This window comes from Arachis hypogaea, chromosome 19 (assembly GCF_003086295.3).
Source record: "Arachis hypogaea cultivar Tifrunner chromosome 19, arahy.Tifrunner.gnm2.J5K5, whole genome shotgun sequence".
Lineage (NCBI taxonomy): Eukaryota > Viridiplantae > Streptophyta > Magnoliopsida > Fabales > Fabaceae > Arachis > Arachis hypogaea.
Genome location: NC_092054.1, coordinates 55,900,675 through 55,972,763, shown reverse-complemented (window position 1 = coordinate 55,972,763; position 72,089 = coordinate 55,900,675). Strand labels below are relative to the sequence as shown.

At 38.5% G+C, this 72,089-nt stretch overlaps 1 protein-coding gene across 1 annotated transcript; it reads left to right on the top strand.

The window, feature by feature from the left end:
• Positions 1-47,028: 47,028 nt before the first annotated feature.
• Positions 47,029-61,024, top strand: LOC112778370 (uncharacterized). Its single transcript, XM_025822692.1, has 4 exons — positions 47,029-47,999; positions 48,227-49,475; positions 60,453-60,713; positions 60,989-61,024. The coding sequence occupies exons 1-4, from the start codon at positions 47,029-47,031 to the stop codon at positions 61,022-61,024; spliced, it is 2,517 nt and encodes an 838-aa protein (XP_025678477.1).
• Positions 61,025-72,089: the final 11,065 nt, after the last annotated feature.

Here is a 72,089-nt window from a genome sequence, read left to right as displayed (position 1 = left end):
TGTCTATGCCTTAAAGTAGTGAATATGAATCCATAACCTCTCTTAAATGAAAAATGTTTTAATTCAAAAGAACAAGAAGTACATGAGTTTCGAATTTATCCTTGAACTTAGTTTAATTATTTTGATGTGGAGACAATACTTTTTGTTTTCTGAATGTATGCTTGAACAGTGCATATGTCTTTTGAAGTTGGTGTTTTAGAATGTTAAATATGTTGGCTCCTGAAAGAATGATGACAAGGAGACATGTTATTTTGATAATCTGAAAAATCATAAAAATGATTCTTGAAGCAAGAAAAAGCAGCAAAAAACAAAGCTTGCAGAAAAAAAAATGGCAAAAAAAAAAAAAAGAGAAAAAGCAAGCAGAAAAAGCCAAAAGCTCTTAAAACCAAGAGGCAAGAGCAAAAAGCCAGTAACCCTTAAAACCAAAAGGCAAGGGTAATAAAAAGGATCCCAAGGCTTTGAGCATCAGTGGATAGGAGGGCCTAAAGGTATAAAATCCTGGCCTAAGCGGCTAAACCAAGCTGTCCCTAACCATGTGCTTGTGGCGTGAAGGTGTCAAGTGAAAACTTGAGACTGAGCGGTTAAAGTCAAGGTCCAAAGCAAAAAAAGAGTGTGCTTAAGAATCCTGGACACCTCTAATTGGGGACTTTAGCAAAGCTGAGTCACAATCTAAAAAGGTTCACCCAATTATGTGTCTGTGGCATTTATGTATCCGGTGGTAATACTGGAAAACAAAGTGCTTAGGGCCACGGCCAAGACTCATAAAGTAGCTGTGTTCAAGAATCAACATACTGAACTAGGAGAATCAATAACACTATCTGAACTCTAAGTTCCTATAGATGCCAATCATTCTGAACTTCAATGGATAAAGTGAGATGCCAAAACTATTCAAGAGGCAAAAAGCTACAAGTCCCACTCATCTGATTGGAGCTATGTTTCATTGATAGTTTGGAATTTATAGTATATTCTCTTCTTTTTATCCTATTTGATTTTCAGTTGCTTGGGGACAAGCAACAATTTAAGTTTGGTGTTGTGATGAGCGGATAATTTATACGCTTTTTGGCATTATTTTTAGTATGTTTTTAGTAAGATCTAGTTACTTTTAGGGATGTTTTTATTAGTTTTTATGTTAAATTCACATTTCTGGACTTTACTATGAGTTTGTGTGTTTTTCTGTGATTTTAGGTATTTTCTGGCTGAAATTGAGGGACTTGAGCAAAAATTAGATTCAGAGGTTGAAGAAGGACTGTTGATGCTGTTGGATTCTGACCTCCCTGCACTCAAAGTAGATTTTCTGGAGCTACAAAACTCAAAATGGTGTGCTTCCAATTGCGTTGGAAAGTAGACATCCAGGGCTTTCAAGAAATATATAATAGTCCATACTTTGGCCGAGTTTAGACGACGCAAAAGGGTGTTGAACGCCAGTTCTACGCTGTTGTCTGGAGTTAAACGCCAGAAACACGTCACAAACCAGAGTTGAATGCCAGAAACACATTATGACCTGGCGTTCAACTCCAAAAGAAGCCTCTGCACGTGGAAAGCTAAAGCTCAGCCCAAGCACACACCAAGTGGGCCCCGAAAGTGGATTTATGCATCAATTACTTACTTCTGTAAACCCTAGTAGCTAGTTTATTATAAATAGAACTTTTTACTATTGTATTAGACATCCTGGATTGTATTTTTGATCCATTGATCATGTTTGGGGGCTGGCCATTCGGCCATGCCTGGACCTTCATCACTTATGTATTTTCAAACGGTAGAGTTTCTGCACTCCATAGATTAAGGTGTGGAGCTCTGCTGTTCCTCATGAATTAATGCAAAGTACTACTGTTTTTCTATTCAATTCAACTTATTCCGCTTCTAAGATATTCATTCGCACTTCAACATGAATGTGATGAACGTGACAATCATCATCATTCCCCCACGAACGCGTGCCTGACAACCACTTCCGTTCTACCTTCGATTGAATGATTATCTCTTGGATCTCTTAATCAGAATCTTCGTGGTATAAGCTAGATTGATGGCGGCATTCATGAGAATCCGGAAAGTCTAAACCTTGTCTGTGGTATTCCGAGTAGGATTCTGGGATTGAATGACTGTGACGAACTTCAAACTCGCGAGTGCTGGGTGTAGTGACAAACGCAAAAGGAGGGTGAATCCTATTCCAGTATGATCGAGAACCTCAGATGATTAGCCGTGCTGTGACAGAGCATTTGGACCATTTTCACAAGAGGATAGGATGCAGCCATTGACCACGGTGATGCCTCCAGATGATTAGCCATGCAGTGACAGCGCATAGGACCATTTTCCAGAGAGGATGAAAAGTAGCCATTGACAATGGTGATGTCCTTACATAAAGCCAGCCATAGAAAGGAGTAGGACTGATTGGATGAAGACAGCAGGAAAGCAGAAGTTTAGAGGGACGAAAGCATCTCTATACGCTTATCTGAAATTCTCACCAATGATATACATAAGTATTTCTATCTTTATTTTCTATTTATTCATTAGTATTTTCGAAAACTCCATAATCAATTATTATCCGCCTGACTGAGATTTACAAGATGACCATAGCTTGCTTCATACCAACAATCTCCGTGGGATCGACCCTTACTCACGTAAGGTTTTATTACTTGGACGACCCAGTGCACTTGCTGGTTAGTTGTATCGAAGTTGTGAATGAAAAACGATTTATTAAGACGTGCGTACAGAGTTTTTGGCGCCGTTGCCTGAGATCACAATTTCGTGCACCAATCACCAAAGCTCATCAAGACCACTTCTATGAAGTAGTGGCAAAGAAGAAAGTGATCCCTAAGGTCCTTTTCATGCTCAAGAAGAATGAGTATCCAAAAATCCGAAGAAAGATCCAGAGAAAAGGTTGGGAAGTCCTAACTAATCCCATTCAAGATGTTAGGATTCTAATGGTGCAAGAGTTCTATGCTAATGCATGGCTTACTAAAAACCATGACACTAGTGTGAACCCAAATCCAAGGAATTAGATCACCATGGTCCGAGGGAAAATCTTAGATTTCAGCCCAGAAAGTATGAGGTTGGCGTTCAACTTGCCTCTAATGCAAGGAGATCCTCATCCTTACACTAGGAGAGTCAACTATGATCAGAGATTGGATCAAGTACTCTCTGACACCTGTGTGGAAGGAGCACAGTGGAAAAGGAATTCCCAAGGCAAGCCCATTCAACTAAGAAGGGTTGACCTAAAGCCCATATCTAAAGGATAGTTGGAATTCATCCAACATTCCATCATTCCTACTAGCAACTGGTCAGAAGTGACTGTTGACAGAGCCATCGTGATCTATTGCATCATGATTGGAAGTGAGGTAGAAGTACATGAGGAGATTCCTCAAGAATTGTACAAGGTGGCTGAGAAGCCTCACACTAATGCAAGGTTGGCATTCCCACACCTCATCTGTCATCTATGCAATTCAGCTGAAATTGTCATCGAAGGTGATATCTCCATTGGGGAGAATAAGCCCATCACTAAGAAGAGGATGGAGCAAACTAGAGAGCATGCATAAGAGCATATGCAGCCGCCTTAGTATGAGATCCCTGAGATACCTCAAGGGATGCATTTTCCTCCTCAAATTTATTGGAATCAATGGCAAACTTCTCTTGGAGAATTAAGTACTAACATGGAATAAGAGAAGACCATAGAGCCATTAGGGAAGACCAAAGGGATATGAGGGAAGAGCAACAAAGGCAAAGGAGTGATATAGAAGAGATCAAGCATCACATTGGATCCTCAAGAAGGAGCACTAGTCGCCACCATTAAAGGTGAACTCGTTCTCTTTTACTTCCTTTCCCTTTTCTATTTTTTCTGTTATGTTATTTGTTGCATGATCATTAGCATTAATGTCTTAAAGTTGTAAAATGTTCTATATATCTCTCACCTTGCTTAAAAAAAATTTTATTTGAAAAGAATTGAGAGATACATGAATTTCAAGTTTAAAATGAGAATAGTTCAATTATTTTGATGTGGTGGCATTGCTTTTGTTATTTGAATGTATGAATGAACATTGCATATTTGAAGTTAGAATTTTAGAATGTTGGCTCTTGAAAGAATAAGGAAAAAGGAAAATTATTATTGATAATCTAAAAAATCTGAAAATTGATTCTTGAAGCAAAAAAAAGCAGCAAAAAGAAAAAGAAAAAGCTTGCATGCGAAAAAAAAAAAGAGAAAAAGCAAGCAGAAAAAGCCAATAGCTCTTTAAACTAAAAGGCAAGAGCAAAAAGCCAATAACCCTTTAAACCAAAAGGCAAGGGTAAAAGGATCCAAGGCTTTAAGCATCAGTGGATAGAAGGGCCCAAAAGGAATAAAATCCTGGCCTAAGCGGCTCAACCAAGTTGTCCCTAACCATGTACTTGTGGCGTGAAGGTGTCAAGTGAAAAGCTTGAGACTGAGCAGTTAAAGTCATGATCCAAAGCAAAAAGAGTGCGCTTAAGAACTCTGGACACCTCTATCTAGGGACTCTAGCAAAGGTGAGTCACAATTTGAAAAGGTTCACCCAGTTAAAGTGTTTGTGACATTATTGTATCCAGTAGTAATACTGGAAAACAAGGTGCTTAGGGTCACGGCCAATATTCTGAAAGCTGTGTTCAAGAATAAAAAAGAACTGAACTAGGAGATTCAAAAAAATTATCTAGATTCTAAGTTCCTAAAGATGCCAACCATTCTAAGTTTCAATGGATAGTGAGATGCCAAAACTATTCAGAAGCAAAAAGCTACTAAGTCCCGCTCATCTAATTATAACTAAGCTTCATTGAAAACTTAGAAATTTATTGTATCTTAATTTTCTTTTTTATCCTACTGTATTTTTAGTTACTTGGGGACAAGCAACAGTTTAAGTTTGGTGTTGTGATGAGCGGATATTTTATACGCTTTTTGTCATCATTTTCATATAGTTTTTAGTATGTTTTGTTTAGTTTTTATTAAGTTTTTATAGGTTTTAGTGTTAAATTCACATTTTTGGATTCTACTTTGAGTTTTTGGGTTTTTGTGCAATTTCAGGTATTTTCTGGCTGAAATTGAGGAGATGGAGCAAAAGTGTGATTCTGAGACAGAGAAAGCACTGCAGATGCTGTCTTGATCTGACCTCCTTTCACTCGAAAGATCTTTTCTATAACTACAAAAGTCCAAATGGAGTGTTCTCAACGGATATGGAAAGTTGACTTTCAAAGTTTTTCATAAATGTATAATAGTCCATACTTTTCTTCGGATTTGAAGGCCCAAAACCGGCGTCCAACGCCAACCTCCTGCCCCCTTCCAAGCATCCAGCGCCCACAGAGCAGAGTCCAGCATCCAAACGCCCAGAGAGGAACCCCTAGCCAGAGTTCAAAGCCCTAGGAGCCTCATAGTACTTGGATCTCATCAAAGCTTAGCCCAAACACTTGCCAAGTGGGCCCCATAAGTGGATTTTAGCACTAGAAAGACTGTTTTACCCTTACTAGTCAACTGTTTAGTATTTAAGAGATTTTATTTATGTTATTCAGAGATATTTACCATCCTGACTATCATTTACCATTATTTCAAGTTTCACTTTGTATTTCCTATCAGTATGACTTTCTAAACCTCCTAGATTGAGGGGAGGAGCCCTGCTGAGTCCTATGAAGTAATAAAAGTATTACTATTTCTTTTTCGATCCGTGTTTGATTTATTTCTAAGATGTATACTCGTTCTTTAACATGGTGAATAGGATGACCAGTGACAATCAGCTCTGTTCATCATACTAGGACGAACGTGCCTAACAAACACCCGCGTCTACTTGGGTTTGTGTGACTACGTGATAGGAAAGCGTGAACCGCCAACTATGTTTATACATCTCTCAGACGGCTAATCCATGACTTCGTTGGGGACTTCTTGTGACACCAGTTCAGCCAATTTCTAGGGAGACTAGGGTCTCCGTGATATAGGCTAGAATCCAAAGAAGTAGGATTCTCTGATCCAGAAGATTCGACCTTGTCTGTGGCATTTTAAGTAGGATCACCAAGAGAATGAACTGCTAGAGCTTCACCCTTTGTCAGATTAAATGACCACGGCCAATGGTGTTCAATCTGTAGCAGAGGAGATCAATGACCATGCCCCATGGCGTTGATCACATACAACCTGCCATAGAAGAAATCACTCACAAGCAGAGAAGACAGTAATACCAAAGTTAATTCAGAATGACAAAGCAACTCCAATCCTTTAATTTATTCTTATTACTGATTACCCTTTTTTTAGTTACATGTCTTCATAGTTTCAGATCTCTCTATTCCAACAACCTTCTAATTCGCCCGACTATGACTTACAAGATAACTACAGCTTGCTTTAAACCACAATCCTTGTGGGATCGACCCTGACTCGCTCAGGTATTACTTGGACGACCCAGTGCACTTGCTGGTACAGCTGTATGAAAGTGTGGGAATTTGTGCACCAGCGACCAGTCGATTCTGCCTGGTCTGCATGGATACACAAAAAAGAGCAATACATACGCGTAATGGGCCAACATGCACACTCATGCGTACGCGTGGCCCACACGTACACATGACTTGGGATATCTTTGGCGGTCACGCATACGTGTGACCTTGTTTTCAGCAAATATGACTTTTGTATTTTTAAAACCAAATTTCTCACTTCTAAGCCTCCATTTTCATCCTTTTAGTTCTAAATCCTCATAGTATGCCTAGTAATAAGAAGAAGCTAGGAAGAGTTGTAGCCTGAGGATGAATTAAGGGGAGAGTTAATGATGAATTATGATTAACGATGATTGTATGAGTTTCTGAGGGTGATGGTGGAAGTGCGGTGTATGCCGTGAGCCGAAGGGCTGTATTTGATAATGATTTATGGCTGGTTATGGATTATGTTATGAGCCGGATGGATATGATAATTATTGATTTATGGCTGATAATGAATATATGAATTTGGGTGATTATTTTATCTCGAGTCCTCTTTCACGAAAGTGCCACCCCAGAGAGATGGTGGAAGGTGAGGATCCCCTTCTTTGTTCCTCCTGGTATTGTAAAATCGCCTCCAGCGAGATGGTGGGAGGTTAGAATCCCCTCCTTAGTTCCTCCTAGATATATGAGAACGTACCTATTGGGTAGACGCAAGGGTTGTTGTTTTGCCTCACTTGCTCTAGGTTGGTTTGTACAGAGGCTCCCCGGGTGGACCCAAGGGTTGTGGTTTCGCCCCACTTGCCCCGAGTTATGATGAGTGATGTATAAAAAGTGAAATTATGTGATGTATAAGTGATGATATGGTCATAATGAATGATTATGGAATGTTGATGAATGAATAATAAATGACTATCTGAGATACGAGTTTCCCTGGGTGAAAGCAGTGGCTAGCCACCACGTGCTCCAGGTTGAGACTCGATACTCTGATGACCCTATGTCGTAAGTGTGGCTGGACACTGTGAAATTTTCGGATGAGCTCGCCCCCGTGGATAAACACCAGTGTGGGTGTTGTATGATTATGATTGAGAATTACTCGAGTTGGGGATGCACGACAGAGGGACAATCTAATGGTTAGCTATCAGAACTTGTCGGGTTGGCTTTATAACCGACAGATGAGACTCATCAGCCACTAGGACAGGCATGCATCATATGCATCTATATGTTTGTTTAGTGTAATTTATTTGGATTGCCTAAGTGACTGCATAAACTATTTGCTACCTACTTTATTTGTTGTATCTGCTTTCTATTTGTGATTTCCTTGCTTGAAATTATTGTTTGTGGCACTTTGGTTCCCTTGGCGGTTGGGGGGGTTCGGAGGAGTTGGAAAGGGGAGTTTTAGATAGATCTGAAGACCCTTAGCTAGTTGCCTGTTTTATCTTTGTGGTTTAGGTATGTTTATATGCTTTAATTATATGTTGGAAGTTCTAGGATTGCCTTCGGCTTTCCCAGGACATTATATGTTAGATATGTGGGCACTGTTACCATGCTGAGAACCTCCGGGTCTTACCCATGCGAATTTTGTGGTTTTCAGATGCAGGACGTAAGGCTCCTCGCTGAGGCATGCTGGAAGCTTCTAATGTTGCGAAGATCTTTATCTCTTGGGCTTTATTTTGGCTATCTGTATTTGCTTAGATACATATTATCTCCACTTCTACTTATATGATGTATTAGCTCCTCTTAGAGGTTAAACAGGTTCTGTAATTATGTCTGTTGGATTGTCTTTATATATATACGTATCCGTATATGCTCGGACCGGTTATCTTCGCAAACCGAGTCTTGAGCTTTGGTACCTGTATTTTGGCACTCTTTTGTATATATACTCATTTACCTTGTTTTGCTTACGTTATCACTTTCGTGAGAGTTGCGCTTTTCTGTTTAACGATTTTGCTTTTTACCCTTTTTCACAAAGGCTCCTAATTATAAAACCCTTTTCACTATAATTATATATATATAATTTTACTTTTAGAGGTCGTAATGCCTCACCACCCTTGTCTTATGACTTAAGCATAAGGCTCTGTGTGGCAAAGTATTACACTCCTCCTACCTCTGATCTGTTCAATACTTAAATTCAATGTTCAAACTTCAATATGCTATATTCATTGATTTTGTTTTGAATATGATTTTTGATTTATAATTGTGCTAGTTATTGGATTGATTTTTGAATTTTCTCTACTAAATTGAATTTAGTTAAATTTTGAATTCTTTTAGTTAATTTTTTTTGTATTCTTTTGAACTGCCTAAATTGAATTATTTAATTTTTCTTGTTCAGTTTTATTTTGAATTTGCTGTTGTTTAATTGATTTGTAGAATTTAAATCAATTTCGAAAAATTTACAAACTTTTGTCATTTTTCTCCACTACTCTTTTCAAAAAGATTGATGTAAATTATACCAGAGCAATAACAAGGTACTATATTTCTTGTTGGACCATTCCATTTATGATCTATGAATTACTCTATCAGATGAAATATTTTGGATTTTTCTTTTTTCTTTTTGAGTTTAGTTATCATTATTAATTAGGACTTAGCTTTATTATACTTTTGTTCCTTATGTTTGATTTTTATTGTATAATTTTATTTTTATTTTTGTTAATTTTGGTAGAATGATGCCTAGGAATCTTTAGTAGTTTTTAGGTTTTTTTTATTTGTTTTTTAGATTTTAAATAAATTTGTTATGTTTTCTAGTGAAAATTCAAAACTAAATCAAATGTTTGGAGTTGTGTTAGTATTATTATATTTTCAAGATTTTTGTTCTCAAAGTAATCAAGGATTAAAGCATTTTTAACAAGAAAAAACAAATACGGTCTAAGAAAGGCCCAACTAAGACCCAAAGAATCAAAATCGGATGCCCAGCCTTCAGCCATGGACACCCAGTGGTCATGCACACAAACCTAGTGGCCAGGACACACGTCCAGCTGCCAGCTCTCCAAGCCCAACGGCCAGCATTCCTGAAGGGCCAATTTGGGCCAACGCCCAAATTTAAAGAAATACTCCTGGCGTTCTTAAGCCTCAACTCCCATGGTACAACACTTGTTAAGGCCCAATTTCAATTATACAAATTATGACAAGCCTTAATCTCATCTGAAGATTCAAGATTCAAGAGATTAGTTAGCATTAATTCCTTTTAGAAAGATAAAGATTTGGTTATTAGGATTTGCTTCTAGATTATATTCGAATTATTGTTAGGATTTGATTTGAATTTAAGTAGGCAGCTATCTATCTTATCCTTCAAAAGATAAGATTAGATTGAGGTTTTGAATTTGAATTTTAGATAGAACCTAGGATACAAATAAGTGAACAACGTTCACAGAAGAAGGAAGCAAATCATACGCCATCTCTCATCATTAGGATTAATTTCTTCTTTATCATGAGTTACTAAACCTCCACTATTGAAGGTTAGGAGCTCCGTTTGGTTTATGGATTTATAATGTGAGTACTTTCTTTATTTTAATTCATGCTTCTTTACTTTTTCAAGATTGAGTTTTGTTCTTCATCATTAATGGTTAGAACTATTGAAAAATATTCTAATTTTGTTTTGATTCTATTATTATATTTGAAAAAATTAATTCCAAAATTAGCTTGAAACCCCTCCCATAATCTTCAATTATCTAGAACTAGTCTTGAATTAGTGACATATAATTCAACTAGTGATAGTTTTTGAATATTGAGTGGCTCAAAATCGAAATCATTCTTCATCTCTTCCCTTGATTAGTTGACCAAGGAATTGGCAACTAATTGGATTTAGAAAAATTAAATTATCGAGGGATTGGGATTTGATTATAAATGATTTGCTGTGAAAATATTTTTGCTGAGTTAAATAAGAAAGCATAAGCATTGTTCTACCAAGAGTCAAACACCTCCGAGACCTTCAACATTCTCATCTACTAATTTTCTTCTAACTTCAAAGCATTCTTTCATTCTCTTCTTCATTATTCTTTCTTTTCTTCAAGATCCACAATCTGTAATCTAAGGTTTGATCGATCTAATTAGAGATTCAATTAGATATTGGTTGCCTCAATTCATTAATTCTTGTAGGAACAATATTCACTCACGGTAGTATTACTTGAACGATTTAGTGCACTTGTCAATATATGTGAGCACTAGTTTTCGCTCATCATGGAACATGTAGAAAGTGTAGAATATCATTATAATTTTCTTTTGGTTATGCTATATTTTTCTGCTTTGAATAGCCAATGTAAGTGTCACTAACTTGCTTCTATAATTATTAACTGTTATTTAATAATATATGAGCTTGTTTCATTGTGAAAACGTGGTTATTTTACCAGGTACTTCTTTTATATGTTTGTTGAATAAGTATAACAAGCCAAACAACAATAACTAGCAACAGAAATATAAATAAGGCCAACAAATATCCACAACTCATAATGTACATCACAAAACCATCATCAGTAACATGCATACAGATTCGGTTGGTCTACACCCCATCATTGTAACTATATAACAAATATATACATATATAAGCATACAACACCCAGGGTTTGGCCCATCTAAAAAGACTCTAAGATGAAGCCCAGACTAGCCTAGAAATTTTAAACTCACCTAAGCCAGATGTCATCAAAAGAAGTGCCATCTCATGTCTCTAAACCAGAGTCACACATTGCAGTTAGGGAGGTCCCCATGTGCCCCAACTGTAAGCTGGGTGTTCCTCAAAGAAGATAGATCCTACTCTTTTGGGTCTTTCTTCGGGTCCACTTATAGCCTGTCCCGCCAGAAGAACTGCTACTACTGTTCCCATCTACCAAAAGAGGTCTGTTGGCATAGATCGGTACTAGAGTCTCACCTAGTGGCCTGTTACGGGCCTCTAGATTCTCTGCGGGAAAAAGCAGTGCATGTGGCTTTGGAGGTATAACCACCTCAAGAGGAAACTCAGGTACGTACACGTCATCTGGATCAGGCATAGGTGTGATAAACCCCAATTTTATGATTTATATTGTGTAGAATTTGGGGGATTTTGTCAATATTTTTCACACTTATTCACAGAAATTGCATGATTTTGTGTTCTCTTCCTAATATTGCTTCATGATGGAAAACATGCTTCTTTTTCCTTAAAAATATCATATTTTGATCCTCTTCTAATACCATTCGATGCCGTGATATGTTTGTTGAGTGATTTCATAGTTTGTAGGGCAAGAATGACCTAGAAGAGAGAAAGGAAGCATGCACAAGTAGAAGCAACATAAAGAATTGGTCTTTGGAAAATCGGCTGTGACGCGAACGCGTACCCCACGCGCACGCGTGGATGCAAGGAGATAGGCATGGCGCGCAAAGAGTGACGCATCCGCATGGATTGGCGAATTCTCCACCGACACGTACGCATGCTTGACGCGTACGCGTGGATCGTGAAACTCTGGCGACGCGTACGCGTGACCCACGTGTACGCGTGACGAGCAGCACGTGACCTCATTAAAGAAATCGTGGCTGGCAATTTCTGAGGCTCTTCAGGCCCGAATTCAAGCTGATTCTGCATGGAAAAGACCCAGGAACTCTAGGGGGAAAGGGGGGATCATTCATTACACACTTAGAGATAATTTTGGCTAGTTTTTGGTTCTTATTCTTCTAGAGAGAGAAACCCTTATTCCTCTCTAGATCTAGTTTGATTTGATCTTCCCTTGTTGAATTTTGAATTGGGTTTTGTTGATTTCTAGTTTTGATTATTTAATTTGAATTCTCTAGTATAATTTTGTTGAGATATTGTGTTAGATTTATGTTTCCTTGTTATTTCCCATTTTCTACTCATCTTATGAACTTTGTGGATCTTGAATTGTTAATGAAACATTGATGTTTTCTATGATTAATAGTGTTGTTTAAGTAGTTTTCTAGTGATAATTGTTAGTGGGTATCTTTAATTTCCAATTTACTTGCAATTTGAATTTGTCTTTTATTAATGTATACCATGTGTTTGCTGAAATGTTTCCGTTGATTATGGAGTAGTTTTCTTTTCTCTTGGTCTAGGCTAAGGAAATTGGACAAACTTGAGTCATTGGGTCTAACGGATTTGGTGATTTGAGAATCCTTAGTGGTCAATTTGATAACCATTGACACTAGCCTACTACTAAGTCAATTAGTAGCTAGGTTAGAGCTTATGGATTGATGTTGATCAAGCCATTTGATATACTTCAAGTATAGAAGTAAACTTAATGAGCTTGGTTCCTCACAATTGTCAAGATATGGTTATTAGACAAGGATGGTGACCCCAATTCCTATGCCTAGCCAAGAGTTTCTTTTATTATCCATATTTGAAAACCAAAAATTTCAATTGCATTAATTCTAGTTATAGTTACTTGCTTAGTTTTAGAGTAGAATTATATTGAATGTTCTCTTGTTAGTTTGAAATTGTTCATACCTTTCTTTAGTTACTTGATTTAGTTTCTTGCACTTTAAGATTTCTTGCTTGTTAAGTCTAGTAGTTTAATTTCTTGATCATGACTCCCAACCCCGGAATTCTAACCAATGTTGATGCACATGTTTGCCCATTCCTTATGAGACGACCCGAGGTTTGAATACTTCAGTTTACTTTTTTTGGGGTTGAACTTTGTGACAACCAATTCTTTAAAATTTGATTGAGAGTTATCAGTTGGTTTGGAACTATGCTTACAACGAAGTTCTGTTTCTATTAAGAGAAATTCTAGACCGACAATAATTCTACCTATCAAATTTTTGGTGCCGTTGCCGGGGAATGGTTGCAACGTATGCCTTAACATTGGTTATGTGAATATGTGAATAGTGTAGATAGTTTACTTGCTTTTAATAATTAGTTTGTAGTTTATATTTCTTTTATACATGTGTTATGACTCCCAAGTTTGATGACTCGGTCTCAACTAAACTCTAGCTTAGCCGAGCTTGACCTTGAGATTGAAAGAACTTTGTTACACAATCGGCAAGCTAGACGGCGGTTAGACTATATGGCTAGTACTTCGGCCTCTCTTGAGAAGCATACCAAATCACTAGACGGAACCGAGAGTGATTTGGAGTCCGCTACTTCCTATTCTTCTGTTGGCACCACTAATACATCTTTGCATCCTACAGGAGAACAATACATGGCGGAGCCACGCTGAATCACCTTGCATGAACAAGGGGCTCCGGATATCATACTTCAAGCTTTGCAAGCAAGGTATCCCAATCTTGATCCGAACTTTGAGTTGAAGAATAGCTTGATAAATCTACTCCCCAAGTATCATGGAATTCCGGGTCAAGACCCCATCCGACATCTAAGAGATTTTCAAGTTTTTTGTTCTACGGCTCGAAGGCATGGGGCCGATGAGGTTGCCATTATGGTTTTTGCTTTCCCCTTCTCTCTTGAGGGACAAGCAAAATGTGGTTCTATTCCCAACCGGATGAGATTGTGACCAATTGGAATTTCTTGAGAAGAGAGTTTCTAGACAAGTTCTTTCTGCCAGAGAAGACCGACTACATCCGGAAGGAAATCTCGGGTATAATGCAAAAGGACCAAGAGAGTTTGTATGAGTATTGGACTAGGTTCAAGAGGCTATTGGAATCTTGTCCACACCATGGATTGGACATTCACTTGCTCATTAGTTATTTCACCGGAGGTCTTTGTGCGGAAGATAAAAGATTGCTCACCGCCTCTAGTAGTGGTTCCCTTTCCAAAAACAAGACGGCGGGAGAAGCTTGGAGCTTGATAAATGATGTTGCCGAGGCTACACAATATGTAAGAGTAAGGAGCAATCCCCTCAAGGGTGTAGTGGAAGCACCTCCTTCTGAAACAAGCTTAACCAAGGTGCTTGGAGATATGACTACTATCCTTACAGAGATTCACAAGGAACAAAAGGCATTCTATTCCATACAAGCCATCCAAGCCCCACCCCAAGTTGCACAACTTGAAGGTCCTCCTAGAATTTGTGGTTTGTGCTCTAGCACCACATATTACACCAATCAATGCCATCAAATTCAAGAGGAGAATATCCTTGCCGTAGCCAATGTGAATTATAACAATCGTCCACTCTATCACTCTCAAGGCCAAAATAACTACTCTCATGGAAATAACTCCAATCAAGAGTTGAGGGACAATGCACAAGGGAGCAATCAAAATCAAAGATGGAACAACTCTTCTTCTCACTCCAACAACAACCAGCAATCTTCATCCCAATACCACCATAACAACAACAACCATCAAGCCAACCAAAATCACCAAAACCAAGCATCCCATCAAAACCAAAATAACTACACCAAATACCAAGCACCACATTAAAGACAACAATCCAACCAATCCTCCTTCTCTTCCACCAACCAAGTTAATGAACTTAGAGCTACTATGGAAAAACAGGACGAGAACAACAAGGCTCAATTTAATGTCATGAGTGCTCAATTTGCCAATCTCATTGATATGATTTCAAAGTTGTCCTTGTCCTCCTCCAACAACACCAACCAACCCTCAGTCAGGCAGATTCAAATGGTTATGGGATTTTGATAATTAAAATATAATTAAAACAGAAAATAATATAGAAGCACTTATGTAATTCATTGGTGGAATTTCAGATAAGCATATGAAGTTGCTTTGTTCCTTCTGAACCTCTGCTTTCCTATTGCCCTCATCCAATCATTCATACTCTCTTCCATGGCAAGCTGTATGTTGGGGGATCACCGTTGTCAATGGCTATTGTCCGTCCTCTCAGTGAAAATGGTCCAAATACACTGTCACCGCACGGCTAATCATATGTTGGTTCTCACTTATGATGGAATTGGATCCATTGATCTTTTTGCGTCTGTCACTACGCCCAACAATCGCGAGTTTGAAGCTCGTCACAGCCATCCCTTCCCAGATCCTACTCGGAATACCACAGACAAGGTTTAGATTTTCCGAATCTCAAGAATTGTAGCCTATAATTGTAGCCTATACCACGAAGGTTCTAATCTTAGATTAGAAACCCAAGAGATATGCACTCAAGCTCGTTTTCATGTAGAACGGAAGTGGTTGTCAGGCACGCATTCATGAGTGAGAATGGTGATGAGTGTCACATAATCATCATATTCATCATGTTGAAGTGCGAATGGATATCTTAGAATAAGAATAAGCTTGAACTGAATAGAAAACAGTAGTACTTTGCATTAATTCATGAGGGACAGCAGAGCTCCACACCTTAATCTATGGGGTGTAGAAACTCCACCGTTGAAAATACATAAGTGAAAATAGGGTAGACATGGCTGAGTGGCCAGCCTCCCATGGAGGTCTCAGAATGTAAAAGTTACATAATGTGTTCCAGAGATAAAAATACAATAGTAAAAGGTCCTATTTATAATGAACTAGTTGCCTAGGGTTTACAGAAATGAGTAATTAATGTAGAAATCCACTTTCGGACTCACTTGGTGTGTTCTTGGGCTGAGTATTGAAGCTTTCACATGTAGAGACTTTTCTTGGAGTTAAACGCCAACTCTAGTGCCAGTTTGGGCATTTAACTCCAGCTTTTATGCCAGTTCTGGCGTTTAACGCCAGAATAGGGTAGAAAGTTGGCGTTTAAACGCCAGTTTGCGTTATCAAGACTCAGGCAAAGTATGGACTATTATATATTGCTGAAAAGCCCAGGATGTCTACTTTCTAACGCAATTGAGAGCACGTCAATTGGGCTTCTGTAGCTCCATAAAATCCATTTCGAGTGCAGGGAGATCAGAATTCAACAGCATCTGCAGTCCTTTTTCAGCCTCTGAATCAGATTTTTGCTCAGGTCCCTCAATTTTAGCTAGAAAATACCTGAAATCACAGAAAAACACACAAACTCATAGTAAAGTCCAGAAATGTGATTTTTATTTTAAAACTAATAAAAATATAATAAAAAAAACTAAAACATACTGAAAACTACCTAAAAACAATGCCAAAAAAGTGTATAAATTATCCGCTCATCACAACACCAAACTTAAATTGTTGCTTGTCCCCAAGCAACTAAAAACAAAGTAGGATATAAAGAAGAGAATATACAATACATTCCAAAAACATTTATGAAGATCAGTCTTAATTAGATGAGCTGGGCTCCTAGCTTTTTGCTTCTGAATAGTTTTGGCATCTCACTTTATCATTTGAAGTTCAGAATGATTGGCTTCTATAGGAACTCAGAATTCAGATAGTGTTATTGATTCTCCTAGTTCAGTATGTTGATTCTTGAACACAGTTACTTTATGTGTCTTGGCCGTGACCCTAAGCATTTTGTTTTTCCAGTATTACAACCGGATACATAAATGCCACAGACACATAACTGGGTGAACCTTTTCAGATTGTGACTCAGCTTTGCTAGAGTCCCCAATTAGAGGTGTCCAGAGCTCTTAAGCACACTCTTTTTGCTTTGGACCACGACTTTAACCGCTCAGTCTCAAGCTTTTCACTTGACACCTTCACGCCACAAGCACATGGTTAGGGACAGCTTGGTTTAGCCGCTTAGGCCAGGATTTTATTCCTGTGGGCCCTCCTATCCATTAATGCTCAAAGCCTTGGATCCTTTTTCTACCCTTGCCTTTTGGTTTAAAGGGTTACTGGCTTTTTCTGCTTGCTTCTTCTTTTTCTTTCTTTTCTCTCTTTTTTTTCTTTATTTATTTTTTTTGCCACTTTTTTTTTCACTACTTTTTCTTGCTTCAAGAATCAATTTTATGATTTTTCAGATTATCAATAATATTTCTCCTTTTTCATTATTCTTTCAAGAGCCAACAACTTTAACTTTCATAAACAACAAATTCAAAAATATGCACTGTTCAAGCATTCATTCAGAAAAACAAAAAGTATTGCCACCACATCAAAATAATTAAACTATTTTAAAATTCAAAATTCATGTACTTCTTTTTCTTTTTCAGAAAACATTTTTCATTTAAGAAAGGTGATGGATTCATAGGACATTCATAACTTTAAAGCATAGACACTAGACACTAATGATCATGTAATAAAGACACAAACATAGATAGAACATAAAGCATAATTTTCGAAAAATAGAAAAATAAGAGCAAGGAGATTAAAGAACGGGTCCACCTTAGTGATGGCGGCTAGTTCTTCCTCTTGAAGATCCAATGAAATGCTTGAGCTCCTCTATGTCTCTTCCTTGCCTTTGTTGCTCCTCCCTCTTGGCTCTTTAGTCTTCTCTAATTTCATGAAGGAGGATAGAATGCTCTTGGTGTTCCACCCTTAGTTGTCCCATGTTGGAACTTAATTCTCCTAGGGAGGTGTTAATTTGCTCCCAATAATTTTGTGGAGGGAAGTGCATCCCTTGAGGCATCTCAGGGATTTCATGATGAGGAATTTCCTCATGCTCTTGTTGAGGTCCATGAGTGGACTCTCTTGCTTGCTCCATCCTTTTCTTAGTGATGGGCTTGTCCTCATCAATGAGGATGTCTTCCTCTATGTCAATTCCAGCTGAATTGCAGAGGTGACAAATTAGATGAGGGAAGGCTAACCTTGCCAAAGTAGAGGACTTGTCCGCCACCTTGTAGAGTTCTAGGGATATAACCTCATGAACTTCTACTTCCTCTCCATTCATGATGCTATGGATCATGATAGCCCGGTCTATAGTAACTTCAGACCGGTTGCTAGTGGGAATGATTGAGTGTTGGATGAACTCCAACCATTCCCTAGCCACTGGCTTGAGGTCAAGCCTTCTTAGTTGAACCGGCTTCCCTCTTGAATCTCTCTTCCATTGAGCGCCTTCCACACAAATGTCCATAAGGACTTGGTCCAACCTTTGATCAAAGTTGACCCTTCTAGTGTAGGGGCGTGCATCTCCTTGCATCATTGGCAAGTTGAATGCCAATCTTACATTTTCCGGATTGAAATCTAAGTATTTTCCCCGGACCATTGTAAGTCAATTCTTTGGGTCGGGGTTCACACTTTGATCATGGTTTTTTGTGATCCATGCATTAGCATAGAACTCTTGAACCATTAAGATCCCGACTTGTTGAATGGGGTTGGTGAGAATTTCCCAACCTCTTCTTCGAATCTCATATCGGATCTCCGGACATTCACTCTTTTTGAGCTTAAAGGGAACCTCGGGGATCACCTTTTTCTTTGCCACAACTTCATAGAAGTGGTCTTGATGCACCTTTGAGATAAATATCTCCATCTTCCATGACTCAGAGGTGGAAGCTTTTGCCTTCCCTTTCCTCTTTCTAGAGGTTTCTCTGGTCTTAGGTGCCATAAATGGTTATGAAAAAACAAAAAGTGACACTTTTACCACACCAAACTTAAAAGGTTTGCTCGTCCTCGAGCAAAAGAGGAAAGAAGTGAGTAGAAGAAGAAGAAAATGAAGGAGATGGAGGGTTGGTGTAGGTTCGGCCAAGTTGGAGAGAAGTGTGTATGATGTGTGAAAATGAAGGTGGTGAGGGGATATTTATAAGGTAAGAGAGATGGGGTTTTCGTGTATTAAAGGTTGGGTTTGGGAGGGAAAGTATTTGAATTTGAATTGTGAGGTTGGTGGGGTTTTTGAGGAATAGTGGGTGGAGGTGATTGGTGAAGATGTGAGGGGTATTTGGAAAAGGGTGTTATGGAAAGGTGTGAAGAAGAGAGGGAGTTGAGGTAGGTGGGGATCCTGTGGGATCCACAGATCCTGAGGTGTCAAGGATTTCTCATCCCTGCACCATGTTCGCATGTAAACGCCCCTTGGAGTGCCAATCCTGGCGTTAAACGCCAGGTTGCTGCCCATTTCTGGCATTTAACGCCAGCTTTTCTTCCCTTTCTGGCGTTAAACGCCAGTTTGTTGCCCTTTTCTGGCGTTAAACGCCAGTCTGGTGTTCTGCTACCCTTACTGGCGTTTAAACGCCAGTAAGCTTTTCCTCCAGGGTGTGCTATTTTTAATGCTGTTTTTCATTCTATTTTTGCTTTTTTAGTTATTTTTGTGACTTCACATGATCATTAACCTAAAGAAAATATAAAATAACAATAGAAAATAAATAGATATAATTGAATAAAATTGTGTTGCCTCCCAATAAGCGCTTCTTTAATGTCAATAGCTTGACAGTGGGCTCTCATGGAGCCTCATAGATACTCAGAGCATGATGATGGCCTCCTAACACCAAACTTAGAGTTTGAATGTGGGGGCTCTGTTTGACTCTGCTTTGAGAGAAGCTTTTCATGCTTCCTCTCCATGGTTACAGAGGGAGATCCTTGAGCCTTAAACATAAGGTAGTCCTCATTCACTTGAAGGACCAACTCTCCTCTGTCAACATCAATCACAGCTTTTGCTGTGGCTAGGAAGGGTCTGCCAAGGATGATGGATTCATCTATATTCTTCCCAGTTTCCAGGATTATGAAATCAGCACGGATGTAAAGGCCTTCAACCTTCACCAAGACATCCTCTACAAGTCAGAGCCTTCTCAAAGGTCATGGTGCCTATGGTACAAGGTATTGAGAACTTTCCAGGGTCCGGTTTCTTTTAAGGTAATTTTTGCCTAACCAAGGTATTCAGTTTATTGATGAGCAATGGAGGTTCATTCTCCCAAGTCTCATTACCAAATAACTTGGCATTCAGCTTCATGATTGCTCCAAGATACTTAGCAACTTGCTCTTCAGTAATATCTTCATCCTCTTCAGAGGAAGAATACTCATCAGAGCACATGAATGGCAGAAGTAGGTTCATTGGAATCTCTATGGTCTCTATATGAGCATCAGATTTCTTTGATTCCTCATCAGGGAACTCCTTGGAGGCCAGTGGATGTCCATTGAGGTCTTCTTCAGTGGAAATCACTGCCTTTCCCTCCTCTATACATTCGGCCATGTGGGACATGTTTATGGCCTTGCACTCTCTCTTGAGATTCTCTTCTGTATTGCTTGGGAGAGTGCTAGGAGGAGTTTTAGTGATTCTTTTACTCAGCTAACCCACTTGTGCCTCTAAATTTCTAATGGAGGACCTTGCTTCAGTCATGAAACTGAGAGTGGTCTTAGATAGATCAAAGACTACAGTTGCTAAGTCAGAGTGGTTCTGCTTAGAATTCTTTATCTGTTGCTGAGAAGATGATGGAAAAGGTTTGCTATTGCTAAACCTATTTCTTCCATCATTGTTGTTGTTGAAGCCTTGTTGAGGTTTCTGTTGGTCCTTCCATGAGAGATTTGGATGATTTCTCCATAAAGGATTATAGGTATTTCCATAGGGTTCTCCCATGTAATTCACCTTTGCCATTGCAGGATTCTCAGGGTCATAGGCTTTTTCTTCAGAGGAAGCCTCCTTAGTACTGCCTGATGCAACTTGCATTTCAGACAGACTCTGAGAAATCATATTGACTTGCTGAGTCAATATTTTGTTCTGAGCCAATATAGGATTCAGAGTATCAATCTCAAGAACTCCTTTCTTCTGAGTTGTCCCATTATTCACAGGATTTCTTTCAGAAGTGTACATGAATTGGTTATTTGCAACCATTTCAATGAGTTCCTGGGCTTCTTCAGGCGTCTTCTTCAGATGAAGAGATCCACCAGCAGAGTTGTCCAATGACATCTTGGACAGTTCAGATAGACCATCATAGAATATGCATATGATGCTCCATTATGAAAGCATGCCAGAAGGACACCTTTTGATCAATTGCTTGTATCTTTCCCAAGCTTCATAGAGGGATTTGCCTTCCTTATTTCTGAAGGTTTGGACTTCCACTCTAAGCTTACTCAATTTTTGAGGTGGAAAGAACTTTACCAAGAAGGCATTGACCAGTTTTTCGCAAGAGTTCAGGCTTTCTTTAGGTTGTGAGTCCAACCATGTCCTAGCTCTGTCTCTTACTGCAAAGGGAAAAAGCATAAGTCTGTAGACCTCAGGGTCAACCCCATTGGTCTTGACAGTGTCACAGATTTGCAAGAATTCAGCTAGAAACTGATGAGGATCTTCCAATGGAAGTCCATGATACTTGCAATTCTGCTGCATCAGAGAAACTAATTGAGGCATAAGCTCAAAGTTGTTTGCTCCGATTGCAGGAATTGAGATGCTCCTTCCACAGAAGTCAGAAGAGGGTGCAGTGAAGTCACCAAGCATCTTCCTTGCATTGTTGGCATTGTTGTTATTTTCAGCTGCCATGTCTTCTTCCTTTTCAAAAATTTCTGTCAGGTCCTCTCCAGAGAGTTGTGCTTTAGCTTCTCTTAGCTTCCTCTTCAAGGTCCTTTCAGGTTCAGGATCAGCTTCAACAAGAATACCTTTGTCTTTGTTCCTGCTCATATGAAAGAGAAGAAAACAAGAAAGTATGGAATCCTCTATGTTATAGTATAAAGATTCCTTGAGGTGTCAGAGGAAAATAGGAACAGAGGGATGAGGTAGGTAGGTAAGAATTCGAACATATGAAGAAGGAGAGATAGTCCGAATTGCTAATTGAGGAGGAGTGTAGTCCTTAAATAGAAAAATGTGAGGAGGGAGAAGAATTTTTTGAAAACAAAATTAAAACTTTAAATTAATTAAAAGGAATTTTTGAAAAAGTGGTTGATGGTTTTCGAAAATTAAAAGTGAGAAAGTGGTTAAGTGATTTTGAAAAAGATTTTGAAATTAGCAATCAAAAAGATATGATTGAAAATTATTTTGAAAAATATGTGATTGAGAAGGTATGATTCAAAAACAATTTGAAAAGATTTTAAATTAATGATATGATTGGAAGTTAATTACTTGGCTAATAAGAAATTTAAAAGATATGATTCTAAAATTCAAATATTGAATCTTTCTTAATAAGCAAGTAACAACTTGAAATTTTTGAATCAAATCATTAATTGTAGCAAGGATTTTCGAAAATATTGAAAAATAATTTAAAAGATTTGATTTTGAAAAAGATATGATTGATAAGAGAGGATATGAAAAAGATAAGATTTTGAAAAATTAGTTTTAAAACTTTCAAAATTGAAAACAAAATTACCTCATTGCTGCTATCCTGGCGTTAAACGCCCTACCATTCTGGCGTTTAACGCGCAAAATGCTACCCTTTTGGGCGTTTAACGCCCAGCCAGGTACCCTGGGCGTTTAAACGCCAGTTTTCCTTCTTCACTGGACGTTTTGAACGCCTAGCTTTTTCTCTGTAATTCTTCTGCTGCATGTTCTGAATCTTCAATTCTCTGTGCTATTGAGTTGAAAAGATATATTTTTGAATTTTTAATGATGAGAGAGAAAAATAACAGAATGAAATTAAACATGAAAAACTAAGGTTAAATAAACAATGCATGCAAGAACACGTTTTTGAAAAATTTTCAGGAAAACAAAGACATGCAAGACACCAAACTTAGAAGTTTGTATACTAGGGACAATAACAATTTGAAAATGCATATGAAAAACAACAAGAGACACAAAACAAGAGAATTTAAAGATCAGACCCAATAAAATCACCAAGAACGACTTGAAGATCATTGAAGAACCTAATGCATATATTCGAAAAATACAGGAACATTAAAAAAATTAAAAACATGCACGACACCAAACTTAAAATGTGACACTAGACTCAAACAATAAATTTTTTTTTATTTTTGTGATTTTATTAAAAATATTTTTTTTTGTATTTTTCGAAAATTATTTGGAAAAAGAAAGATAAGGATTTCAAAATTTTTAATACGAATTCCAGGAATCATGCAATGTTAGTCTAAAGCTCCGGTCCATGAATTAGACATGGCTTACTTGCTAGCCAAGCTTTCAGTGAAAGCTTCGGTCCAAAACACTAGACATGGCAAATGGCTAGCCAAGCTTCAGCAAAACATTACATACAACAGCTAAATTGATGAGAAAGACAAAGAAGCTCTTCTAAGGATAAGTGAAACTTCGGTCCAAAAAAATTAGACATGGCTTAACAGCCAGCCAGGATTCAACGTATCTCATGAAACTCTAGAATTCATTCTTAAAAACTCTTAAGAACAAATTTTTTTTGTTTATTTTTGTGATTTTTCGAAAATAAAAAATAATTAAAAAAAAGCTTAAAATTAAAATAAAATTACCTAATCTGAGCAACAAGATGAACCGTCAGTTGTCCAAACTCGAACAATCCCTGGCAACGGCGCCAAAAACTTGATACACGGAATCGTGATCGCACACTTTTCACACAACTCCGTGCAGCTGACCAGCAAGTGCACTGGGTCGTCCAAGTAATACCTTACGTGAGTAAGGGTTGATCCCACGAAGATTGTCGGCTTGAAGCAAGCTATGGTCATCTTATGTAAATCTTAGTAAGGCAGATTCAAATGGTTATGGGATTTTGATAATTAAAATATAATTAAAATAGAAAATAAGATAGAAGCACTTATGTAATTCATTGGTGGGATTTCAGATAAGCGTATGAAGATGCTTTGTTCCATCTGAACCTCTGCTTTCTTATTGCCCTCATCCAATCATTCATACTCCCTTTAATGGCAAGCTGTATGTTGGGGATCACCGTTGTCAATGGCTACTGTCCGTCCTCTCAGTGAAAATGGTCTAAATGCGCTGTCACCGCACGGCTAATCATTTGTCGGTTCTCACTCATGTTGGAATAGGATCCATTGATCCTTTTGCGTCTGTCACTACGCCCAACACTCGCGAGTTTGAAGCTCGTCACAGCCATCCCATCCCAGATCCTACTTGGAATACCACAGACAAGGTTTAGACTATCTGGATCTCAAGAATGGCCACCAATAATTCTAGCCTATACCACGAAGGTTCTAATCTTAGATTAGAAACCCAAGAGATATGCACTCAAGCTCGTTTTCATGTAGAACGTAAGTGGTTGTCAGGCACGCGTTCATAAGTGAGAATGGTGATGAGTGTCACATAATCATCACATTCATCATGTTGAAGTGCGAATGGATATCTTAGAATAAGAATAAGCTTGAACTGAATAGAAAACAGTAGTACTTTGCATTAATTCATGAGGGACAGCAAAGCTCCACACCTTAATCTATGGGGTGTAGAAACTCCACCGTTGAAAATACATAAGTGAAAATAGGGTAGACATGGCCGAGTGGCCAGCCTCCCATGGAGGTCTCAGAATGTAAAAGTTACATAATGTGTTCCAGAGATGAAAATACAATAGTAAAAGGTCCTATTTATAATGAACTATTAGCCTAGGGTTTACAGAAATGAGTAATTAATGCAGAAATCTACTTCCGGGCCCACTTGATGTGTGCTTGAGCTGAGTATTGAAGCTTTCACATGTAGAGACTTTTCTTGGAGTTAAACACTAACTCTGGTGCCAGTTTGGGCGTTTAACTCCAGCTTTTATGCCAGTTCTGGCGTTTAACGCCAGAATAGGATAGAAGGTTGGCATTTAAACTCCAGTTTGCGTTATTAAGACTCAGGAAAAGTGTGGACTATTATATATTGCTGGAAAGCCCAGGATGTCTACTTTTCAACGCAATTGAGAACGTGCCAATTGGGTTTCTGTAGCTCTAGAAAATCCATTTCGAGTGCATGGAGGTCAGAATTCTACAGCATCTATAGTCCTTTTTCAGCCTCTGAATCCGATTTTTGCTCAGGTCCCTCAATTTTTGCCAGAAAATACCTGAAATCTTAGAAAAACATACAAACTCAAAGTAAAGTCCAGAAATATGATTTTTATTTAAAAACTAATAAAAATATAATAAAAAGTAGCTAAAATATACTGAAAACTACCTAAAAACAATGCAAAAAAGTGTATAAAGTATCCGCTCATCATGTATGCATCGTATCTTTCTTCAAGAGGGAGCTCGGCCGGTTAGACAACCTCAAAGAAGGTTCAACCCCACTATCCTTGATGTGGTGAAAAAGGAGGTCACAAGGCTACTTGATACGGGTATCATATATCCGATTTCTGACAGTGAGTGGGTGTGACCGGTCCAAGTCATCCCAAAGAAATCAGGAATTACTACAGTTAAGAAGGACGATGGTGAAGTGGTTACCAAAAAAGTGCAAAATGCTTGGCGGGTATGCATTGATTATAGGAAGTTGAACGCCGCAATAAGGAAAGACCACTATCTTTTGCCCTTCATTGACCAGATGTTGGACCGACTTGCGGGTAAATCCCATTATTGCTTTCTTGATGGTTTGACTGGTTACTTCCAGATTCACATTTCTCTTGAAGATCAGGAAAAAACCACATTTACTTGTCCCTTTGGCACCTTTGCTTACAAAAGGATGCCATTTGGAATATGCAATGCACCTGCCACTTTTCAGCGGTGTATGACTAGTGTCTTTTCCGATCTTATGGAGAGTTGTTTGGAAGTCTTTATGGATGACTTCAGTGTATATGGAACTTCATTTGATAGTTGTTTAGAGAACTTGGCCAAAGTCTTAGCTAGGTGTGTTGACACTAACCTTTTCCTAAATTTTGAAAAATGTCACTTCATGGTGAGACAAGGCATAGTGTTAGGACACATAGTCTCTGATAAGGGCATTTCTGTAGACCCGGCCAAGGTCGATGTTATTACCAGTTTACCTCACCCCTCATCTGTGAGGGAGGTCCGTTCCTTTTTGGGGCATGCAGGATTCTATAGGCGCTTTATCAAGAATTTTAGCAAGATTGCATTGCCATTGTCGCGCATACTCCAAAAGGACGTGGACTTTGAGTTTGATAGTGCTTGTGCGGAGGCTTTTGAGGAGTTAAGGAGAGCTCTTACCACGGCACCAATTGTGAGGGGCCCTAACTGGACGCAGCCATTCGAGATAATGTGCGATGCGTCAAATCATGCCGTAGGTGCCGCGCTTGCACAGCGCGATAGTAAACTCCCTTATATCATTGCTTATTCCTCAAAAACTTTGGATGCAGCACAATCCAACTATACCACTACGGAGAAGGAACTCCTAGCTATTGTTCATGCATTAGATAAATTTAGATCTTATTTGCTAGGGTCCAAAATAGTGGTATATACAGATCATGCAGCTTTAAAGTATTTGTTAACAAAGAATGAGTCAAAACCTAGGCTCATACGTTGGATCTTGCTCTTTCAAGAGTTCGACATTGGGATTAGGGATCGAAGTGGGTCTCAAAATTTGGTTGCGGATCATTTAAGTCGCCTTGAAAATCTTAAATATGACCCATTTCCGATTGATGACTCATTCCCTTTGGATAGTTTGCATGCTGTTTCGGATAGCTTTTCTTGGTTTGCACCAATGACGAACTACTTGGTTGCTAAGATCTTCCCTCCCAACTTTTCTAAACATCAAAGGGACAAGTTGAGGAGTGATTCCAAATATTACATTTGGGATGACCCTCACTTGTGGAAGAGGGGAGTAGACCAAGTAATTCGAAGATGTGTCCCGGAATCCGAAATCCAACCCATTCTTGAAGCTTGCCATTCATTCAAGTGTGGCGGCCACTTTGGCTCACAACGGACGACTAAAAAGGTTTTGCATTATGGATTCTGGTGGCCAACCTTATTCAAGGATGCTAACCAATTCTGTGTGTCGTGTTGCCAATGTTAGAAGATGGGAAATGCATCCCAAAAGGATGAAATGCCTCAACAACCAATGTTGTTCTGTGAAATATTTGATGTATGGGGCATAGACTTTATGGGGCCATTTCCTAACTCAAGTGGGTATCTATATATTCTGTTGGCGGTTGACTACGTATCAAAGTGGGTGGAAGCGATACCTACCCGCCTTGATGACGCTAATGCCGTGGTTTCTTTCATTAGAAACAATATTGTGTGCCGCTATGGATCGCCACGAGCAATCATGAGCGACCAATGTTCCCACTTTTGCAACAGGAAAGTAGAGGCACTACTCAAGCGCTATGGGGTATTGCACAAGGTTGCCACTGCTTATCACCCCCAAACCAACGGACAAGCGGAGGTGTCCAATCGAGAGATTAAGCGAATTTTGGAGAAAGTGGTGAATCAACAAAGGAAGGATTAGAGCTCTCGGTTGGGAGATTCACTATGGGCATATAGGACGGCCTATAAGACCCCGTTAGGGATGAGTACCTTTCGGATCGTCTATGGCAAGGCATGCCACCTTCCGGTGGAAATTAAGTGCAAGGCCTATTGGGTGGTTAAGAAGTGTAACATGGATTTCACCAAGGCGGGTATAGCCAGAAAATTGCAACTGGAGGAACTTGAGTGCCTTAGGTTAGAGGCCTATGAGAATGCAAGGATTTACAAGGAGCAACCTAAGGCATTCCATGATCATCATATCCGCAAAAAGGATTTCAAAGAAGGTGACAAAGTTCTCTTATACAACTCCAGACTTAGATTCATGCCCGAAAGGCTTCGTTCAAAGTGGGATGGTCCATTTAGGGTGAAGGAGGTAAAGCCCTATGGTGTGATTGAACTATTCCACCCTCAAAGTGGCACAACATTCAAGGCGAATGGCCACCAGGTAAAGAAGTACCATGAACAAGTCGCCAAAGGAGTTGGAGGTGTTCCAGCTTACGGATGTACCAAAAGGAGGGGAAGCTTGAGCGCATGACCGTCCAACTTAAGGACGTTAAAGAAAAGTGCTTGGTAGGAGACACCCCACCATGGTAAGATCTTCCTTGCGTATACTTTCTTGCTTCTAGCTTTAGATTCTTGTGAATTTTATGATTTCTTGGTGTTGTTGAGTTGCTTAGGTATGCTAGCTTTTGTTAATTTTGTTGAATTGTTATGATATTCATGTAGATTTCATTAGTCTTGGTATGGATATATTGATAAGGTTAGAGAAAATGCTTTATTTTGAGTAGTGCATGAATTTGTGAGTGTTTTCTTGACTATCAAGCTTGAACACCTACCAAGAATGTGTTAAAAATACCTTCCTCTTCGTTGTGAAAAAAAAGGGTATCGACGCGTGGGCGTACAAGACGTGTACGTGTCGTTGGCCTTTCGCAACTCCTGGTACTTCAACCAGAGAGTTATGCCACATTTGAGCCAGAACTGAGCCCCATGCCTAACCCCTCTCAAGCGTACGCACGCATGACGCGTACATGTCCCTGAACCTGATCGAGCAATCCACGCGCGAGCGTGCTAGACGCATACGTGTCGGCTGCGTTTCTCATTCTCTGGTACATTTTACCCGAGAGTTATGCGAGAACTGGGCCAACACTGCGCCCTCCGCAAAACTCGTGCCACGCGTGCACGCACATGACGCGTACGCATCCCTCTGCTGATTTGCGCATCCACGCGTAAGCATGGATGACGTGCCCGCATCGATCGCGAACTCCAAATCTTGGTACATTTTTCCCGAGAGTTGCGCGAACATCGCGTGACCACTGGGCTGGGAGCACAACTCCCACCCACGTGTAAGCGTACCTGATGCTTACGTGTCAATCAGCTTTCTGCCAAATCCACACGTACTCAGATCGTGCGCGTGCGCTTTAATATGTCTACAGCCAATTCCTGGTACTTCGACCAGAGAGTTGTGCAGGATTCTTGCTGACATTGTGCTACTAGCGCAATTGCCTTACACGCGTGTGCGCCCCTAGCGCGTACGCGCCCCTTCTTCTTCTGCTGCCCACGCATATGCGTGGACGACGCTCACGCATCCCTATTCCTTTCTGCTCGTCCACGCGTACGCGTGGATGGCGTGCGCACGTCGATCTCGCGACGTGACTTACCTGCAAGGCGCTTGTTTTCAAATTTTCCCATCTTCTTCTTCTATTTCCATCTACCCTTCTTCTCCACCCACCTCTACCACCCTTTCTCAACCCCTTCCACCGGCGGCACTTACCACTGGCGACCACCACTTCCGGCGGTCCCACACTCTTCTCTCTCCTCTCTTTCCTCTCATTTTTCTTCTCCTATCTTACCTTACATTCTACATTGCTTTCTTCCTTATCTCAAGGTACTACTCACCTTTCTTCTTCTTTGTTTTGTTTCAATTTTTCTCTCTTAAGTTGTATTTCTTTGCTTTCCTTCTTAGTTAGACTCTCATTCATGCATTCTTATTTTTTTGTTGCTTCTTTCTTTTCTATTTGCCATGGGTGTCAAGGGTGGAGTTCTCTCTTGCATTAGTGGGTTATCTTACTATGTCTTGATTTCTTTGTGTTATGCGGTGATATATAATGATTGATAATGCAGTGTGGGATGCTACATTGTCACATTTCCTTTACTTGCTTATTGCTTTGAACTTGCACACTAAGTGTTTGATGAAAGGCACCTATGAGTTCTTGTTGCAAATTTGACATAATGCTTTCAACTTAGTGCCCTTTCTCATTCACTTGCTTGTTCCTATGTGCACTGAGCCTATTGTTTTTCATGTTTCCCATTCATATGCTCACCCCTTATGACTTGCTTCTTGTTATTGATGCTTGAGTATATACTTCTCATGCCTTTTATTTGCATGCTTATACCCCTCTTGCATCACATGCTAAGTGACTTGCCCATTATTTCTATTATTGTCTTGCTTACATGTTGTAGCTGTTCTTTTGTGGCTTTCTCTATCACTTGCATGATATTATCCATGTGTTGTTTCTTTGAGTTTAATGTATGCTCTTTTCCCCCTTTTTAGGATGGTCATCACAAAGGATAAGGGAAAGGCACCAAAGAAGCCGTCCACCAAGAAGACACCTCAAAGATCCACCACGAAGGCACACCAAGCACCAAAAGCCAAGCCCTTCCTCAAGAAGGCAAGGAGCATCATTAATGTTGATGAACAAGAGAAAGAAAACCCTGCAAGGGATTCTACTAAAATTTCCAACCGTTATTGTGAGCTCATGTTCCCCCTTGTGACTGAAAGGAACTATCACCCTGAACCTCTTCTCGCCCCTCCGGCCCACGTTGTTCACTTTGTGATACCCCGCATCGAGCGGCGACAGTGGGGGTTCCTCATGAGAAGACCGCAGGAGGCCAATCTCTCTTGGGTGGTGGAGTTTTACTCTAACTACCACTCACCTTCTTTCACATCAGTTTTTGTATGCCGGAAGCAATTCCCCATCTCGGAGGAAGCTATTCAAGGAGTACTTAAGACTGGACCATTGGCGGATGGGATAGACGCTTACCAAGAGGTCTTGAAGCAGCGTTGTGAATATGGTTTCGATTGGGACGCTATTCTCCGAGTAATTGCCGTACCGGAAGCGTTTTGGATCCGAGGGAGAATGAGACCCCGACCCAAGGCATTGACGCGTGTTATCTCACTGTGGAGGCTCAGGCGTGGGCCTAAATTTTATCCCATTATGTGCTTCCAAGCACCCACGGGTCATCTATCACCACGGAGCTAGCCCTATTGGTTTGGTGCATACTTACAGAGAAACTGGTCAATGTCCCCCTCCTCATCCGAGAAGCCATGGGGCGTATCCATGCTAAGGGAAACCTACCCTTCCCTGCTTTGGTGACCGAGTTAGTTGCTGCTGCTGGTGTCCCTCGGGAGACTGAGGATCGGAAGGCACTAATTCCGGTGGATGGCGATGTCGTCCCAACCAGAAAATATCTCAAGCCCCTGGCGAACAACGGAAACCTTGCCGTAGCTACTCTCGTGGGCATCCCCACCACTTCATCCGCACCACCTACATCATCCCACCAACGCCTTAAGGATCTCCATAAGAAGATGGACCGATATGAACGGCAGAACCAACGCCAGTTTGCTTATGTAAAGAAGCTTTTGAGTTTTGTGACCCCACCTATGGAGGAACCGGAAATTTTCACTTCCACCTCGAACTTGAATGAAGATAGCATAGATGGAAGGGATAATGAAAGCTCCAAGGCCGATCACCCCTTGTGCCTCACCTATAGCACGGAGGACCGTACTAATTCTTAAGTGTGGGGAGGTCGTTCGACCGGTCTCCGTAGGTAACACCCAAATAAACTTTGATTTTCTTTAGTTAATTAGGATAGATTGCATGGTTAGGTTTTGCTTTTGAACACCTTTTGCATGATAGTTATTTCTTGTTAGGTTTTCTTGGTTAGGGTGATGACCTTTTTTCCAAGAAACAGTATTTTTAGAGCACTCTACCAATTTTGAAGAAATTTTTGCGATAAACTTGCTTGAAGAATGTATTTTGGAACATGGTTTTTGAGTGAAGAACACAAGCATGTGAGTTTTGAGTCTTATGGCGTGGTTACATCTTATAACCACTTATTTCCATTCTTGTGTGCATCTTTCTCCTTCTATGATTGTGATCTTTGATTTGTCTGATTCTTTATATCCATTATTCCATGTATACATGAATTTATATGATTGAGGCCATCATTTCATTTAGCTGACTTACTCAAATTGCCTACCTTTCATCAACCATTGTTAGCCAAATTTGAGCCTATTTAATCCCTTTTGTTCTTAATTTTAGCACATCACTACCCCTAAGTGAAAAACAATAAATGTCCCTTAATTTGGATCTTTGATTAGCTTAGGCTAGTGAGAGTGTGTATCATTTGGGTATGGGAAACTTAGGACATTGGTTGAGGTAAAAGTGTATTTTGTAGTTTTGTTGAAAATCATGGGATTGGGTACATGCTTATGCATTAAATATGTAAAACCATATGCATTGATACTATTGTATATACTTGATTGCAAAAAGAATATATATATATATATATCAAAAGAAAAAAAATATATATATATATAGAAAAAGAAATAAAAAGAAAAGCAATAAAAAGGGGACAAAATGCCCCAAAGTGAAGTTCAATAAAAATCAATGCATATGTGTGGTGATCAAAAAGAGAATGCATGAGTATGTAAAAAAGTGAGAATTATGGGTAGCTAGGTATTGTATTAGACTTGTATAGGTTGTTATATGTGTTTGTGAGATCTCAAATTTCAAGCTCACTTGACCATATATATCCCTACCTTTACCTTAGCCCCATTACAACCTATGAACAAGACCTCATGATACCTGTATGCATGCATTGAGTAATTGTTGATTGTTATATGAAAGATAAATCTTGGAAAGCATGATTAGGGGAGGATTGAGTGACGAACCCCATACACTTGAGCGAATAGAGCGGATACACTTCCGGTGAGGGTTCGATGCTCAACTCCTAGTTCCCGGCTTTCTCAAGCGTTCGTCTCGCAAGTAATATGCACTTCGTTTTGATGTTTGAATTGGTAGAATACATGGACTACATGTCACCTTAGCCCTATATGCTCATATGTTTTCTTGGAGGATAGATTCACCCTTGACCACATAGATAGATACATTTACATTAGTTGCATGCATTCATTTAGGTGATTTGCACTTCATGAACCCTTTTCTCCTATGTCTTTGGTCTTTTTATTTTTAGCATGAGGACATGCTTGGTTTAAGTGTGGGGAGGTTTGATAAACCCAATTTTATGGTTTATATTGTGTAGAATTTGGGGGGTTTTGTCAATATTTTCCATACTTATTCACATAAATTACATGATTTTGTGTTCTCTTTCTAATATTGCTTCATGATGAAAAATATGCTTTTTTTGCCTTAAAAATGTCATTATTTGATCCTCTTCTATTACCATTCGATGCCGTGATATGTTTGTTGAGTGATTTCAGAGTTTGTAGGGCAAGAATGACCTAGAAGAGAGAAAGGAAGCATGCACAAGTGGAAGGAACATGAAGAATTCGGCTTTGGAAAATCGGCTGCGACGTGCACGCGTGGGTGCAAAGAGCTAGGCATGGCGCGCGAAGAGTGACGAATCCACGTGGATTGGCAAATTCCCCACCGACGCGTACGCATGCTTGACGCGTACGCATGGATCCCGAAACTCAAGCGTACGCGTGATGAGCAGCACATGACCTCATTAAAGAAATCGTGGCTGGCAATTTCTGAGGCTCTTTAAGCCCGAATTCAACCTGATTCTGCATGGAAAAGACCCAGGAACTCTAGGGAAAAAGGGGGGATCATTCATTACACACTTAGAGATAATTTTGGCTAGTTTTTGGTTCTTGTTCTTCTAGAGAGAGAAACCCTTATTCCTCTCTAGATCTAGTTTGATTTGATCTTCCCTTGTTGAATTCTGAATTGGGTTTTGTTGATTTCTAATTTTGATTACTTAATTTGAATTCTCTAGTATAATTTTGTTAGATCTTGTGTTAGATTTATGTTTCCTTGTTATTTCCATTTTCTACTCATCTTATGAACTTTGTGGATCTTGAATTGTTAATGATATATTGATGTTTTCTATGATTAATAGTGTTGTTTAAGTAGTTTTCTAGTGATAATTGTTAGTGGGCATCTTTAATTTCCAATTTACTTGCAATTTGAATATGTCTTTTATTAATGTATACCATGTGTTTGATGAAATGTTTTCGTTGATTATGGAGTAGTTTTCTTTACTCTTGGTCTAGGCTAAGGGAATTGGGCAAACTTGAGTCATTGGGTCTAATGGATTTGGTGATTTGAGAACCCTTAGTGGTCAATTTGATAACCATTGATACTAGCTTACTACTAAATCAATTAGTAGCTAGGTTAGGACTTATGGATTGATGTTTGATGCGCAGATAATTTATACCCTTTTTGGCGTTATTTTTACATAGTTTTTAGTATGATTTAGCTAATTTTTATTATATTTTTATTAGTTTTTATTTATAAATAACATTTTTGGACTTTACTATGAGTTTGTGTATTTTTCTGTAATTTCAGGTATTTTCTGGCTGAAATTGAGGGACCTGAGCAAAAATCTAATTCAGAGGCTGAAAAAGGACTGCAGATGCTGTTGGATTCTGACTTCCCTGCACTCGAAGTAGATTTTCTAGAGCTACAGAAGCCCAATTGACGCGCTCTTAATTGCGTTAAAAAGTAAACATCCTGGGCTTTCCAGAAATATATAATAGTTCATACTTTGCTTGAGATTTGATGGCCCAAACTGGCGTCTAAAGACAGCCTAAAACATCTTGGCGTAAAACGCCCAAACTGGCACCAAAATTGGAGTTAAACACCCAAACTGGCACCAAAGCTGGCGTTTAACTCCAGGAACAGCCTATGATAAAAAGGCTTCAATGCTCAGCCCAAGCACACACCAAGTGGGCCTCAGAAGTGGATTTCTGCACTTAGTTACTCATTTTCTGTAAACCTAGATTACTAGTTTAGTATAAAAACTACTTTTAGTGATTTATTTAGTGATTTCTGCACTAAGTGATTTATTCAAGTCTGTGAGTTATATATGCTATTGTACACATTTGGAGGCTGGCCATTTGGCCATGCCTAGACCTCTCTCACTTATGTATTTTCTACGGTGGAGTTTCTACACCCCATAGATTAAGGTGTGTAGCTCTGCTGTTCTTCATGAATTAAAGCAATTACTACTGTTTTTCTATTCAATTCATGCCTACTTCTTCTCCAAGATATACTCTCGTTCTTAATTCAGTTAAGTCAGAATGAAGGGGTGACCCGTGACAATTACCCAATCTTCGTTACTCGCTTAGCCAAGATCGTGTGCCTAACAACCACAAAGCGATCTACATGATGTTCAACGTAGTCATTAGACGACAGTTGGAGTATATTCTCTTAGATATCTAATACACAGACTGAGTCCGTGAGATTAGTATCTTCGCGGTATAGGCTAGAACCATTAGCAGCATTCCTGAGATCCGAAAATTCTAAACCTTGTTTGTGGTATTCCGAGTAGGATCTGGGAAGGGATGACTGTGACGAGCTTCAAACTTACGAATGTTGGGTGCAGTGACAGTGTGCAAAAAGATAATGGTCTTATTCTGATGCTAGCGGGAACCGACAGATGATTAGCCTTGCGGTGACAGCGCATATGGATTTGTTTTCACCCGAGAGGATCATACAGCTTGCCATGGAAGGAGGTAACGCATGGTTGGAAGAAGGCAATAGGAAAGCAGAAGTTCAGAAACAACAAAGCATCTCCATACGCTTATCTAAAATTCTCACCTGTGAATTACATACGTAACTTTATTTTATTTTATATTTTATTTATATTTTAATTGTCAAAACCTCATAACCATTTGAATCTGCCTGACTGAGATTTATAAGGATGACCATAGCTTGCTTCAAGCCGACAATCTCTGTGGGATCGACCCTTACTCACGTAAGGTTTATTACTTGGATGACCCAGTGCACTTGCTGGTCAGTTACACGAAATTGTGAAGAAGTCTTGAGATCACGTTCTCCCACACCAAGTTTTTGGCGCTATAGCCAGGGAATGAATAATCACGATTTCGCGTACCAATGTTGATCAAGCCATTTGATATACTTCAAGTATAGAAGTAAACTTAATGAGATTGGTTCCTCACAATTGTTAAGATATGGTTATTAGACAAGGATGGTGACCCCGATTCCTATGCCTAGCCAAGAGTTCCTTTTATTATCCATATTTGAAAACCAAAAATTTCAATTTCATTAATTCTAGTTATAGTTACTTGCTTAGTTTTAGAGTAGAATTATATTGGATGTTCTCTTGTTAGTTTGAAATTGTTCATACCTTTCTTTAGTTACTTGATTTAGTTTCTTGCACTTGAAGATTTCTTGCTTGTTAAGTCTAGTAGTTTAATTTCTTGATCATGACTCTCAACCCCGGAATTCTAACCAATGTTGATGCACATGTTTGCCCATTCCTTGTGAGGTGACCCGAGGTTTGAATACTTCGTTTTACTTTTACTGGGGTTGAACTTTGTGACAACCAATTCTTTAAAATTTGATTGAGAGTTATCAGTTGGTTTAGAACTATACTTACAACGAAGTTCTGTTTCTATTAAGAGAAATTCTAGACCGACAATAATTCTACCTATCAAGGTGCCGCCCAATAACTCGCTGAGCTAGATTAGGCTAAGCTGAGAAAAGATGAGCCAGTGCATCGGGATGTATCCATGAGAGGAAAAAGTCATAAGGTATATTCGGATCAAAGTCCAAGCTATCTAGAGGGTGTAAAAGCGGTCTATCTCGTAATACGTATAGTCTAATGTGAGGCTCCCCGTAATATACAAAGTAGCTGCCGAGCCCGGGATCCTCTTACACATAAGACTGCACCATCTCATAAAATAAAATCTTTGTCTCTATCTGAAAGGAAAGGATTAGGGTAAGAACTTGGGAGTTCTTAGTAAGGTTAGGGGTTATCAGTTAGGTTTGTTAATTCTTTATTATTTAACAGTCAAATAACAGAGTAGAAACCAACAAAACATAGGAAGATAACATAGTAACACACGCATTCACGCCGAATACTGAGCAAGAAAATATGAGCAAACAAGTATGATGCATGTCTAGCCCTATGTAGGACACGAACTCATGTGTCGGTTGTCTACCTGCATCCTACATGGGCACAAGTTGCAGATTCAACTTTCTAGATGCATAAAATGTGTATATAAGCCATACGGATGAGCCGCATACAGTGTGACTTTCAATTGGCATAAGCCATGATATACATACATTGGAAAATAATTCTTAGTTGGTGGGTATCCCCACTATATATTGGTCCAATTCTGGCCTAGCTCAAAGGCCCTTTCAATAATTATCTCAGCCCATAGGCCTTCTAAAGAATTATCTCTCAACATATATTTTCTCTGTTTTCATATTACATCTGTCCTTTCTTTGATCGTTTTTTACATCTGAATCAATCATAGTCCTTTCCTCGTACCTCTCCTTAAGTCTTTTATAAAGAGAACTTCTGAAAAATTCTAGGATTTAAATTGTCTTTCTACGTCTTTTACTATAATTACCATTATGTCCCAAGCTTTACATTATTTACCATTATATCCTCACCTTTTACTTTAATTGCTTTTATGTCCTTTAACTTTTAGTTATTTATAATTCGACTGTCAAACTTTTAATTAATTATCTTGTTGTCCCTAAACTTTAATTAATTACACTTTGACCGTTAATGTTTATCTAATTATATTTTTACTCTTATATATTTTAAAATTATTATTTTACCCCCACATATTTTATGAAATTTTCATTTTATCCCTAAAAATAAGTTGGACCATTTTATCCCTAAACTTTTTAGTTAATACCCGAATTGTCCCTTAGCCTTTAAATTACCATTTTAACCTTAATTTTTTACTAAATTATCGTTGTATCCTTTATGTCAAATTACCTGTTACCCTTGCATGGTGAAAACCGAAATCATGCTTGTGTTTTATCATAGATTCTTCTTTGATTTTTAACTTGCTTTTAAGCTATTTAGTAACCACTGTAAGAACTGGAAGTTTATTAACCAATTAATTAAAATAAAATAATAATTTATTTTTCTAGAATAAGTTCAAAAATTTAGAAATATTAATTTAAAAATCTAAAGATGAGATTTGGACTCAACAAATTTTTCTGAGTTGAAAAACGTATTTTCTGCGAAAAAATGCATAAAAATGCATACCGGTAAATTAGCCAGCAGTACCGGCTTAAGTTTGTCTAGTACTGTGAGTGAGAAAATAAAACTACAGAAATACTTAGAAAAATATTTAAAATTGAAAATTTCATTGGGCACCAATTCTAATGGTTATGGCCTAAAATTGGGCCAAACGAACTAAAACTACTAAACGGTTGAACTGAGCCCAAGTTGAGCCCAAGGCCCAACATATATAAGCCTTCTTAATGGGTATATTTCAGCTCATTTCACCACAAAGAGACGGTTAGGGCAGCTGAAGAAAGGAAAGAGAAGAGGGGAAGAATACTATTCACTCTCCTCTTCAATCGCTTATATCTTGAGCTACGGAGCTTCGTTTTGCGTGTTGTTTATGGCTACGCGAAGCTCTTGCTGAGCTCTTTATTTCTGTCCGAACAAAATAATAAGAAACTTTCAATTTCTTACCTAGTTCTCTGCTCTAACAGATTTTGAATTTTTTATTTTAGTTATTTAGGGAGTTTTGTGATTTTGGTTGTTTAAGTACCAACTAACATTAAAAAATTGTTCGGTTTTGCCCCAAATACCATTGGATGAGGTAAGCCACTTCAAAACCCTTGTGGTTTGATGTATTTGTGAGCCATAGTGATTAATTTTGGTAATTTGTATGGATATAGCTTGAATTATTGATGATCGGAATTGAATTGAAGAAATGGTGCACTTGAAGTTGATAAATTTGGCTGGGACTCGTTAGTTTCGGTGGCTAATCTTAAAGGCTTGAGGGGAGGAGATTATTTTGGTGATTTAGTGCTTGTGTGAGAATGGGCCAAGGTATGGTTTCGATTTCCTTTAAATATTGTGTAATCTTGTGGGCAACTTAGGCTAATGGACCCTAAGATAGGATTGAATGGTATGAATTGCATGAATTGGTTAATTGTTGTTGAGCTTGTTGTGATGACATGGAGTTGATGATGATTGATGATAATGTTATTAATTGAATAAAAAATTGGATATATGTAATATTGATGATTGTTGGAAATTTTGAATGGCAATATTAATGTTGATGCAGATTAATGGAAATTGAGGAGCATTGATGTGATTTAGGTTGAATTTGGAGTTGTTGAATGAGTTGAATGAGGTGGGAATTGAATTAGTTAGGTGTTTGAATACTTGAGGGATGATTGAGGATTGCTTTGGTATTGATTTGGGTTTGGTTGAATTGGTTTGGTTTTGAGTTTTGGAGAACTAGAGGACTTTGCAAGATTTTGGTAAAACTTTATTTTTAACCAACTTTGATGGGTCATAACTTGGCTTCCGAACCCTCAATTTTGATGAAACTTGTTTTATATAAAAGTTGGATTTGAGAGGTTTATGTCATTTGAAGAACGGGTGAAAATGATTTTTAACGAAAAATTTATGTGCGTTTAAAATTTTGTGTAAAAAATTGATGCAACAAAATAGCTTTTTTAAAAATTGGGAGGCATGCGTACACGGAACAAGCGTGCATACACGAGGATGGGCCTCTGCCCAACACTCATGCCTATGGGACCAGTCATGCGTACGCGAAAATGCCAATTTTACACCCATGCGTACGTAGAAACCCTTTTCTGGTTCGAAGGTTCGCGTACGCGGATGATGCTTGCGTATGCGACAATCCAATTATTACACTCATGCATACTCAAGAAAAGCCATGCATATACGAGACCCCTGTTTTGCTGAAAATGTGATTTTTTGTATTTTTAAGCGTTCCTCTAGCATTTTAAACCTCTGTAACTGCTGTTTAGGATCCTTTAGCTAGTATTTAGGCTTTTGGGATAAGGGAAACACAATGGTTATGGTGGACTCAATTGAATATTTTTCTATTATGAAATTAAAGACGGTGACTTAGGCTTGGGAAGTTCTATGGATGGAATAACTAGAGTGAATTGGCAGAGTGTAGCATTGATAATGAATTGAGGAAAATGAAAGATTGAAGATGTAGAAATTGATGAAATGAAAGTTTTTGAACTTGTGATATACGAGAAGTAATCACTGAGATTGAATACTATATTACTGTTGTGCTATGGTTGGTAAGTTGCTATGCACCTGGCAAGGACGTTGGTTAATCCTGATTGTCGAGATTGCGGTGCCAGCATAAGGACGATGGGTACCGTTACCATACTGAGAATTGGAGGTTCTTATACCATATGTTGTTGTTGTTTTTCAGATGCAAGTCGCAACCCACCTCAGTGAGTTTGCGGATGGTGACAGATCAGAGTATGGCTCGCTTTTGTCTTTTGTTTATTTTGCTGTAGTTATTCTCTCACTTTTGATTATTGTACTTGTTGGCTTAAAGGCTTAAAATTTAAGAGATTGGATGTATCTATTTTAACTTTCAAAACTCTGTCGTATCTGTTGTAACTAGTCGGTCTAAACTAGGTTTCTTTTGGACATATATATATATATATATAAATACCTTGTTTATCTTGTACCTATAATCTCTTCTTCTTACCTTTATGCTTTAGTTATCGTGTGTGAATGTTTTGTGCTTTTGTATCTCTGTTTTCTGTGTCTTTGGGATTTTATTTCTTCATCGGGCTTCTAGTTTTAATATTTCTTGATTATATATTATTGTATGAGCTTTAGAACTATCATGAAGCTTTGTCGTCCTTTGCTTTACGGCTAGAGGTAAGGCTTAGGGTGATAGGGTGTTACAACCATTTTTTAACATCTTTTAACTCCAAACTCCAACCATCATAATCATACCAAAAACATATTAAACAAGCTTAAAATTAAACTCCTTAGAAGCTCCAAAACCAGTAGCCATGGTACTTCTAAGGATAATTAATTTCTAAGCTTGTTAACAACATAATAACATCACCAAATAACCATTTAATCACTCAACTTCAATTACCAAACATCAATCTAACAATCAAACAACAAGAACATAATTAATTCATAATTAATTAACCAAATCTTACCTCTTTTGTTAGCCTAAAAACCAATCCTCTCCTTGTATTTTCCTAGCTCATTTTTTTGGCCTAGTTTTCAATCAAAGTTAACTTTTAACTCAAGAAATCACAAGAAGACCAAACCTTCATCATGAAATAAGAAAGAATTTTCTCATTGTTTTCAAGCTGAAAATGGTAGTTTCTTGGTCCTTACGACTTCTAGACAAGAGTTCCTAAGAAAAAATAAGACAAGAATTCCTAAGAAAAAATATCAAAAACACCAACTTTCTCCCATGGTTAGCCATGGCCAAAACTCAAACAACAAAAATACTTCATCTTACCTTATAAAATCTCATATGATAGTGAAGAAAAGAAAGAGGGAACACGTTAATTAGTTTAGAATTTTGTTGGAGTTTTGGAGGCTTAAGAAACTGAACATGGAAGCTTAGAAACCATGGGAACTTTCTCACTTTTTCTCTCTTTTTCTTGTGAAGAAGATGGAAGAATGAAGTAGGAGGTAGTTGATTCTTGGCTGGGCCATGGGGTTATAAGGATGATTCATGAAGATTTTAATGTTAAAATATCATTAGGAAGAAAATTATTAAAGTTAGATGTATTAAATCACATGTAATTACACTGCTAGAGTAATTATATGAGCTACTAGTATAAATGATACTCGTAACATAATTATCTCGGCTATAAAAGATCTATGATAATACATTAGCATAGCTAAGTTCATCAGAGAGTGTCGCTGTTAGTTCGTGCTGGTAGATTTTGGGACTGTTATAATATTATTAAACTTATCTCAAGTTTAACTAAAGCGAGTAAAATAATAATATTATGTATTATTATTTTTCTCTGGAGAATCGGGTCTGGCTCATCGAGGTGAGCTTAACCGTGACTCGTGAAATTTTGAGATTTCTAGTCGACGTGGCCCGAAAACTCAGTTTTTCACTCCATTGGGTGCTGTTTACGTGGCAAGGTGCTTGTTTGTGTAGTAAAGGTGCTTGACTGCGCAATAGAGGTGCCCGCTTCATTTAACTTTCGGAAAAATTTTGTTTTTTCAGGAAAAAGTTTCATTTTGCTAAAAACTAGGCCGTTACACTCTACCCTCCTTAAAAAAGAATTTTGCCTTTAAAATTTTAGTTACTTGTAAATAGATGTGGATAGTCTGCTCTCATCTTGTCCTCCAGCTGTCACGTGTGTTCTTCTTCTCCATTTTGTCCCTACGCACACCACTTTAACCAGGGAAATTGTCTTGCCTCTCAATTGCTTGTTGCTCCCCTCTATGATCTTGACTGGTGATGCTTGATATGTCAAGTCACTTCATAACTACATTAATTGGAAAATATTCTAATTCTATCTTGGATTCTATTATTATTTTGGAAAATTTAAATTCAGAATTAGCTTGAAACTCATCTCATAATCTTCAATTATTTAGAACTAGTCCTTAATACGTGACATATAATTCATCTATGGATTGTTTTTGAATATTGGGTGGCTTAAAATTGAAATCGTTCTTTACCTCTTCTCCTAGTTAGTTGACCAAGGGATTGGTGACTAATTGGATTAAGAAAAATTAAATTACTAGGGATTGGAATTTGATTATAAATGATTTGCTGTGAAAAGATTTTTTCTTCAAGACCCAGAATCATCTTGATAAGGTTTGATTGATGTAATTAGAGATTCAATTAGATACTGCTTGCCTCAATCCATTAATCCTCGTGGAAACGATATCCACCCACCATGGTTTTACTTGAACGATTTGGTGCACTTGCCAATATTTGAGCACATTGATTTTGCACTCATCATAAACCTCAGATCTATGTCTGACACAATGGTTGAAGGTGCTCCATGTAGTCGTACTATCTCCTAGATATATAAGCGAGCAAGTCTATCCAAGGTATAATCAACTTCAAATTGGAAAGAAAGGTGTCGATTTCATTACTATGTCTACAATTACCCATATAGCATTATGTCTGGTAGACGTTCTTGGCAATCTGGTAAGGAAATCCATTGTCATCTCCTCCCATTTCTACTGCGGTATCTACCCAAAAAAATTCATAACTCAGATAATTTTGCATATCACATATCATTCTCGACCTGGAGCAAGTAGGGGCAAACCACTGCATCTACCCCAGGAGTCTCAAAATAAAATCCGGAGCAAGTGGATCAACGCCACTGCGTCTACCTAAACAGATATATCAAAATCAAAATCATGTTCAACATCAATTTCATTATCTTCAATCTCTTTCAATTCATATTCAATCTTAATTAATCTCATTCATCATCATCATCATTCATCATCAAAATCAATTATCACATTCATCCTCTCATACATCACTTCATACTTTGTTCCTCTCTTTCCAATTCATCAACTCATCTCTTTAATTCTCATTTCTAATTCTTTTATCCTTAATTACACAGGCTCTAGACTCTTATCAGGGTTTATAAAGGTTTAGAGGGCTCGAGGAATGGTTAAGAACTTAAAAAATTCACTTTTCATAAAAACAGGGATGGTCACGTATGCATACAAATGTTCGTGTACGCATGAGTGTAAATTTTCAATACTTGCATACGCGAAAGGTTTGGGCAGCAGAGCTCGCTCGCGTATGCATGACTTGCATCGCATATGCATGAGCGTTTTTATGCCAAAGTCACGTATGCAGCCCATGTTCGCGTATGCATGAGTGTTAGTAATAGCCAACTTCCGCGTACGCACGATGGTGTCCACGTACGCATAGCTTATCAGACTTTGAAAAAGCTTATATGCTACAGAAACCAGTTTTTTAGCCCAAATTTCATACCTTCATATCTATTTTTACAAAATTTATTTTTCAACTCTTCCTGAACCTTTGGAAAGATCGATAAATAAATTTTTATAAAAATCCAATTTCGTAAGTTTTCCAACTCTGAAGACTGAGTTACGGCCCGCCGAAGATGGTTGAAAATCAGTTTTTAACCAAAAATAGAATTTATCAACTTTCCAAAAGTTTATAAGCCAAAATAGTTTTTAACTCAACAAAACAACCCCAAACCACTTCAGTCCACTCATTCACAATCAACCAAAATCAAGCCTACTCAATTCATTCACACATTTTACTCCATTTGTATTTATAATCATCGTTAGTCATCATCATACCTCAATCATACTTAATCATTATCCTCTCTCTCAATCTCGAAATCATCATTGGACATTAATCAACACCAATTGTCACTAATCACATCTCAATTTCAAGCATAACCTTCAAACAACTTACCGAACTTACCTCCAAATCAAACACCACACAATTTTCATCACATTCCTTAAAATAACTCTCTTTCTCTCAACTCTTATGTTTTATTTCATTCAAAACCTCAAACTCACTCTCCTATCCCCAAATCCTTGAATTTATAATTAATTTAATTTTTAAAATATTTAGCTAGTTAATCAAATCTCTTTTTGTTGTTATTAAAAATCAAATAAGTTAAAATCATAAATCAACCAAATCATAAAAATGTGATTCTCTTTAAAATCCTTAAAAATAATCAAGACATGTCTCTTTTGATAATTAATTCAAATCAAACTCATTTTCGAAATCATAACCAAAACTCCTTCAAATTCTTGGAAAATTTTCGGCAGCACCTCCCCTAAAAACCAGAGTTTGCCACCCATCACAGGTTTCCTTAATTCAACCCCAACTCAAAAGACTAGTATTTCAAGTCAATATTTTCAAATTCATCATTCAAGATCAATCATTATCGATTTAAATCAAAGAAAACCAAAATCAACATATTCAATCCATATTACCAGAAATTCAGAAATCAACCAATTCAACAACAAACGTAACATGTCAATCTCAATAGAGAATCATTTACATCACAGACATTCATCTATTTGCATTAGCCTACTAAACTTTTCAGGTATTCAAAGCCTAAAATAATCTCCTACCTCGAGGAATCAAGCCTGCAGCAATTTTAACACGATAAATCCATTTTTCTCCCGACTCGCAACAGCGATGGCTGCATCCACAGTTTCGTTTACTTCCGCAATAACAGAAACAACTTTTATTTCAACATGGAACCTCGATAACTCAATCCTAAAACATCAATATCGCAAAATTCTTAATAACACATAACAAAATACTAACAGCGAGGATTCTCAAGCAAGTAACCTTACTACAACAAAAGAACGAAGCAGCAGCGACCTCCGAACCGATCTGGCAGCGGCTCCAACAACTATCTCAAGCAACAACAGTGACCAGAAGCTCCAGTGATGGCAATTGTAATAGCCATGCAGTGACAATAATATTTCCAAAATTTAAAAGAATGGAAACTAGAAGGAAGACCTTTACTGGCAGTGGATCTCGACGACTGTAGTGCCATTTTTCAGTGACAGAGGCTCAGCGACGCATCTTCAACAGTGGTGACACAGCGTGCAACAGCGGCGGCTGGACTTGTCAACAACGATGATGCCACTCGCAACGATGATGGCGACGAGACTCGGTGACGGTGATGCGACGGCTTTGCCTCCTTCCTTGCGTTACGTCGTCTCTGTCTCTCTCTCAGCATCGCTCTCCCTTTCTCCTTCGAGCTCGACAGCAATAAACCCAACGGCGGCAATGGCAACAAGGATGAATGGTGCAAACATCTTCTTCGTCGATCTCTCTCTCTTTTCGCAATTCTGCTTCTCTCTTTCGTGGCTCTGATTCACGGCCCTCCCTCTCCTTCAATGGCAACACGACGGCGCGACGGCAGTATGATAAACCCCATTTTTAGGGTTTATCTTGTATAGATTTTAAGGATTTTATCAATGATCTTCCACACTTATTCACATAAAACTACATGATTTTGTGTTCCTTTTCTAACAATGCTTCATAGATGAAAACATACTTCTTTCCCTATTACCATTCGATGCCGTGATCCATTTGTTAAGTCGTTTCAGAAGTTATAGGGCAAAAATGGCTAAGAGGAGTGAAGGAAGCATGCATGAATGGAAGGAGAATGGAATAAAGTGGAATTTTGGAATTTGGGCATGTGCGCGCACGCGCACCGTACATGGACGCGTGGATGCGCACCCCCAGAGACAAAGCGAGAAGCCAGCGCACTTATACGGCTGGGCCATAATTCCTTTAACGCGCGCGCACTGCACACCTGCGCGTAGGTCGCGAAAAATCCCAGGTGCGCGTACGCGTACTGTGCGCATACGCGCCGTTGTGCGCACGTGATTTTTTAAGAGAAAAACGTAACCAGCGATTTCAGGCAGTCCCAGGCCCTGTTTTGGACCAGAATTTTAGAGGGAAAAGCATAAGAAGACCAAGGATTAGGGGGGTTAGGACAATTAGTCATAATTCTAGATATTTTGGGTAGTTAGTTACAATTTGCTTTTAGAGAGAGAAACTCCAACTTCTCTCTAGGATTTCACTTTCTCCATTGCAATTCTCCTTTGATTTCTTGGTGAGATCCATTGCTAATTCACTTTTACTTTGATACAAGTTGTAGATCTACTCTTCTTCTACTCTCAATTAGTGTTCTTTTGATTCTATCTATTGGATCTAGATTTGTGACTTTGTTACTTTGAATTTGATTAATGAATTGAGGAATTTCATTCAATTGCTTGATTGTTGATGATTGTTTGGATTAGATAGCTTTAATTCAATTCTTCTCTCTCAATTACATCATGTCTTCTATGATTGCCTACCAATTGTTTGTGATAATGACAAGCCTAGCTATGGAGTAGATTTCTCTCACTTGGATTAGGAGTTGAGTCATTGGAGACACTTGAGTAGTGGATATCAATTGTTGATTAGGAATTGAGAATTGCTAATTGACTTAGAGTGCACTAAAGCTAGACTTTCCTAGGGTGAGACTAGGACTTGTGACTTAAGTAAGTTACTCTCACTTGACTTTCCTCCACTATTAGGGGGTTAACTAAGTGAAGCAATAATCAACTCTTATCACAATTGAAGGAAACTATAATGATGAAACTTCCAATACTTACCCTTAGCCAAGGCTTTTATCTCAATTAATTGTTGTTTACTTTCGTTAGCTTGAGTTCTTGCACCAACTCTCAAAACCACAAAAGACTTTCTAATCAATGATGAGCATTCTAAGGTAAATCCTAGGGAGAACGACCCAGGATCAATACTCTCGGTCATAGATTTTAGAATTGTTTGATGCGATATTTGCGTGTTGGTTAGACTATACTCACGATTGGATTCATTGCTAATTTCTAACCGGCATAAGAATATTACGTCCATCAAAATGGCATCGTTGCCGGGGGTTTGCTTATGTGTGCCATTCTATTAGTTAGTGTAAATATGTTAATATGTGGATACTTGCATTTTTTTCTTGATTGGTTGTTTGTTTGATTGTAGTTAGAATTAGTCTTTGCTTAACTATCACTTGATGTCATAAGCTTCTTATCTCTTTCATTGTATGACGCGTTCACTACCAAATCCGAGCTCAGCACCATTTGATTCGAAAATTGAAAGAACTTTGCTTCATATTAGGCAAGCTCGGAGGCGGTTAGACTTTGAGGAATGTGAAAAGGTTTTTACCAATTCACCAACCATATCACCGTCATCTAACAAAGGCACTAATTACTCTTCCGTTGATACTACTAATAGTTCTTCTTTTGATCTAGGTGTTGACGAAATGGCCGCTCCAAGGAGAGTTACTCTCAAGGAAGCGGGTGCACCAGACTTTGTTCTCCAACCTCTTCATGTGCTTCATCCAAACTTGAATGCAAACTTTGAACTCAAGACCGCTCTCATCAATCTTCTACCAAATTTTCATGGACTTCCCGCACAAGATCCAATTAGACACCTCAAGGACTTTCATAGTGTATGCTCAACCACTAGGCGGGAAAGATCCGATAAAGTGGCCATATGGTTGTTTGCCTTCCCTTTCTCTCTTGAGGGAAGAGCCAAGGAGTGGTTTTATACCTTACCTAGTGGTGTTGTCTCTGATTGGAACTTGCTTAGAAGAGAATTCCTTGATAAATTCATGCCCGTAGAAATGACGGACAAGCTAAGGAAGGAAATCTCTTGTATTGTACAAGGTGAAATGGAAACTCTATGTGAATATTGGGAACGGTTTCGCAAACTTCTTGACTCATGTCCCAACCACATGATTGACACTCAAGTATTGCTTAGCTATGTGTGCCAAGGCATGAGGGAACAAGATAAGAATCTATTGGATGTCTTAAGCAACGGTTCCTTGTTAAAGTATAGGACGGCGAAGGAGGCATGGAAACTCATTACCGACTTGGCCGAATCCACTCAACACGCTAGAAGGAGAGTCAACCGCCCAAAGGCCGTAAATGAAGTCTCTTCTAGTGGTGAGACCGCTTCTCTTACCAAGACCTTGTGTGAGATGACAATTCTTCTAAAGCAACTCCAAGTGAATCAACCACAACCTCCACCCCCTCCTCAATACCAACAAAGCCAACAATTAGTCCCCCAAAAAGTATGCGGTATTTGCTCATGCTACTCCCACTACACGGATGAATATCCAAGTCTCCAAGAAGATAACAATCTAGTGGCTACCTACAACTTTTATGATCGCTCCTACTATGAACGCGCTAATCAAGGATACCATTCACAAGGGAGCAATTACAACCAAGGGTACCCAACAAGGAGGCAACTATAACCAAGGGAGTAACAACTCTAATCAAGGTTGGAGGGATAGCTCCAACCAAGGTTGGCGGGACAATTATCAATAAGGAGGAAGGGACAATGGAGGTAACCAAAGATGGAACAACAACACTCCACAAAACCACTACTCACAAAAACCCTCTAAATCAATAACCTAACCAAGGAAGGAACTACCAAACCTACATACCACCTAATAGACAACCACTTCTACCTAACCAATCACAAGCACCACAAATCACCTATCCTTCCACTTCCTCAAATCAAGATGAGACACTCCGATCCATACTCCAAGGGCAAAAGGAACTCCAAAATACACTCAACTCAAGTCTTAATAACCTCACTTCCACCCTCCAAGCTCTCATTGCTCGCATGGAGCCACCTTCTACCTCCACTCCTCAAGCTCCAAAATCTAGTGTTATACCTTCTCAACCTCTACCTAACCCCAAGAGAGGCATCAACGCCATAACCTTGAGGTCCGGAACTCAATTAAAAGAGAAGGGCTCAAAGGCACCTAGCCCAATGATAGTTGCTCAAGAGGAGGATGGGGTTGAGATAGAAGAAATTGAAGAGGAGGAGGAAGCACATGTGGTAGTTGAAGAAGAAGACCCTCAACCAAGGAGTGAAGCCCCTAGAAAGGAGCAAGTCTTAGAGGAAGTAGCTCAACCAATTCCATTTCCTACATTGGCAAGGAAGGCTAAGAAGCGTATAGAACTTGACCCAAAAATGGTGGAAATGTTCAATAAAGTAGAGGTAACTATCCCTCTCTTTGATGCTATACATCAAGTGCTTAAATATGTGAAATTTATTAAGGACTTGTGTATGAAAAAAGATAGAATTCATGAGTTAGAAACCATTCCATTGGGGAGTTCTATTTCGGCTTTGATGGGAGCCATTCTGGAAAAGTGTGTTGATCCGGGCCCTTGTTTAGTCTCTTGTGTCATTGATGGAGTCCAATTCATTGATTGTATGTGTGACCTCGGTGCATGCGTTAACATTATGCCTTTTTCCGTTTATCATATATTGAAGCTCCCACCGTTGAAACGGTCGGCGGCTAGGTTTGTCTTGGCGGACAAGAGCATAATAACCGTGACAGGTATTGCGAAAGATGTGTTGGTCAACATAAAGGGTTTGATATTTCCAATTGATTTCCATATCATTGAGATGCCACCAAGTGAATCCAAAAGGACATCATCTATTCTACTCGGGAGGCCGTTTTTAAGGACCTCTAGATTCAAGTTGGATGTTCATTCGGGAACTTACTCATTTGAGATAGATGGGAGAGTTGTAAGTTTTAGCTTAGAAGAAGAAATAAGGCACCCACCGGAGAACCATTCCATATTTCGGTGTGACTTAATTGACAACATTGTGGCCGAAGTGCATTATGCAAAGCTAGATGAGAAACATATGATTGAAGAAAATAGTGAAGACCCAAGTGAAGAAGTTCAAGTGACAAGCCAAGAGCAAAAGCTAGAATTGAAGCCACTACCACCCCACCTAAAGTACTCATACCTTGATGAAGCCCACAAGTTCCCGGTGATTATAGCAAGGGAACTAAACCCTCAACAAGAAGAGAAGTTGCTATGTGTTTTGAGGAAGAACAAAAGGAAAATAGGGTGGAGCTTGGCAGATCTAGTGGGGATAAGTCCCCAAGTGTGCGAGCACCAAATCTTTTTAGAAGAAGAGGCTAGACCCGTAAGACAACCTCAAAGACGATTGAATCCTACCATTTTTGAGGTTGTCAAGAAGGAGGTAACTCGGTTACTCGAGGCAGACATCATCTACCTTATTTCGGATAATAAATGGGTGAGTCCCATTCAAGTTGTGCCAAAGAAGTCCGGGGTAACCACAATCAAGAAGAAAAACGGGGAGCTCATAGCAACACGGGTGCAAAACTCTTGGCGAGTGTGCATAGACTACCGAAGGTTGAACTCGGCCACTAGAAAAGATCATTTTCCACTTCCGTTTATTGATCAAATGCTCGATCAATTATCCGATAAACCTTATTATTGCTTTCTAGATGGCTATTTGGGGTACTTCCAAATACACATTGCTCTAGAGAACCAAGAAAAAACAACATTTACTTGCCCTTTTGGAACTTATGCCTATAAGCGTATGCCATTCGGCTTATGCAATGCACCGGCAACTTTCCAAAGGTACATGATGATCATATTTGCAGATTTCTAGAGCCATACATGGAGGTATTCATGGATGACTTCACGGTATATGGTGATTCTTTTGATCATTGCTTGGATAACCTTGAAAAAGTTTTGGAAAGATGTACTAAAACTAACCTTGTCTTGAATTTTGAGAAGTGCCATTTCATGGTTAGGCAAAGTGACATATTGTTCCAAAGATGTATTCCGTGGATCGGCAAGATCAATGTCATATCTATCTTGCCTTACCCTTCTTCCGAGAGGGAAGTTCGTTCTTTCCTTGGACATGCAGGATTTTATCGAAGATTCATAAAGGACTTTAGTAAGCTAACGTTGCCTCTATCAAGGTTGTTGCAAAAGGACATTGAGTTTGATCTGAGTAAGGAATGCATGGAGGCTTTTGACAAGCTCAAGGTAGCATCGACCCAAGCTCCCATCGTGCGAGGGCCAGATTGGAGTCGGCCATTCGAAATAATGTGTGATGCTTCAAATTTTACCGTGGGAGCCGCGTTAGCACAACGCGAGGATAAGAATCCATATGTCATAGCCTATGCATAAAAAACACTAAATAGAGCCCAATCCAACTACACTACCACCGAAAAAGAACTATTGGCAATAGTTTTCGCCTTGGACAAGTTCCGAGCATATCTACTTGGTTCAAAGGTAGTAGTCTACTCGGATCATGCGGCGTTAAAGTATTTGTTGGCTAAGAAGAAATCCAAACCGAGATTGATTAGCTGGGTTTTATTGTTGCAAGAATTTGATTTGGAAATTAAGGAGAGGAGTGGTACACAAAACCTAGTGGCAGACCACTTAAGTCGCCTTGAACACACCAAAGGCGATACCACTCCTATTAATGATTCTTTTCCCTTTGAGGACTTGCATGCAATCTCAGAAACCATTCCTTAATATGCACCAATTGCCAATTACTTGGTATCTCGCTCCTTCCCTCCTAATCTCTCCAAACATCAAAGGGATAAGCTAAAAAGTTAATCTAAATACTATGTGTGGGATGACCCATACCTTTGGAGATGTGGGGCAAATCAAGTAATTCGGAGGTGCATTCCACAAACCAAATTCCACTCAATCTTGGAAGCTTGCCACTCCTCTGAAGGAGGAGGCCACTTTGGACCTCAAAGAACGGCAAGGAAAATCCTAGATTATGGATTTTGGTGGCCAACTCTTTTCAAGGACTCTTCTCATTTTTATAAATCTTGTTCTCAATGTATTAGATTTGGTAATATCTCCAAGAAGGATGAAATCCCCCAACAAACTATGCTATTTTGTGTGATCTTTGATGTATAGGGAATCGGCTTCATGGGGCCATTCCCAAATTCTAACGGTTTTCTCTACATTCTACTTGCCGTTGATTATGTGTCCAAATGGGTGGAAGCGATACCCACCCGAACGAACGATGCTAATGTGGTCCTTTCCTTTGTGAGGAATAACATCATTTGTAGATTTGAGTCGTCACGAGCAATCGTGAGCAACCAAGGTTCACATTTTTGCAATAAGAGAATGGAAGGGCTAATGAAGAAATATGGCATCATGTATAAAGTAGCTACGGCCTACCACCCACAAACAAACGGCCAAGCCGAGGTTTCTAACCGGGAGATTAAACGCATCTTGAAAAGAATTGTGAAACTCAATAGGAAGGATTAGAGTGCTAAACTCACCGATGCATTATGGGCCTACCGAACGGCATACAAAACGCCAATTGGCATGAGCCCCTTTCGGTTGGTGTATGGCAAAGCTTGCCACTTACCAGTAGAGATAGAGCACTAAGCATATTGGGCCTTCAAGGAGTGCAATCCAAGTTTGGGTGGAGCCAGAGTTGAGAGGAAGCTACAACTAACGGAGTTGGAATGTTTGAGGCTTGAAGCTTATGAGAATTCTAGACTTTACAAGGAGAAGATGAAAGCCGTGCATGATAAGGACATAAGAGGTAAAGAATTTAGAGCCGATGATCTAGTCCTCCTTTACAATTCTAGATTGAGATTGTTGCCCGGAAAACTAAGATCAAAATGGGAAGGCCCATATCAAGTAGAGAAAGCGGAACCCTATGGGGTTTACCATTTGCGCCATCCCTCAAGTCTGGATATCTTCAAGGTCAATGGGCACCGTCTCAAGTTGTATCATGGTGAGCAAATGAAGAGCAATAAGGAGATTGAGGTATTCCTTTTGGAAGATGCACCTCTTGGCAAAGAGCAATGAGCTAGTGAAAGTCCAACTTAAGGACATTAAACAAAAGTGCTAGGTGGGAGACACCCCACCATGGTGAGATCTATCCTTTTTACCTTTTTGTATATGGTTTTGAATTCTTCATTGTTTTGTAATTGCTTAGCTATAATATTGTTTGATTAGATTTGAATGTGAATACCTTAGATAACTTGTCCATGAAGATTTGCATTGATTTTTCAATGGATGGATTGATTGTGTGGTAGAGAGATGGTACACGGAATCCTGATCGCACACATTTCACACAAATCCGTGCAGCTGACCAGCAAGTGCACTGGGTCGTTCAAGTAATACCTTACGTGAGTAAGGGTCGATCCCACGGAGATTTTCGACTTGAAGCAAGCTATGGTCATCTTATGTAAATCTCAGTCAGGCATATTCAAATGGTTATGGGATTTTGATAATTAAAATATAATTAAAACAGAAAATAAGATAGAAGCACTTATGTAATTCATTGAGGGGATTTCAGATAAGCGTATGAAGATGCTTTGTTCCTTCTGAACCTCTGCTTTCCTATTGCCCTCATCCAATCATTCATACTCCCTTCCATGGCAAGCTGTATGTTGGGGGATCACCGTTGTCAATGGCTACCGTCCGTCCTCTAAGTGAAAATGGTCAAAATGCGCTGTCACCGCACGGCAAATCATCTGTCGGTTCTCACTCATATTGGAATAGGATCCATTGATCCTTTTGCATCTGTCACTACGCCCAACACTCGCGAGTTTGAAGCTCGTCACAGCCATCCCATCCCAGATCCTACTCGGAATACCACAGACAAGGTTTAGACTTTCCGGATCTCAAGAATGGCCGCCAATAATTCTAGCCTATACCACGAAGGTTCTAATCTTAAATTAGAAACCTAAGAGATATGCACTCAAGCTATTACAGATAGAACGGAGTTGGTTGTCAGGCACGCGTTCATAGGTGAGAATGATGATGAGTGCGTGAATATCTTGGAATATGAATAAGCTTGAATTGAATAGAAAATATTAGTACTTTGTATTAATTCATGAGGAACAGCAGAGCTCTAAACCTTAATCTATGGGGTGTAGAAACTCCACCGTTGAAAATACATAAGTGAAAATAGGGTAGACATGGCCGAGTGGCTAGCCTCTCATGGAGGTCTCAGAACGTAAAAGTTACATAATGTGTTCCAGAGATGAAAATACAATAGTAAAAGGTCCTATTTATAATGAACTAGTAGCCTAGGGTTTACAGAAATGAGTAATTAATGCAGAAATCCACTTCTGGGCCCACTTGGTGTGTGCTTGGGCTGAATATTAAAGCTTTCACATGTAGAGACTTTTTTTGGAGTTAAATGCCAACTCTGGTGCCAGTTTGGGCGTCTAACTCCAGCTTTTATGCCAGTTCTGGTGTTTAACGCCAGAATAGGGTAGAAAGTTGGCGTTTAAACGCCAGTTTGCGTTATCAAGACTCGGGCAAAGTATGGACTATTATATATTGTTGAAAAGCCCAGGATGTCTACTTTCTAACGCAATTGAGAGCACGTCAATTGGGCTTCTGTAGCTCCATAAAATCCATTTCGAGTGCAGGGAGATCAGAATTCAACAGCATCTGCAGTCCTTTTTCAGCCTCTGAATCAGATTTTTGCTCAGGTCCTTCAATTTCAGCCAGAAAATACCTGAAATCACAAAAAAATACACAAACTCATAGTAAAGTCTAGAAATGTGATTTTTATTTAAAAACTAATAAAAATATAATAAAAAGTAACTAAAACATACTGAAAACTACCTAAAAACAATGCCAAAAAGCGTATAAATTATCCGCTCATCACAACACCAAACTTAAATTGTTGCTTGTCCCTCCAAGCAACTAAAAACAAAGTATAATAAAAAGAAGAGAATATACAATAAATTTCAAAAATATCTATGAAGACCAGTCTTAATTAGATGAGCGGGGCTCCTAGCTTTTTGCTTCTGAATAGTTTTGGCGTCTCACTTTATCCTTTGAAGTTCAGAATGATTGGCTTCTATAGGAACTCAAAATTCAGATAGTGTTATTGATTCTCCTAGTTTAGTATGTTGATTCTTGAACACAGTTACTTTATGAGTCTTGGCCGTAACCCTAAGCATTTTGTTTTCCAGTATTACTACCGGATACAGAAATGCCACAGACACATAATTGGGTGAACCTTTTTAGATTGTGACTCAGCTTTGCTAGAGTCCCCAATTAGAGGTGTTCAGAGCTCTTAAGCACACTCTTTTTGCTTTGGACCACGACTTTAACCGCTCAGTCTCAAGCTTTTCATTTGACACCTTCACGCCACAAGCACATGGTTAGGGACAACTTAGTTTAGCCGCTTAGGCCAGGATTTTATTCCTGTGGGCCCTCCTATCCATTAATGCTCAAAGCCTTGGATCCTTTTTATTTTACCCTTGCCTTTTGGTTTAAAAGGCTATTGGCTTTTTCTGCTTGCTTTTTCTTTTTCTTTTTCTTTTTCTTTTTGCAATTTTTTCTGCAAGCTCTTCACTGCTTTTTCTTGCTTCAAGAATCAATTATATGATTTTTCAGATTATCAAATAATATTTCTCCTTTTTCATCATTCTTTCAAGAGCCAACAATTTTAACATTCATAAACAACAAATTCAAAAATATGCACTGTTCAAGCATTCATTCAAAAAACAAAAGGTATTGCCACCACATCAAAATAATTAACCTGATTTCAAGATAGAATTCGAAATCATGTACTTCTTGTTCTTTTGTGATTAAAACATCTTTCATTTAAGAAAGGTGATGGATTCATAGGACATTCATAGCTTTAAGACATAGACATTAGACACTAATGATCATATAATAAAGACACAAACATAAATAAGACATAAAGCATAGGGAACGAAAAACAGAAATTAAAGAGCAAGGAAATTAAAGAATGGATCCACCTTAGTGATGGTGGCTAGTTCTTCCTCTTGAAGATCCAATGGAATGCTTGAGCTCCTCTCTGTCTCTTCCTTGAGTTTGTTGTTCTTCCCTCATGGCTATTTGATCCTCTTTAATTTCATGGAGAGTAATGGAGTGCTCTTGGTGCTCCATTTTTAGTTGCTCCATATTGGAACTCAAATCTCCTAAGGAGGTGTTGATTTGCTCCCAATAGTTGTGTGGAGGAAAATACATCCCTTGAGGCATCTCAGGAATTTCTTGATGAGGGACTTCCTCATGCTCTTGTTGAGGTCCATAAGTGGGCTCTCTTATTTGCTCCATCCTTTTCTAGTGATGGACTTTTGAGATGAATCTCTCCATCTCCCATGACTCGGAGTTGGAAGCAATTGCCTTCCCTTTCCTCTTTCTAGAGGTTTCTCCGGTTTTAGGTGCCATTAATGGTTATGAAAAAACAAAAAGCAACGCTTTTACCACACCAAACTTAGAAGGTTTGCTCATCCTCGAGCAAAAGAAGAAAGAAGGGAGTAGAAGAAGAAGAGAATGGATGAGATGGAGAGGTGTGAGTGGTTCGTGTATTAGGGGTTGGGTTTGGGAGGGAAAGAATTTGAATTGTGAGGTGGTTGCTATTGGGAAGAGTGGTGAAGGAGATTGGTGAAGAGAAATGAAGGTGATTGGTGAGGGATATTTTGGGAAGAGTGTTATGGGAAGGTGTGAAGAAGAGAGAGAGAGAGAGTTGAGGTAGGTGGGGATCCTGTGGGGTCCACAGATCCTGAGGTATCAAGGATTTTTCATTCCTGCACCATGTTGGCGTGTAAACACCCCTTGGAGTGCCAATCCTGGCGTTTAACGCCAGCTTTTCTTTCCTTTCTGGCGTTAAAACGCCAACTTTGTGCCCTTTTCTGGCGTTGAACGCCAGTCTGGTGCCCTTTTCTGGCATTAAACGCCCAGAATGGTGCCAGACTGGGCGTTCAACATCCATTTTGCTACCCTTACTGGCATTTAAACGCCAGTAAGATCATCCTCCAAGGTGTGCTATTTTCAATGCTGTTTTTTATTCTGTTTTTGAGTTTTCAGTTGTTTTTGTGACTTCACATGATTATCAACCTAAAGAAAACATAAAATAATAGTAGAAAATAGAAATTTATCATAGATAATTAAAGATTAGGTTGCCTCCCAACAAGCGCTTCTTTAATGTCAATAGCTTGACTGTGGGCTCTCATGGAGCCTCACAGATACTCAGAGCATGATGATGGCCTCCCAACACCAAACTTAGAGTTTGAATGTGGAGACTCTATTTGACTCTGCATTGAGAGAAGCTTTTCATGCTTCCTCTCCATGGTTACAGAGGGAGATCCTTGAGCTTTAAACACAAGGTAGTCCTCATTCACTTGAAGGATCAACTCTCCTCTGTCATCATCAATCACAGCTTTTGTTGTGGCTAGGAAGGGTCTGCCAAGGATAATGGACTCATCCATGTTCTTCCCAGTGTCTAGGATTATGAAGTCAGCAGGGATGTAAAGGCCTTCAACCTTTACCAAGACATCCTCTACAAGTCCATAAGCCTGTTTCCTTGAATTGTCTGCCATCTCTAATGAGATTTTTGCAGCTTGCACCTTAAGGATCCCTAGTTTCTCCATTACAGAGATGGGCATGAGGTTTATACTTGACCATAGGTCACACAGAAACGTCTCAAAGGTTATGATGCCTATGGTACAAGGTATTGAGAACTTGCCAAGATCCTATCTCTTCTGAGGTAATTTCAGTTGAACCGGATCATTCAGTTTATTGATGAGCAATGGAGGTTTATCCTCCCAAGTCTCATTACCAAATAACTTGGCATTTAGCTTCATGATTGCTCCAAGGTACTTAGCAACTTGCTCTTCAGTAATATCTTCATCCTCTTCAGAGGAAGAATACTCATCAGAGCTCATGAATGGCAGAAGGAAGTTTAATAGAATCTCTATGGTCTTTGTATGAGCCTCAGATTCCTTTGGTTCCTCAAAGGGGAACTCCCTTGTGTCCAGAGGACATCCATGAGGTTTTTCTCACTGGGACTCACGTCCTCCTCACTCTCTCCAGGTTTGGCCATGTTGGTCATGGTTATGGCCTTGCACTCTCTCTTGGGATTTTCTTTTGTATTGCTTGGGAGAGTGCTAGGAGAAGTTTCAGTAATTCTCTTACTCATCTGACCCACTTGTGCCTCCATATTTCTAATGGAGGACCGTGCTTCATTCATGAAACTAAGAGTGGTCTTGGATAGATCAGAGACTATAGTTGCTAAGCTAGAGAGACTCTGCTCAGAATTCTCTGTCTGTTGCTGAGAAGATGATAGAAAAGGCTTGCTATTGCTAAACCTATTTCTTCCACCATTATTATTATTGAAACCTTATTGAGGCTTCTGTTGATCCTTCTATGAGAGATTTGGATGATTTCTCCATGAAAGATTATAGGTGTTTCTATAGAGTCCTCCCATGTAATTCACCTCTTCCATTGCAGGATTCTTAGGATCATAAGCTTCTCCTTCAGAGGAAGCTTCCTTAGTACTGCCTATTGCTGCTTGCATTCCAGACAGACTCTGAGAAATCTTATTGACTTGCTAAGTCAATATTTTGTTCTGAGCCAATATGGCATTCAGAGTATCAATCTCAAGAACTCCTTTCTTCTGAGTTGTCCCATTATTCACAGGATTCCTTTCAGAAGTATACATGAATTGGTTATTTGCAACCATTTCAATGAGTTCCTGGGCTTCTTCAGGCGTCTTCTTCAGATGAAGAGATCCACCAGCAGAGTTGTCCAATGACATCTTGGATAGTTTAGACAGACCATCATAGAAAATGCATATGATGCTCCATTCTGAAAGCATGCCAGAAGGATACCTTCTGATCAATTGTTTGTATCTTTCCCAAGCTTCATAGAGGGATTCGCCTACCTTCTATCTGAAGGTTTGGACTTCCACTCTAAGCTTACTCAATTTTTGAGGTAGAAAGAACTTTGCCAAGAAAGCATTGACCAGCTTTTCCCAAGAGTTCAGGCTTTCTTTAGGTTGTGAGTCCAACCATGTCCTAGCTCTGTCTCTTATAGAAAAAGGGAAGAGCATAAGTCTGTAGACCTCAGGGTCAAACCCATGGGTCTTAACAATGTCACAGATTTATAAGAATTCAGCTAAAAACTGATGAGGATCTTCCAATGGAAGTCCATGATACTTTCAATTCTGCTGTATTAGAGAAACTAATTGAGGCTTAAGCTCAAAGTTGTTTGCTCCAATTGCAGGAATTGAGATGCTCCTTCCACAGAAGTCAGGAGAGGGTGCAATGAAGTCACCAAGCATCTTCCTTGCATCTCTACCATTGTTGTTAGGTTCGGCCATGTTTGTTTTGTCTGCTTCCTTTTCGAAAATTTCTGTCAGGTCCTCTTCAGAGTTTTGTGCTTTAGCTGCTCTTAGCTTCCTCTTCAGAGTCCTTTCAGGTTCAGGATCAGCTTCAACAAGAATGCCTTTATCTTTATTCCTTCTCATATGATAGAGAAGAAGACAAAGAAAGTATGGAATCCTTTATGTCACAGTATAGAGATTCCTTGAGATGTCAGAGGAAAAGAAGAATGGAAGGATGAGGTAGAGAGGAGAATTCAAACTTATGAAGAAGGAGAGAGTCCGAATTGCTAATTGACGAGGAGTGTTAGTCCTTAAATAGAATAAGGTGAGGAGGGGGAAAGAATTCGAATTTAAATTAAAATAAAAAAAATATTTTTGTTTTTATTTTAAAATGTAGCACTACAAGAAAATGGAACATTTGTAACCAAAAATTTGTATCAAATTTAAAATTGTTACAAATTATAATTTTTTGTAACAATAATTAGTTATTGTTACAAAATAAGAATATTTTGTAACAATAAGAAAATTTGTTACAAAACATTTCAATATTTTGTAACAACTTGATTTCTTTTGTTACAAATTATGTTGGCTTTCGTATCGAATTGTTGTTTTGTTACAAAATGTTATAATATTTTGTAACAAAAGATTATATTGTTGCAAAAATTCAAAATATTTTGTAACAAAATATCTATTTGTTTCAAAAGCTTTAAATATTTTGTAAAAAAAAAATTAATTTGTCACAAAATACAATATTTTTGTAACAAGTTATTTATTTGTCACAAAATTCAAAATTTTTTTTGTAACTAATAAAAAATTTTGTTTTAACATACTAAATATAAGACTTTGAATTTTTTAAAATTAACATAATAAATTATTTATCATTTATTATATTTATTTAAGATTTTATATTCAAAAATTTATTTTACTAAAAATATGTAAATCAAATTAATGATAGTTTGAGTTTAAAATTATTTTAAAATTAAATAATAAATTATTCATAATTTATTATATTTATTCAAAATAAATTTTTAGAGATTTATATATTAAATGGAGTATTTTCTTATTTATAATTTAAAGTTTTAATAATTAAAAAAATATAAAAATTTTATATCATTTAATTTAAATATTTAATATTTTAATTTAATATTTTAAATTTTATGAATAAAAAAATTAACTTGAATATCTTTAATTTTATCTTAATTAATATTTATTTAAAAATAATTATAAAATAATAATAAAATAGTAAGAATTTTATATGCTTTAAGTTAAATAATTAGATTTTTAACTTTATTTTATGATTAAAAAAATTAGTTTTATTTACCTCTAACAAGTTAGAGTATTTATTTGAAAATAAGTTTTAAGTTGATAATCGAATAGTATTTTTATAGATATTATTATTATTGGATTAAAATTTGGTTTTCAATTACTCTATTATCCTAATTTTACTAAAATTATTAAATTACCCAAAATCCCTAATTTTATTTTAAAAAAAGAGATTGTACGTTTTGTTTTTCCTCCTAGCTGGATTCACGTAACAAAAAAAAATGATCTATAGATTCTAAGTTTCTAACTAATAATGTTATTTGCTCATAAACTATATTCAAATCACAGCAATACATACATATGCGTTATTAAATGACCATTGTAACCATAAAGATATTATTATCTTAGCTCAGCAAAATCAAAGGCCACTAACCTAATCTCCACCTACCACACCGCCAAACCCCCCATATTTCTCACTTAACGGTACACACCGTGAATCAGGGAATGGAGGGAGTTACGCCGCGAGGAAGAAGAAGGAAGGAGGAAGCCGTGCTATCATTTCGCCTCGGCTCGCCAACCTGCCGCGCCACCGCTACCACGTCCCGCTGCCGTCGTGCCGCCACCTCCAGACGCCGTTGTTGCTGCCGTTTGCGAAGAGGGAAGAGAGAGCTCGCGGGTGAGAGAGGGAGTGTCGCGCCAGCCACTGCCTCTGCGCCACCGTCGTTGACGAGCTCAGCCGCCTCGCCATTGTTGCCGCCGAGGGTTTTGCCGCTATTGAGGAGAAGACACTGTCGCGTTGGTTGTTGTCGTCGAGAGAGAAGCTGTCGGGTCGCACGGGGAGAGAGAGAGAGAGAGAGAGAGAGAGAGAGAGAGAGAGAAAGAGAGAGCACGAGGAGCAAAGGAGTGAAGGGAGACACGCGCCCAGCCACCGCCGCTTCTGCCGCTGCCGTTGTTGGAAACGCTGCCGGTAAGGGTTGAGTTTGGTTTATTTCCTTTTGAGATTCCAGGAGCTTTATTTTCGTTACATGTTATTACAGCCATCATCACCAGAGTTGCGGCTGCTTCGCTCTTGATTTCTTTTGTGCAGTAAGTTACTTCTGCTTCGAAAACTCATTTGTCACTTTTCTGTATATATTTCTGAAGTTTTGGTAAATGTAGGGTTGAGTTTTGATTATTGCGAGTCGCGATTGAAGCTATGATTACTGCGGGCTGCGAGGGAAAAGGGGGGTTGTGACGCGTTTGAGTTTTTGAGTTTCGACAATCGAGGTAGGGGTTTTTCTCAAGGTGGATACTCCCATGAAGATATTATAATTGTCTTCATGTGATGATTTTTCTTTTTGACCCTTAGATGATGGAGTGTAGGGTTAGATTTTGATATGTTATAAAAGTGTTGTTTTTATTTAAAGTGTGGCCAAATCAATAAATCACACTTTTATACAAAGCATCTTCATAAAAAGATATTTTTTACATCTTCATTTGAGTAGCTCCCTTTTCTCAAAATCTATTTTACATTACAAAGTTGTGATAAATAGATATTGATGCAAAAATATATTTTTGTTATTATGTTTTTTCTTGTGAATGCGGTTGTTTGATTGCTTGAGTGAAGTACGGTTGTTTGATTGCTTGAGTGAAGTACGGTTGTTGATAAGAAATGGGTTTGAAAAATTATTTACTTAATTATTATGAAAAGTGAAACAGTGCTACTCTACGAATTTGCTTCAGCTAGCGTTTTACTTACTCTGGTATGTGCAACTGTGCAAGGTCTTTCAATTTTAGTTCTTTCGCGATTTTCTGTTTTAATTATTGTGTGCATGTGTGTGTTCAGTTGCTTGAAAATCTTAGTTTTGTTTTGAAAATAAAATCATTATGCTTTATAGGATAACTGTTTGATTAAGTTTGCAATTTCATGAGTGGAAGAAATAGTAATCTAATGATTAGTGATATAGTTATCTTGGTTATTGAGTTATTTTTGCTGAATTGTATGATTTTGAAACTGCAAAAGTATTGATTTAGAATGTAAAAATATCATTCTGTAATTGCCATGATGCAAGGATGATTTATTTTTTACTTGTCCCAATTATGCTCTCAATAGTTACTGATCAAGTTTGATTTTAGTATAAAAAAATATTTTATGTACTCGTATTTATCTTGTAGAGCCATTGCATGAGATTAACACAACTCTATATGGAAACTATTTGAATATAAGAAATTAAGAATAGTGATGAAAGTTATCCTTTTTTGTGCTCAAGAGGTGGAGCTACAAGAAATTGCTTGATAATAATCACATGATGCTCTTTGGCCGTCGTCTGTCGCTGTGTTTGCTGCCAGCTTACCATCTTCAAAGGTCAATGCTCTGTTCGTGGCTCATTGTAATAGTGTAACTTTGTTATTCATTTTTTTGCTCTATTCATAAGGGTTATTGATCTTTGAATTATTCTTGAATGATTTGTATTTTCAGTTTTTCATTCATTGATTGTTGATTAGCTCTTACTGCTGTTTGTGATTATTCATGGTAAATGTGCTGCTGTCCTATTATTCTTTGTGCTTTTGTGGCTTAATTGTGATTAGATTGTGACTGTCTTGATCAAATTGTTGAGGATTGTTACCTCCAGATTTGGATACACTAATTGAATATCTATAGTTTTTGTTTTCATGATTTGTTGGTTTGTTTGTAATTATTTAAAATTTGGAATTCTTTGGCTGGGTTGATATTGTTGCTGATTTTGAACCTGGACTTTGGCTTTGTTGTTGCATTTTTATTTGAATTTCTGGATAGGGTTGTTCTACAGCTTCAATTTTCATTTCACACGGCCTTCCACTAAACCAAGCTTTCAACATAGATTTTGGATCTTTACCGAAAACCTCCCTAGGAATATGAGATTTCACACTTAGTTGCTTCCTTCTCTTCAGAACATTGTCAAACATGGGTTTGGAAGGTGAGCTTTTATTCATGAGATTTTATCACAAAGGGAAAGTTATCATATTGTTAAGAGCTATTATTCAACTGATGTACACTTTTATTAGATGGTTCATATTCATGAGCTTTTATTTAATTCTCTAATTATCTATGACATAGGATCTATTAACTATTCAATAATTAGTTTCCTGGTTTGAGTATTTAAGTATTAGATTTTGATATCATTATGAATAAAATTTATATGTTTTTGTTTTTTCTGTGCATTTTTAAAGGAAAAACAAATCTTATTTCTTAAGCTAGTATTTTTTGTTTGGTGGTCTTTTCAGGTGTGTGACACTTATTAGAACTTCTTCATGAGAATTGAGAAAGGAGCTGTATGAACATGATGGAATTTGTAATTTGTAGTTTACATTTTGGAGATTTATAATTCCTTATTTTTCTTGTCCTATGTATCTATCTAGTTCATTAGGGTTTTTCAATGTGTCTTGTTAGTTTGTACTTTAAAGTTTATATGTTGAAGATTTATAAAACAATATTAGTTAATGAAAGATATTTAAACTATCTATGTTATTATATATTATATAAATGTTGACTTGTTGAGTAAATTAGTTAATATATTAATTAATTAAAAAAATATAATTTGATAAATTATGTGTGTAATTTGTATTTAAAAAAATTATTACAAAATAAATAGTATTTTGTAACTAAAGAAAAAAATGTTACAAAATCAAGTTACATTTTGTAACAAAATTTTATGATAGGAAAAAATAGATTGTCACAAAAAATACCTTGAAGATCAAAATTTGTTACCACTTTTGTAACGACTTCTGGTTTTTTGTATCAAAAAATTTGTTACAAAGTATCACTTTGAATTGTAACAGTTCCGTTTTTTGTTACAAAATTTTTTTGTAACTGGACATACTGCAACGGCCCCTTTTTTTGTTACAAAATCCTTTTGTTTCAAAATTTTGATTTTTTGTAACAATTTTTTTTGTTACAAATATTGCTTTTTCTTGTAGTGTAGTTAGAATTTGAAAATTTAGAAAGGGAAATAAAATGAAATTTTAAAACTAAATAAATTACTTAATTAAAAAGATTTTTGAAAAAGTGATTAATGATTTTCGAAAATTAGAGAGAGAAAAGTAGTTAGGTGATTTTTTGGAAAAGATATGATTGAAATAGAAAACTTTTAAAATCAAACAAAAAGTTAAGTAGTTAATTGAAAAAGATTTGAAAATCAAATTTTAAAAAGATAAGAAGTTAGAAAAGATTTTGAAATCAGTAATCAAAAAGATATGATTTTAAAAAGATTTGATTTTGAAAAATTATGAAAATTTGAAAAAGATTTGAATTAAAAACTAACTTACCTCCCTTGTGCCATCCTGGCGTTAAACGCCCAGAATGGTATCCATTCTGGTGTTTAACGCCCAAAATGCTACCCTTTTGGGCGTTTAACGCCCAGCCAGGTACCTTGGCTGGCGTTTAAACGCCAGTTTTCCTTCTTCACTAGGCGTTTTGAATGCCCAGCTTTTTCTCTATAATTCCTCTGCTGCATGTTTTGAATCTTCAATTCTCTGTGCTATTGACTTGAAAAGATATATTTTTGAAAAACATTTTATGAATTTTAAATGATGAGAGAGAACAACAACAAAATGAAACTAATCATAAAAAAAACTAAGATCAAATAAACAGTGCATACAAGACACCAAAATTAGAAATTTTCATATTAGAGACACTAACAAATTGAGAATGCACATGAGAAACAACAAAAGACACAAAACAAGAGAATTTAAAGATCAGACCCAAGAAAATCAACAAGAACAACTTGAAGATCAATGAAGAACATAATGCATATATTTTTTTTTCGAAAATTTTTAAGATAATTTAAAGACTATGCAATTGACACCAAACTTAAAATTTGACACTAGACTCAAACAAGAAACATAAAATTTTTTGTTTTTATGATTTTATGAAATTTTTTGTATTTTTCGAAAATTATTTGGAAAAAGAAAAATAAATAAAGTCAGAATTTTTAATATGAATCCCAAGAATCATGAAATGTTAGTCTAAAGCTTCAGTCTAAAAAAGATTAGACATGGCTAGCCAAGCTTCAGCAGGACATTACATACAACAGCCAAATTGATGGGAATCAATTAACTCCTGTGATGATAAAAGTATCATCTGAAACTCTAGAATTCATTCTTAAAAATTCTGAAGAACATAGAATAATTTAAATTTTTTTTTCGAAAATAAAAGCTTAAAAATAAAATAAAATTACCTAATCTGAGCAACAAGATGAACCGTCAGTTGTCCAAACTCGAACAATCTCCGACAACGGCGCCAAAAACTTGGTACACAGAATCGTGATCGCACACTTTTCACACAACACCGTGCAGCTGACCAGCAAGTGCACTGGGTCGTCCAACTAATACCTTACGTGAGTAAGGGTCGATCCCACGGAGATTGTCGGCTTGAAGCAAGCTGTGGTCATCTTTTGTAAATCTCAATCAGGCAGATTCAAATGGTTATGGGATTTTGATAATTAAAATATAATTAAAATAGAAAATAAGATAGAAGCACTTATATAATTCATTGGTGGGATTTCAGATAAGCGTATGAAGATGCTTTGTTCCTTCTGAACCTCTGCTTTCCTATTGCCCTCATCCAATCATTCATACTCCCTTCCATGGCAAGTTGTATGTTGGGGATCACCGTTGTCAATGGCAACCGTCCGTCCTCTCAGTGAAAATGGTCCAAATGCGCTGTCACCGCACGGCTAATCATCTGTCGGTTCTCACTTATGTTGGAATAGATCCATTGATCCTTTTGCGTCTGTCACTACGCCCAACACTCGCAAGTTTGAAGCTCGTCACAGCCATCCCATCCCAGATCCTACTCGGAATACCACAGACAAGGTTTAGACTTTCCGGATCTCAAGAATGGCCGCCAATAATTCTAGCCTATACCACAAAGGTTCTAATCTTAGATTAAAAACCCAAGAGATATGCACTCAAGCTATTGCAGATAGAACGGAGGTGCTTATCAGGCACGCGTTCATTGGTGAGAATGATGATGAGTGTCACGGATCATCACATTCATCATGTTGAAGTGCGAGTGAATATCTTGGAATAAGAATAAGCTTGAATTGAATAGAAAACAGTAGTACTTTGCATTAATTCATGAGAAACAGCAGAGCTCCACACCTTAATCTGTGGGGTGTAGAAACTCCACCGTTGAAAATACATAAGTGAAAATAGGGTAGACATGGCCGAGTGGCCAGCCTCCCATGGAGGTCTCAGAACGTAAAAGTTACATAATGTGTTCCAGAGATGAAAATACAATAGTAAAAGGTCCTATTTATAATGAACTAGTAGCCTAGGGGTTACAAAAATGAGTAATTAATGCAGAAATCCACTTCCGGGCCCACTTGGTGTGTGCTTGGGCTAATTATTGAAGCTTTCACATATAGAGACTTTTCTTGGAGTTAAACGCTAACTCTGGTGCCAGTTTAGGCGTTTAACTCCAGCTTTTATGCCAGTTCTGGCGTTTAATGCCAGAATATGGTAGAAAGTTGGCGTTTCAACACCAGTTTGTGTTATCAAGACTCGGGCAAAGTATGGACTATTATATATTGCTGGAAAGTCCAGGATGTCTACTTTCCAACGCAATTCAGAGCACATCAATTAGGCTTCTATTGCTCCAGAAAATCCATTTCGAGTGCAGGGAGGTCAGAATCCAACAACATCTGTAGTCCTTTTTCAGCCTCTGAATCAGATTTTTGCTCAAGTCCCTCAATTTCAGCCAGAAAATAAATGAAATCATAGAAAAATACACAAACTCGTAGTAAAGTCCAGAAATGTGATTTTTATTTAAAAACTAAAAAAATATAATAAAAAGTAACTAAAACATACTGAAAACTACCTAAAAACAATGCCAAAAAGCGTATAAATTATCCGCTCATCAAGAGACACCCCATCTTTGGGTATTGCATTGAGTTTTGGATGTTTTTGACCCTTTTGGCTTGTTTGGGCACTGACGTCATGATAATTAGGCATTCTTCATGTTACTGAAAAAAAAGGGGGGTGCGCGAGTGCGCACTATGCGCGTACGCGCCCATAGGCACTCGCAGCTCTTGGGTCATTTTCCAGAGATTTGTGCCAATTCTGCTCCAATTTTGAGCCCCAGGCACAACACCCCTCACACGTACTCGCACCTGGCGCGTATGCGCCCATGGCCCTATTCGCACAAAGCGCGTGTGCGCGCACTAGACGCGTCCGCGCCGATGTCGCCAAATGCAATCCTGAGCCATTTTCCCGAGAGTTATGCCCAATTTGGGCCAATATCATGCCAATAGCCTGACTCCACTCGCGCGAACGTGCACTTGGCGCGTACGCACACCTCGGAGAAAATGCACATCGACACGCGAGCGCACCGTGCGCGTCCACGTCGATCATGAAAATTCATTTTCTGGTACTTCTCCCTGAGAGTTGAGCCAGAGTTGTGCCCAACTTGCACTGAGAGCACAACCCAGTTGCACGCGCAAGCGCACTTGGCGCTAGCGCGCATACCCGCTATCACCCACTTCGCGCGTACGCGCATTGTGCGCGTCCGCGCCCATGCTAATTTTTGCCCATGCACGCGCACGCGCCGGTCTCGCGGACCAATTGCATTGCAACGCGCCCTTTTCTTTCAATTTCTCTTCCCACTTCTTATCATCACCCTTCTTCTTCATTTCTACTCCCTCCTACCACTTCTACCACCCCTCCTCCGACCACCACCTCCGGCGGTCCCACACCCTTCTTTCTCCTATCCTCTCTCATATTCCTCACTACCTCCTTTCTCACTTACATACCCCATTTCTCTTCTTCTTTTCAAGGTACTCTCATTTTTTTCTTTCTTTCATTTTTCTTGTTTAGCTCTCTCTTTTCCTTCTTCCTTTCCTTAGTTACATTCCCTTACTCTTCCTCTTAGTTGGTTTTCATTCATGTTTTTCTTTGTTTGTTAGATTTTCTCCCATTTTCATTTTCTTATGGGTGTTAAAAGTCGGGATTACTCTTGCATTGATGAGTTGGATTGTCTTAATTGCTTTCCCTTGCAATGTGTAGTATGCTATGATGATTGATGATGCTTTGTGGGATGTTACATTGTCACTCTTTTCTCATTTTTGTCCTAAAAAGGGATGCATACCAAGTGTTTGATGGAAGACCCACATGACTTTTTGGAGTTCTATTTGACTTAGCTCTTCTATTTTAGTGTTCTTTCTCATTCACTTGCTTGTTCTTATATGCATTGAGCTTAATACTCTTGCTTCTTTCTACATGCTCATCCCTTAACTCTTGCCTCTTGTTATTGATGTTAAGAATGTATGCTTCTCATGCTTATTATTTGCATGCCTATACCACTCCTACTTCCCATGCTAGTGATTAGCCATGATTTTCATTGTTGCCTTAGTTACATGTTGCAGCTATCATGTATCTAAGTCACATACTCTCTTATGCTTTATCACTTGCATGATTATTATTTCTTGGTGCTTCTTTAAGTTTAATTTTGCCACCTTTCCTTCTTTTCTAGGATGGTTATCAAGAAAGACAAAGGAAAGGCGTCCAAGAAGGCACCCCCACGGTCCACTAGCAAAGCACAACAAGCGCCTAGAGCCAAACCCCTCCTCAATAAGACAAGCAGCTTTGCCAACATTGATGTTTTGGAAAAGGACAATCCGGCTAGGGACCCGAACAAGTTCCCCAACCGCTATTGCGAACTTGTCTACCCCTTGATTAAAGGAAGGAACTATCATGCGGAGCCTCTTCTAGCCCCTCCGGCTCATGTCATTCCGCTTGTCATGCCCCGCATCGAGCGGCGGCAATGGGAGTTCCTATTGAGGAAGCCACGTGAAGCGAACTTGTCCTGGTGGTAGAATTTTACACCAATTACCACTCCTCATCCCTTGCATCAATATTTGTGCGCCGAAGACAAGTTTCCATCACAAAGGAGGCCATTCAAAGTGTGCTTAAGACCGGACCGTTAGCGGATGGTATTGATGCATATCAAGAGATTTTGTCGGCACGATGCAAATATGAGTTTGATTGGGATGCCATCCTCAAGGTCATTGCTATACCCGAATCATTCTGGATTCGAGGGAGGATGAGACCCCGGCCCAAGGGCATCACCGCACGTTTTCTCACCAGAGAGGCTCAAGCATGGGCCCAAATTTTAGCCCATTATGTGCTCCCAAGCACCCATGGCTCATCTATCACTGCCGAGTTAGCTTTGTTGGTTTGGTGTGTCCTCACAGAGAGACAGGTTCATATTCCCCGTCTCATTCACCAAGCTATGGGCCGAATCCACGCTAAGGGGAACCTACCCTTTCCCGCTCTAGTGACTGACTTAGTTGCCGTAGTCCGTGTCCCCCGAGAGAACAAGGATCGGAGGGCCATGATCCCGATAGACGGCAATGTTGTTCCAAACGGGAGATATCTCTACCCTCCGACAGACACCGAGGATCCGGACTTGGCCATTCCCATGAGCATTCCCACCACCTCAACCGCACCACCAAAATCATCCATGCAACGCATAGAGGACCTCCACAGGAAGCTCGATCGTTATGAGCGGCGCAACCAACACCGATACACTTTTATCAAGAAGCTTCTAACTTGCCTAGCACTACCTATGGAAGAACTGGATATTTCCACGTCCACCGGCACCGATGATGAAGATAGCGATAATGGAGAAGAGGATGGACACTCAGAAGCTGATCAAACACTGCGTCTCACTCATGGCACGGAGGACCGTGCCAACTTCTAAGTGTGGGGAGGTCGGTCGGCCGACTGGTCTTCATAGGTAACACCCGAATAAATTTTAAATCTCTTTTGTTAAGTAAGATAGATTGCATTTGACATCCCTTGCATGTTAGTTATCTCTTAATAAGTCCACTTGGTTAGAGTAATGACTTCTTTCCTAGGAAGCTAGAATTTTGGGGGCAATCCTACCAATTTTGAAAATTTTGAAAATTTTTTTATGCTAAACTTGTTTGAAGAATATAATTTGGAACATGGATTTTGAGCCAAGAACACAAGCAAGTGAGTCTTGAGCCTAATTGCGTGGCTACATCTTCTAGCCACTTACTTTCCTTCTTGTGTGCATTGTTCTCTCTCTACGATTGTGATCCTTAATTTGTTTAACTCTATATGTCCATTATTTTATGTATGAATACATGTACATGATTGAGGTCATCTTCTCACTTAACTACTTACCCAAATGGCCTTACCTTATAACAACCTTTGCAACCAATTTTGAGCTTACGCTTAACCCACTTATTCTTAATTTTAGCACATCACAAGCCAAAAGCGGAAAACCATGAATGTCCCTATTTGAATCCTTGAATAGCTTAGGCTAGAGTGTGTGTGTCATTCAAATGTGGGAAAACGGGGGGCATTAGTTGAGGTAAGAGCATGTTGTTAATTTTGTCAAAAATATTGGGAAGTGGATATATACTCATGTGTTTAGCAAATGTGTAGGCCATATGCATTGAAAAAAAATGAAATAAAAAAAATGAGAAAAACAAAAAAAAAAAAGAAAAGAGAAAAAGAAAAGAAAATAGAAAATGAAAGAAAAAAAAAGAGAAGCAGTAAAAGGGGACAAAAATGCCCCAAGGTAGGACCTAAAGACAAATCAATGCATATGTATAATGATCAAAATTAAATGTATGAGTATGTGAAAGAGTGAGGAATGGGTAGTTAGGTTAGCACATAATTGTATAGGATGTTATATAGGTTAGGTGGGGAGCTTAAGTTAATCAAAGGATTCAATCTTTAGCCTACTTAGTCAAATATATAACCCTACCTTAACCCTAACCCCATTACAACCTAAGGAAAAACCTCATGATATATGTATGCATGCATAGAACAATTGTTGATTGTTAGAGGAAGAACAAATTTTGGAAGAGCATGAAGTAGGAGAGGATTGAGTGATCAACCCTATACACCGAGCGAATAGAGTGCAAACACTTCTGGCGAGGGGTTCGAAGCTCAATTCCTTGTTCCCGGCTCTCGCGAGCGTTCTTCATGCAAGCTATACATATTTCACTTTGATAACTAAAATTGGTAGAGTTCATACATTGCCCACCATCTTGCCCTATGTGCAAGTATATATGTGTTCTAGGACGATTGAATTGCTCTTAACCAAGTAGATAGTAGCATACACCCTAGTTGCATTCATGTAGGTAGATTACATCCCATGAGTCTCACTCTCTTGTGATCCTTTGATCTTTGCTTTCCTTTAGCATGAGGACATGCTATACTTTAAGTGTGGGGAGGTTAATAAACACCGTTTTTAGGGTTTATCATGTATAGATTTTAAGGGTTTTATCAATGATCTTCCACACTTATTCATATAAAACTACATGATTTTGTGTTCCTTTCCCAACTTTGCTTCATAAATGAAAACATGCTTCTTTTGCATCAAAATTGATATATTGTAATCTTCCCCTATTACCATTCGATGCCGTGATCCGTTTGTTAAGTAGTTTTAGAAGTTATAGGGCAAAAATGGCTAAGAGGAGTGAAGGAAGCATGCATGAATGGAAGGAGCATGGAATAAAGTAAAATTTTGGAATTTGGGCATGTGCGCGCACACGCACCGTACGCAGACGCGCGGATGTGCACCCTCAGAGCCGGCTAGATGGAGTCGAAACGAGAAGCCGGAGCGCTTATACGGCTGGGCCATAATTCCTTTGACGCACGCGCACTGCACGCCTGCGCATAGGTCGCGAGAAACCCCAGGTGCACGTACGCGTACTGTGCGCGTACGCGTACTGTGCGCGTACACGCCGATGTGCGCACGTGATTTTTTAAGAGAAAAATGTGACCAGCGATTTCAGGTAGTCCCAGGCCCTGTTTTGGAGAAGAATTTTGGAGGGAAAAGCATAAGAAGACCAAGGATTAAGGGGGTTAGGACAATTAGTCATAATTCTAGATATTTTGGGTAGTTAGTTACATTCTGCTTTTAGAGAGAGAAACTCCAACTTCTCTCTAGGATTTCACTTTCTCCATTGCAATTCTCCTTTGATTTCTTAGTGAGATCCATTTCTAATTCACTTTTACTTTGATACAAGTTGTAGATCTATTCTTCTTCTACTCTCAACTAGTGTTCTTTTGATTCTAACTCTTGGATCTAGATTTGTGACTTTGTTACTTTGAATTTGATTAATGAATTGAGGAATTTCA

Excerpts from the sequence above, each read along its gene's own strand:
- LOC112778370 (XM_025822692.1), top strand. The coding sequence starts at position 47,029 with ATGGCCGCTCCAAGGAGAGTTACTCTCAAGGAAGCGGGTGCACCAGAC. Across the intron at positions 49,476-60,452 it reads ACCCAAGTGAAGAAGTTCAA|GGAATGGAGGGAGTTACGCC; the intron begins GTGACAAGCCAA and ends ACCGTGAATCAG. Across the intron at positions 60,714-60,988 it reads CGCCATTGTTGCCGCCGAGG|CCATCATCACCAGAGTTGCG; the intron begins GTTTTGCCGCTA and ends ATGTTATTACAG.